This window comes from Hyperolius riggenbachi, chromosome 3, assembly GCF_040937935.1.
Source record: "Hyperolius riggenbachi isolate aHypRig1 chromosome 3, aHypRig1.pri, whole genome shotgun sequence".
Taxonomy (NCBI): domain Eukaryota; kingdom Metazoa; phylum Chordata; class Amphibia; order Anura; family Hyperoliidae; genus Hyperolius; species Hyperolius riggenbachi.
Genome location: NC_090648.1, coordinates 320,528,288 through 320,600,376, shown reverse-complemented (window position 1 = coordinate 320,600,376; position 72,089 = coordinate 320,528,288). Strand labels below are relative to the sequence as shown.

At 43.3% G+C, this 72,089-nt stretch overlaps 1 protein-coding gene across 1 annotated transcript; it reads right to left on the bottom strand.

Moving 5' to 3' along the window:
* Nucleotides 1-18,140: 18,140 nt before the first annotated feature.
* On the bottom strand, nt 18,141-71,692 carry UBE2N (ubiquitin conjugating enzyme E2 N). Its single transcript, XM_068276804.1, has 4 exons — nt 71,584-71,692; nt 43,358-43,604; nt 22,993-23,133; nt 18,141-19,258 (listed from the first exon to the last, which is right to left on the bottom strand). The coding sequence occupies exons 1-4, from the start codon at nt 71,611-71,613 to the stop codon at nt 19,218-19,220; spliced, it is 459 nt and encodes a 152-aa protein (XP_068132905.1). The 5' UTR covers nt 71,614-71,692; the 3' UTR covers nt 18,141-19,217.
* Nucleotides 71,693-72,089: the final 397 nt, after the last annotated feature.

Sequence of the window (72,089 nt, the reverse complement as noted above, 5' to 3'; positions counted from 1 at the left end):
AAGCTCCTATTTAGATAGCAATAATGAATTTGATTATGGAATTGCAATAATTCCTTACTTGCATAAAATAATAAAATGATAAACAAAAAAATGTATGAAACATTTTGTTGTCTACTTATATACATTTTTAATGAAATAATTTCTTAGCGCAGTCTATTTGTGTCACTTGTTTGAAAAATTGGGGTTCCCAACCCCAAAAAGCTTAGACGTGGTTGCTGAGTATTGAGAGTGGGCGCCACACCACAAACTACGTAAAGAGGAGAGCGCTCCATGGCATAAAATGGATGGTTAGAAAAGAGGAGAGCGCTCCATGGCATAAAATGGATGGTTAGAAAAGAGGAGAGCGTTCCATGGCATAAAATATTTTTACGCTGTGGAGCACACTTTTAACCACTTGAGGACTGCAGGGCTAAACCCCCCTAGTGACCAGGCAATTTTTAGCTAAAATGGCCACTGCAGCTTTAAAGGGGAACTGAAGAGAGAGGTATATGGAGGCTTTCATGTTTATTTCCTTTTAGACAACACCAGTTGCCTGGCAGCCCTGCTGATCCTCTGCCTCTAATACTATTAGCCATAGCCCCTGAACAAGCATGCAGCAGATCAGGTGTTTCAGTGGTTCAGACTTATAAGTCTGATCTGACAAGACTAGCTGCATGCTTGTTTCTGGTTTTCATCAGATACTACTGCAGAGAAATAGACCAGCAGGGCTGCCAGGCAACTGGTATTGATTAAAAGGAAATAAACATGACAGCCTCCATATACCTCTCTCTTCAGTTCCCCTTTAAGGCCAAGCTGCAGGGCCGCATAACTCAGCACACAAGTGATCCCCCCCCCCCTTCCTTTTCTCCCCACCAACAGAGCTCTCTGTTGGTGGGGTCTGATCACTCCCCCCATGTTTATTTTTTTTTAAATGTTGTTTTGTTGTTTTTTTTAAAAAAAAAAACACCCTGTTTTTGTAAGTTTATTCCCACCCACCCCACAGCCAGCCAATTATGGCGATCGGCTGTCATAGGCTTCTGCCTATGAGAGCCGATCGCTCTCTTGTCCCCCATGGGGACAGCCGTGTCACACGGCTGTCCCCAGTGCAGCGCTGCACCTAGTAAATAGACGGCGCGATCGCCGTCTAACAGTCTCCCGAGCGGCAATAGCCGCTCGGAGACTGAAGGCGGGGCGGAGCTCCGCCCTCCGAGCATGAGATGCGCGCGCACCATGCGCGCGATCTTATGCAAAACAGAGCCCCAGGACTTTACGCCAATTGGCGTTAGGCGGTCCTGGAGCTGCCGCCGCGGCCACGCCTGCTGGCGTGACGCGGGCGGCAGAAGGTTAAGTAGACTTTGCAGTTGCCAGGCAGCATTTTGTGCCTGTGTAGTTAAGGTTTGTAACCGCACATGCACAAAATGCTCCTGGGCATGGGAGTGCGATCAAGTAGGTGTAGAGCTGCACATGTGCAACAATGTACAACTGAGCTGAGTTATGGACATCTAGCATGGTTGGACATAACCTGGTCGGGTTGGGTAGTGCTGTGTTTGTGCTGCAAACATTTTTTTTTTTTTTTTTTAGATATTCAAGTTTTTATAAAGGTCAAAAGTTTACTCAGCCTTTGCAATTGTGTGTGAGAAGTGAACTTTTGACCTTTTTTATAAAAACTAGAATATTGCATAAATAAGCACATGCACAGCACTACCCACCCATATCAGTTTCATGTCCATAGATTGTTGTATGGAACTGGGTGATATTGTCTGGAAAAAAAAGTGCCATCTTTAAAATTGAAGCAGCACAAATGTAGCACTAACAAATCTTGATGGAATTTTTATTTGTAATGATTGTAGGGGGGGGCAGCTTCATGGAGCTGAAAAAAGTGTCATTGCTGTTATTGTGTAATATGCCCATATTGCTTTATTTTATAGTCCAACACTTTTCTTGTGATAGTAGATGGTCTGTGTGGCAACACAAAGCAGTTAATTTGGGCCTGATTGTTAACTTAGGTGCTGCTATAGGCTATGAGGTAATGGCTGCATCAGGGTTTGGCTATTTTATAGCTGAACTCCAGCTACTAGCGCAGCAGGTGTTCTTTACTGGCTCCAGGGTTTGGCACACTTCAGATATCAGAAGTCACTTCCAGGGCTGAGGAGCCAGAGTAATTTCGGGTACCTGGAGTCTGTTTCATAAACTGAGTTGTCTGATGATTTTTGTACCAAATCCACAGCCCTGGTCATCAATGGATTCTGGAGCTTGGCTATGCAAATGTATAGCAGACTACTGTAATTGGCTATAGCAGAATGTTTGTGGCCAGGGTGTAGGTGTGTGTACTGGTTGGTGAAGTTACTGTTACATAAAGGTTGCAGAAACTGATTGTAGAATATTGATATCTCATTACCGATATTCAAACTATTGGCAACAGCAGGTGCCCAAATTAACAAGTGCTATTATTAAATGTACGCATGGCAGCACAGTAACTGAATCTTGCTACAGACAGAGAGAAATCTAATATTATCCACAACCAGTTTTTCCACTGGATATTTGGATGAACATAACAGATGAGATTATCCAGTATAGCCAATTGATTGTTATGTAGATACACAATAACATGCAACAGTCATCAAGAGAAGATTGTTAGTTGTGCATTTCCTTGACAACTTTTCCAATCAGTCAGCAGGGGAAGAAGTGAAACCAGCCCGATCATTTTTATGAGACTGTAAATTTAAGTGGCAGTTGGACAACGCTATCTCTATGGTTTCTGTGGACAATTCTCTAACATCTGGAATAAGCTTAGTGATGATTTGAATGCTGGCTGTGTAAAGCCTAAGGACCCATTCACACTTACTGTTTGCAAACCGCTAGCACTTTTGCTATGGCAATTTTGTGCGGAAAGAAAAAAAAAATTTCACACTCAGCAATTTTTTGGCGATTGCGTTTAGCGCTTCTTTAGCACTAAACTCGAACCCCGGGAAATCACCTGAAAATGGTGCAGGCTATGCGTTTGCGGCGATTATCGCAAATCGCCCAAGTAAAGTCAGACCCTACCAACAGAGAGCTCTCACTTGTGTGCTGTGGTGTATGGCCCTGCAGCTTGGCCTTAAAGCTGCAATGGTCTATTTAACTAAAAATGGCCTGGTCCCGGGGGGGGTGGTGTGTGTGTGTGTGTGTGTGTGTGTGTGTGTGTGTGTGTGTGTGTGTGTGTGTGTGTGTGTGTGTGTGTGTGTGTGTGTGACACTGTGGTCCTCAAGTGGTTAAATCACCAACAAGCACGAAAACTTAAAATAGTTTTGACAGTATATTTTCACCTATTTATTGTAAACAAAACTGCTTTCTGGATGAATAACACCGTCCAGCAGGAGCTGCTTAGCAGCAATCTGGGTGGCAGCAGGTGTGCGCACATGCGGCCCATTCCTGATGGCTATTACAGGGGATTGATTGTTGAAGGGGAACATGTCTTCCCTAAACCAATTGAATTGCTCAAACCTATGGTGGCCACTAATGACCTTTTTCATCTAATCTTACCATTTCTATGTAATATAAGAAGCGGTCAATGATTAATTCAATATATTAACTCAATTTACCCTTATACTACATTGATTTGGTAAGATTGGATGAAAAAGATTGTATCAGTGGCCACCTTTTTGCTCTGCATACATGGTTCGTTTTTGAGGTGATTAGATGGTTTGATAATTTCCGACATGTCCAATCTCCCTTTCAATCCTTTTGCCGCTCGATTTCTGATAGAAGTGAATGGAAAAAGATAAGGAAAATGAGCAGAAGAGAATCGATTGCAGAATTGAGCGGCAAATACGATTGAGAGGAAAATAGAGCGCCAGAAACAAACCATGTATTCCCAGAATTAGGGTGTGTACACATACAATTTTAACACAGCCCTGTAGTCAGTGCCAGGAGATTTTGCATAGATACTACATGGAGGTGCTAACACTGGCAAATTATCAGCAATGATCAATTAAAGTTGATGTATGCACACACACCCTTAACCACTTAAGGACCAGGGGATTTTCTTCTGATAGGTGCTGCGTGGACTCTCCAGCCCGCAGCACCGATCAGGAAATAGCCAGGGCAATCAGACCCCCCCCCCTTTTTTTCCCCCCACTAGGGGGATGTCCTGCTGGAGGGGGGGTCTGATCACCGCCGGCTACCCGCACTTTCCGGGGGGGGGGGGGGCGCTCTTCAAAGCCCCCCTCCGGAGCGCTTTCCACCCTCCCCAGCTTTTCCTCCCTCTCCTCCTGAGCGGCGTAGGACGGATATCCGTCCTGCACCTGATAGGATAGGCTTCTGCCTATCAGATGGCGGCGATCCCCGGCCAATCAGAGGCCGGGGATCGCCGATCTACGTCACGGCGCTCCCCGCACGTTTACATTTTGCCGGCGAGCCGCAATCGGCGGCTCTCCGGCTGTTCACGGAGACACCCTCCGTGAACTGGCATGGAAAGACCGCTCGTTCGAGCGGCCGTTTCCATGCTATACCATTAACGACCCGCCGACGCCCATGGGCGTTAGGCGGTTGTTAAGTGGTTAAGGTCTGTACATATGCTTAATCACTGTCGGTAAAAAAAGAAAAAAAAAAACAAGCGATTCAACTTAATAACGAGCAAATTTAGAGGGCATTTTATTTCAGCAACGGCACAATGGTCATCAGATCGTTAGCAGAAGTGCAAAAATGAGGACCTTGAAGAGTGAAATTTGCCACATGTGATTACTTTAATGGATTGATTGTTTGGTATGAATGAATTGTCATCTACACCGATCCGCCAGGATGGACGGGTTTACATGGGCAATAATTGCTCTTTTACCATTGTGGTGTTTTTTTTCCAAATATAAAAATGGTATTTTTCTCCACTAAAAAAGGACATTTTAAAAAAAGTAAATACCTAAATGACCCCCCCCCCCCCCCCAAAAAAAAAAAAACCACAGAGAGAAACACACATCAGAACACTGAGGGCCTGTTTCCATTAGCGCAGAAATCGGCTGAATCTGCAGTTTCCCTGCAGGCAAATCGCGCTGGGAAACTCTAGGGAATAATGATGCTGCTGGCCAAATCACTTTCCATACCGATTTGGCCGACATTGCTGTCAGTTTTGGTGCGAGTGGCAGCGAATCCCATAACACTGGGATTTGGCTGCATTCTCGCAGAATAGGTAGTGCAGGTGAACATCTTTGTAGGATGCGTGGCAGCTAGTGGAAACCCAGCCTCATGATTTCCTGCACAGACAAGTGTGTTCCCAGCCTCAAACAATGCCAGAAAACAGTGTTATAGTAGATGTGAAATGTGTGATACCATTCTACAGTATTTTGTATCGCTGCCAGTCATGGACTGTGGAGGGTTATTTTTGAATACAGTGATCTCAGTCCAGGCAAGCACTGTTCACATGCATCTGCTGCATATTGTAGAACTCCATATAATCGTTTCCATGGAACAAAAGGAGGACTTAAGCCACGTTCTTCCTTTTATTTGTAAAGTTATCTTACATTGAGACATGCCATCGTAGGAGAAGACCTATTAAACATTCATAATGAGCCATCACACAGTGTTACATTAAGTTAAAGAACTTTAAACATACATAAGTCTGCATGAGCGGCTGCACAGTTAGAACTTCAAAACCATTTCACAGAACTTGTGTATGAAAATGCCTTCTTAAAAAGTTAGTTCCTTTTTTTTTTAACTTGACAAGAAATAAAAAATATATTGAGTTTTAGCTCTCAAATGACAGACTGATTTGCATGCAGAAGAAAGAAAAACATCCAGAACAGCGGTCAACTATGTAGGTTACAAATCTGTAATAACTATTTACAATCTATTAGGAGTAGGTGGCTTCTTTATAAACTGTATACCTGGAGGTAGGGAGATCTTGGGAGTAATCCTGCACAAGTGACATTAAGCAGGGAGGACATAATAAATTTAGTTATGGCCTGTAGTTCTAGACAGTACTATACATAGCATATGGTGTATACGGGTCATTTTCAAAGTGCAGCAATAGCTTATGTACAAGGAGTGGATGATATTTACCTGCCAGCCTACACTGACAAACTGATCAGCAGATTTGCTCTAATTTTTAGCTAAAGATTCTTCAACGATGATGAAGGTGTGCGTCTCTGGCCAAGTTTTTTAGTTAGAGCTTTAAAGCAGAACTAGTCATCTCTAAAGATGGTCAGTGAAATGCTAATAATTCTGGCCTACATGCAGCTTGGAATTAGGTCAATCAAACTGGTTCCAAGTTGCATGGAATTTGTATGCAAGCCAGAATTGTCTGCATGTACCTGACCATCTCCAATCACCACATACACCGTGTCTAAAATAAATACCGTAAATTTGCTTTAACATTCAGGAAGCTGTAAACGCTGGGTGCATGCTGGGAAAGAAAACCAATATTGCAGACAGAGAAGTTGTCTCCCAGCATGCAACCTGAACCAGCTTCTTCCTAAAGGCATAGTCATGTGACCACAGCAGAGGAAAGATTATAGTAAGGCTTTTTAGATATAAAAGTAAGCCTTTGTGATGCTATATATTTCCTGCTCTAGAGACAAAATGCTGAATATTTTCCAGAGTTGGTATAGCCTTTTATTGGTCAGCCTGGTCACGATTCTGCCCAGCATCATATGGACCCATTGGAGGCCAGCAACAAGAAGAACAGTGTTTTTGTTTTTAAAGTGGATCTGAGATAAACTTTTACTCATTGCATAATTGTGTTCCTTTCATATAGTTTATAGGGCATTCCTCAAGCCAAATACTTTTTTTGTTTTGTTTTAACCAGCTGGGCGGTATGGACGAGCTCAGCTCGTCCAGTACCGCCGGAGCCTGCCGCTCAGGCCCTGCTGGGCCGATTTGCGCCAAATAAAGTGCAGCACACGCAGCCGGCACTTTGCCAGCCGCGTGTGCTGCCCGATCGCCGCCGCTCTGCGGCGATTCGCCGCGAGTAGCGGCGAAAGAGGGTCCCCCCAGCCGCCTGAGCCCTGCGCAGCCGGAACAAAAAGTTCCGGCCAGCGCTAAGGGCTGGATCGGAGGCGTCTGACGTCAGGACGTCGGCTGACGTCCATGACGTCACTCCGCTCGTCGCTATGGCGACTGTGTAAGCAAAACAAGGAAGGCCGCTCATTGCGGCCTTCCTTGTTTATTCTGGGCGCCGGAGGCGATCGGAAGAACGCCTCCGGAGCGCCCTCTAGTGGGCTTTCATGCAGCCAACTTTCAGTTGGCTGCATGAAATAGTTTTTTTTTAATTTAAAAAAAACCCTCCCGCAGCCTCCCTGGCGATCTTATCAGAACGCCAGGGTGGTTAATACTCTAATTTTCTATAAACTAAACACGTCTCACCCACAGCTTTTTAGAGCTGTAGCAAGGGCTTATGGGAGTTCAGTCTGGGCAGGAGGAAGTCTGAAGGGACTGAATTTACACACAGGCAAGCTGATAGCATCTCCAGCCCTCAACCTGTGACAAACAGAACATGGCTGCCCTCATTGTATCACAGGGATAAATAATCATAAACTATGGAAGCTGTTTGCAGCTAGATTTGCTGTGTAAACGGTCTAAGCTTTAGATAAGATATATAGACAATTTACTTGTTATATAGTTAGTTTTTCATCTCAGATCCGCTTTAAATGGCTATTAAACAGGCCAGTTACAGAAATGATGCAGGATTAGAGATAATGCAGAAACCTGTTTCCACTTCATACAAAGTCCTATACACATCTCTAATGTGAGGTTTCCTCTAACCGTGAGTCATGTCTCTGGTACAAGTGATGGAAAATCTCTCCATACTAATCAAAAGTAAGCTTTGGAGTTGTACTTCGAAGTAAAACTATTTGTTTTCCTTAACCACTTGAGGACCCACCCTTTACCCCCCCCCTTAAGGACCAGCATTGAATTATGTGATCTGTGCTGGGTGGGCTCTACAGCCCCCAGCACAGATCAAACACCAGGCAGAGAGATCAGATCACCCCCCTTTTTTGATGTGCTGGGGGGGTCCGATCTCTCCTGCCTGCGTGTGGCTGGCGGGGGGGGCACCTCAAAGCCCCCCTCCGCGGCGAAATTCCGCTTTCCCCCTCTCCTACCTGGCCACCTGGTGATCGGGGCTGCACAGGACGCTATCCGTCCTGTGCAGCCTGTGACAGGACGTCCCCTGTCACATGGCGGCGATCCCCGGCCGCTGATTGGCCGGGGATCGCCGATCTGCCTTACGGCGCTGCTGCGCAGCAGCGCCGTACAATGTAAACAAAGCGGATTATTTCCGCTTGTGTTTACATTTAGCCTGCGAGCCGCCATCGGCGGCCCGCAGGCTATTCACGGAGCCCCCCGCCGTGATTTGACAGGAAGCAGCCGCTCGCGCGAGCGGCTGCTTCCTGATTAATCAGCCTGCAGCTGGCGACGCAGTACTGCGTCGCTGGTCCTGCAGCTGCCACTTTGCCGACGCACGGTATAAGCGTGCGGTCGGCAAGTGGTTAAAATGAATAATAAATGTAAAGCAAGCTTGTAAGGCTGCTCATGGTGGGAGGAACTCCCATCATACCTCAAGCTGTTCTCAGCAGGCCAAACTATGAGGGTATTATAAAACTGTACAGCTGTCACCAGAACAGGAGTTGAGGATAAATCAGCACCCAAATCCTTAGAAGAACTTTTCATATTCCACAATATGAAGACAGCAATAGGGAAAAAAATGAAAAATGGGTCAAATCCTTCTCTATGCTAAGAAGAAGTGGGAAAAGCCAAGACAGAATACTGGTCAGGCTGCGTACTGCTGTAGCTGCTCATAGAACTGAGCAAGTTTCCATGGCAATACCTCTCCTTACAACTCAGGTGACACAGCTGTCTTCCAATCACAGTCTATCAAAGTTAGTAGCTTTCAGATGAAACTTGCTTATTCCCTCTGCTCTCACTAAAGTCCTAAAAATATATTTTCTGTAACTCCCCATACGCCGGGAAATCGATAACAATGAGGGCAGTCTGACTGAAAGAGCAGTCTTTATAAATGGGTTATTTCATGTTAACTTACATATTAAGTTGTCACCATGCGTTTTCTTGGAATGCGCACATCAAGGAGCTTGCAAAAAGGAACAAATAGTATTCAGAAACGAAAGATCTGGGTTATGGTGTCCATACACGGTACAATAAAAACATTAAATTTTCCCGTTTATTTGACCAAAAGATCGAATGAAAATTGAAAAGAATTTCTTTTGATCAAGAAAAAAAGAATAGATTACCCCTTTTTTTCTATATAAATCTGATTGAACATGTTGGAAAAAAATCTTCTTTATATTTACTCTAATAGAATAATCGAAACAAAATTATCGAATTGAAAAAAGAAAAATGGTACCATGTATGGGCACCATTGAGGTGGTCACTAATGATCCAATCTTTTTCATCTAATTTTACCAAATCTATGTAGTAGAAGGGCAAATTGAATGAGTATGTTGAATGGATCATTTAGGCAGTTCCCTTGTGTAACATAGAAATGGTAAGATCGGATCATTAGTGGCCACCAGTATAAGGGCCCATTCGCACTTGTGTTTCAAATGTGGTCCACTGTCTGCCTGCACCACATACAAGCCCAGGGGAAGTGTAAAGTACTGTTGTCACTTGCAGTGGGGTTACACTGCTTGCAGCAGTGCAGGAGCATTTCCACTACAGCACACTCCTGTATGGCCTGTACACGTCACTCACCAGCCCAAAGTACACTTTTTTATGCATTCACATAGCAAAGAATGCACCTTGGATGTTAATGCAGTATCTATTAAAGTCATTTTATCACACTTCCAGCAAAGTGGTCTCTGGAAAGAGGTGCAAGCGCCAAATAAAGTGCAGCACACGCAGCCGGCACTTTGCCAGCCGCGTGTGCTGCCCGATCGCCGCCGCTCTGCGGCGATTCGCCGCGAGTAGCGGCGAAAGAGGGTCCCCCCAGCCGCCTGAGCCCTGCGCAGCCGGAACAAAAAGTTCCGGCCAGCGCTAAGGGCTGGATCGGAGGCGTCTGACGTCAGGACGTCGGCTGACGTCCATGACGTCACTCCGCTCGTCGCTATGGCGACTGTGTAAGCAAAACAAGGAAGGCCGCTCATTGCGGCCTTCCTTGTTTATTCTGGGCGCCGGAGGCGATCGGAAGAACGCCTCCGGAGCGCCCTCTAGTGGGCTTTCATGCAGCCAACTTTCAGTTGGCTGCATGAAATAGTTTTTTTTTAATTTAAAAAAAACCCTCCCGCAGCCTCCCTGGCGATCTTATCAGAACGCCAGGGTGGTTAATACTCTAATTTTCTATAAACTAAACACGTCTCACCCACAGCTTTTTAGAGCTGTAGCAAGGGCTTATGGGAGTTCAGTCTGGGCAGGAGGAAGTCTGAAGGGACTGAATTTACACACAGGCAAGCTGATAGCATCTCCAGCCCTCAACCTGTGACAAACAGAACATGGCTGCCCTCATTGTATCACAGGGATAAATAATCATAAACTATGGAAGCTGTTTGCAGCTAGATTTGCTGTGTAAACGGTCTAAGCTTTAGATAAGATATATAGACAATTTACTTGTTATATAGTTAGTTTTTCATCTCAGATCCGCTTTAAATGGCTATTAAACAGGCCAGTTACAGAAATGATGCAGGATTAGAGATAATGCAGAAACCTGTTTCCACTTCATACAAAGTCCTATACACATCTCTAATGTGAGGTTTCCTCTAACCGTGAGTCATGTCTCTGGTACAAGTGATGGAAAATCTCTCCATACTAATCAAAAGTAAGCTTTGGAGTTGTACTTCGAAGTAAAACTATTTGTTTTCCTTAACCACTTGAGGACCCACCCTTTACCCCCCCCCTTAAGGACCAGCATTGAATTATGTGATCTGTGCTGGGTGGGCTCTACAGCCCCCAGCACAGATCAAACACCAGGCAGAGAGATCAGATCACCCCCCTTTTTTGATGTGCTGGGGGGGTCCGATCTCTCCTGCCTGCGTGTGGCTGGCGGGGGGGGCACCTCAAAGCCCCCCTCCGCGGCGAAATTCCGCTTTCCCCCTCTCCTACCTGGCCACCTGGTGATCGGGGCTGCACAGGACGCTATCCGTCCTGTGCAGCCTGTGACAGGACGTCCCCTGTCACATGGCGGCGATCCCCGGCCGCTGATTGGCCGGGGATCGCCGATCTGCCTTACGGCGCTGCTGCGCAGCAGCGCCGTACAATGTAAACAAAGCGGATTATTTCCGCTTGTGTTTACATTTAGCCTGCGAGCCGCCATCGGCGGCCCGCAGGCTATTCACGGAGCCCCCCGCCGTGATTTGACAGGAAGCAGCCGCTCGCGCGAGCGGCTGCTTCCTGATTAATCAGCCTGCAGCTGGCGACGCAGTACTGCGTCGCTGGTCCTGCAGCTGCCACTTTGCCGACGCACGGTATAAGCGTGCGGTCGGCAAGTGGTTAAAATGAATAATAAATGTAAAGCAAGCTTGTAAGGCTGCTCATGGTGGGAGGAACTCCCATCATACCTCAAGCTGTTCTCAGCAGGCCAAACTATGAGGGTATTATAAAACTGTACAGCTGTCACCAGAACAGGAGTTGAGGATAAATCAGCACCCAAATCCTTAGAAGAACTTTTCATATTCCACAATATGAAGACAGCAATAGGGAAAAAAATGAAAAATGGGTCAAATCCTTCTCTATGCTAAGAAGAAGTGGGAAAAGCCAAGACAGAATACTGGTCAGGCTGCGTACTGCTGTAGCTGCTCATAGAACTGAGCAAGTTTCCATGGCAATACCTCTCCTTACAACTCAGGTGACACAGCTGTCTTCCAATCACAGTCTATCAAAGTTAGTAGCTTTCAGATGAAACTTGCTTATTCCCTCTGCTCTCACTAAAGTCCTAAAAATATATTTTCTGTAACTCCCCATACGCCGGGAAATCGATAACAATGAGGGCAGTCTGACTGAAAGAGCAGTCTTTATAAATGGGTTATTTCATGTTAACTTACATATTAAGTTGTCACCATGCGTTTTCTTGGAATGCGCACATCAAGGAGCTTGCAAAAAGGAACAAATAGTATTCAGAAACGAAAGATCTGGGTTATGGTGTCCATACACGGTACAATAAAAACATTAAATTTTCCCGTTTATTTGACCAAAAGATCGAATGAAAATTGAAAAGAATTTCTTTTGATCAAGAAAAAAAGAATAGATTACCCCTTTTTTTCTATATAAATCTGATTGAACATGTTGGAAAAAAATCTTCTTTATATTTAATCTAATAGAATAATCGAAACAAAATTATCGAATTGAAAAAAGAAAAATGGTACCATGTATGGGCACCATTGAGGTGGTCACTAATGATCCAATCTTTTTCATCTAATTTTACCAAATCTATGTAGTAGAAGGGCAAATTGAATGAGTATGTTGAATGGATCATTTAGGCAGTTCCCTTGTGTAACATAGAAATGGTAAGATCGGATCATTAGTGGCCACCAGTATAAGGGCCCATTCGCACTTGTGTTTCAAATGTGGTCCACTGTCTGCCTGCACCACATACAAGCCCAGGGGAAGTGTAAAGTACTGTTGTCACTTGCAGTGGGGTTACACTGCTTGCAGCAGTGCAGGAGCATTTCCACTACAGCACACTCCTGTATGGCCTGTACACGTCACTCACCAGCCCAAAGTACACTTTTTTATGCATTCACATAGCAAAGAATGCACCTTGGATGTTAATGCAGTATCTATTAAAGTCATTTTATCACACTTCCAGCAAAGTGGTCTCTGGAAAGAGGTGCAAACGCTTCTTTACAATTCACCCACTAAAGCTACTTACAAGACACATCAAATAACATTTCTGATTAGCTGTTTTGGCTCGCTGGTAAGATAACAAGCAATGTTTCTGCCAGCTACACCATGGTAATAAGGCAAGTCAATTCTTGCAGCGGTCAAACAAGCTAGCCATAAAATAGGCTGGCAGGTGAGCAGGGAGTGATGGAGAAGAAAACATAAAAGCACCTATAACATGTCGGTCAACTTAATGTGCATCTTACATTGGCCTGACTACTTATTTTAGTGGGTGAAAGCGTTGGCCTATCAGTTTTTCCTCTGTAATCAGCTTTAACAATTAGCTAATATCTTGCGACTGGGAACTGCTAGTCACAGAAAAATGAATACCTAATTATTTATGGCACTGAATTTAAAACCAAGTTATATTAAACAAACTAAAATTAGATAGCTTCTCGTGTGCTGCGAAAATGGATATAGCTTTTTATTCAGTTTTTATCTGGTCTACTTGTAAGCTTATATAGGTAAATACATAAGATGGTCTTTTAGTGCAAAAAAGACAGCACGCAAAAACTATCCATAACTTAAAGGGACTCCGAGCAGTGCAGAAACTATGGAAAGATGCATATCATTTTAAAGCTCTCTTTCTGGCGACACCTAAATCGTCGCCCTACGCCTTTTAGTTTTCTCTATTTTGGGGATGAAAATCGCGGCCGCGGCAATTTCAATCGCAAAAATAGCGAAAACTAAAAAAGACGTAGGGCGGCGGTTTATATATCATTGTAAAGAGGAGAAAGAGAGCTTTAAAATGATATGCATCTTTCCATAGTTTCTGCACTGTTTGGAGTCCCTTTAAACATCAGTTTCAACAGATAACCATAGCTAGCAACACTTCTCCACCCTGGGAGGTTCAGTCCTGATTTCCCTGCTGTAGGTATAGAAATCTCAACTCTGCTCCACACAAAGCAGAGGTTGCACTGGAATATGGCTTCTTTCAGAGATAACAGTAGTGAAATATCCTCACGATGGGGTTTGAATAAAACTGACTTTTAGGGCCCGTTTCCACTTGTGCGGTGGGAATCGCCATGGGAAAAATGTGCATGCGAATTAGCATACGATTTCGCATGGATGACTGTGTATGCGAAGTTAACCATTGCAGTGCCTGTGTGCTTTTCCATTGTTAATATGCGAAATCGTATGCGAATCCGCATGAAAATTCGCATACCAAAACCGCATGCGAATTTCCTAATAAATACATTATATGCGATTCGCATAGCGGTATGCGAATTCTGATGGCTCTGCCATGCAGATTTTTTCTGCACAGAAAAACGCCCAGAAAACCTGACAAGTGGAAACAGTCCCATCCACTTGTATTGCCCATGCGAATTCGCGATAGTGGAAACGGGCCCTCAATCCTAAGCACTGATCAGAATAGCTGCACATGAAATAGCATTATATAAACGTAAAAGTCACAAAACTCCAAATGTTTAATTTTGAACATGTATGGTTCCTGTTTGCCAATATTACTCTTACTAGATACCTTGGAACCCTGTTTACAAAAGCTAAATAGCAAGCCAATTGTTCCCCAAAGGGATGTTCTGTCTGCCCCGAGATATGCTGCATTAGAGTACGGCTATAGTGTGGTGTGGTCACTGCAAGCCTCCAGTGGTCACCCAAAACCAAGAACTCACATTTCCAGACAGACTAAGGGCCCTTTTCCACTGCACAGCTGAATCGCAAATCGCTAGGGTTACATTTGCTTGTGGAATGTGAATCTGCTGCTCCCAATGACACCATATAGAGTATGGACGTTCCATTTTTTTCATCCATCACTTGTAACCAACAACAGGCTCAGGGCACAAGCACGCTGGGGATTGTGATTTCATCCATCTGAAAGAAGTATCCATTTGCTGGAATCTCCCTATTTCAGAAGGCAATGCCCAGCTAATGAGGCGAAAATCACCCATATGCTTCCAAGTACACCATTTCATGTACTGTATATAGGAGAGTGGGGAATTTAAAGTACCCCTGTACCGATGTTTTAAAGCCTAAAAAAAAAAAAAAAAAAGCACCACCACACAACTCACCTACTCCTGGATCACTATGCTGCCTTTTCCGCCTCGTTAGCTCTTCCATTTTTCCTCCGTGTCCCTAGTATCTGTTGGCATCTTCACTGCTATGGCAGGGACCCGGAAGTACTTCTGGGTGAGCGCCATAGCAGTGGAGATACCGACTGATAGAAGAGGACATGGCGGTGGAACGGGACAGCTGTCCGGGTGGAAAAGGCAGCGAAGGGTTCCAGGAGTAGGTGAGTGTGCGGCAGGGTTTTTTTTTTTTTTTTCAGCTCGTACAAGGGGGCGTGATCATGGAGGATAACTGCCATTTCCTCCCCGCCCATAATCTACATTCTAGTCAGAGGAAGATTTTGGCTGACTAGAATGGGGACCCCTGGGGATACTGAACTGAAAGAATGGTGCTGTGATGTGTCACAGCACCATTCACTCAAAGGCGCCTATGTCAATTAAACTCCTCCTAGGTTCAGGGGTACTTTAAGATGTAAACTGGTCCTATGTGCCTTCATATTGTTTACCATTAACATGTTATATGAGGCAGAAGAGGTTTAACTATTATTCAGCATCTCGGACAGCAAACTCCCATAACTTCTAACAAACTAATATATGAAGATGGAAGCTTACAGCTACTAAGGCAAGTTCTGAGCCAGGAGATTATAAAGAATACTCTAATGCTGGGTACACACTATGAGATTTACTGTCAGATTGTTTTCCAACATGTCCGATTTGCTTTCCGATCGATTTTCTATTAAAGTGAACAGAAATCGATCGGAAAATGCTCGGAAATCGATCAGAAAGCAGATCGAACATGTTGGAAATAATCGATCTGACAGAAAATCTCAGTGTGTACCCAGCATAACAGGAAGCTGCTCATGGCTAAAAGAAGAGCAGGATCCATTGCAGCACAGTTTTCTCCAGAGCATGTTTATTTTGTCTGTTTGTAGGGCAGGCTTTCACAAGACACTCTAGTAGAAAGAGGGAGAATTCTGGGTCATTCTGGAAGCTCCAGCCCACTAGCACAGGTTACCTGAAATTGTGATGGATTCCATTTATTTTGCATGCAAGAAAATAAGTTCAGGTGGATTCATGAAGATGATAGCACTACATAACGTGAAAGGGTTACAAAGACAAAATTACTCAAACTGGGTAAATCAAATTCAAGTGAGCTTCTTGAGTAATCTAAGATATTTAATCACTAATTCAAGTCATTTCCTGTGTTCAAAAGAGAAAAGGGAATATGCCTTGGTTTTAAGCCCATAAGGAATGAATTCATTCTTTTCCAGGGATCATTGTGTTAAAATCGAAATTAAGGGAAAGGAGATTGCCCAACTACAGATCCAGAGGTGTAAAAAGTGGTCTTCATTATTACACAGATCTCATCATTACCATATTGCTAACTTACTGGGGTTATCCAGACTTGTTTTCTTTTTGTTAAGATACAAGATATCACTAGATGAAGGAACACAAAGGACAGGATGAAGCAACAGAGAAATGCAGTCATCCATAGTTGGGACGTTGGAAAAACTCTAAACTATTTTTTTCCTTGATCTTATAGTAAGATTGCATCTCTGTTTTCTTCAAAGCCAAGGAACACACTGACAGAAATGTGTTCATCTAAAACACCCAAATACAACTTGATAAGTGCAGTTAGTGGAAAGGGAAAGAACTACAAAGTGGGGATACCAAGCATCTCAGTTAGCACATGATCCAGCACACAACCTCCACGGTCCTCTTGCTCGGCAGATAGATCATATGCGCCATACCATCGTCTTTCCACACCCCTACATAGCAACAGAACACTTTTCTAACCAGCAAGCTAGCAACATGTCTGTACAGCCTTAGTCCCATCTCTTCTGGGCAACAGTCAAAAATTCCATCATCCCAGGGGACACCAGTGAGGGAAGACCAGAGTGAATACATCTATTTTCAGCATCCCCTCCTTTGGATCACTTTTTGAGCTTCCGGTCATGCTGTGGCTGTTTGAGGGCATATGTGGAAGCACATCAGGAGAAGGGAAAGAGACACTCAATCCTGTAACAGACTATTGGCTGGCCAGAATAGGAGCGAAAGTGGCAGTCTCTCGCTCCTCACACTATCTCGCTGCAGCAGTCACATGCTGTACAATGCAGTCGGGTGAGGGAGGCTGCAAATAGGTTTTTCCACTCTGGTCTGCCCTCACTGGCATCCCCTATGATAATGGACTCTTCCTCAGGGCGAGGCAGTCATTGTCTTCTCGGGGCTCCGTTCTGCACGTACATGTTACAAATCACACACAGCACGGTAATATTTGCTGAGTCCTGTACTACACTTGTTACAGGATTCATTATGAGGTTTGCCAAAATACAATTAGTTTTATAGTTGCCCTTTAATGTTCAGTAGACTTCCAATATCTGAAGGAGGGAAGACATCTGCTGACTGTGAAAAGCAAACTTTGGTCAGCAGCCAACTGATTCACAAGAAGCATGAGAGATGCAATCTATATCATATATCTATGTCAGACTGGAACAACCCGATCTAAACATTTACATACCTACATTGAAGAGCATCCACAGCTATATTTACCAGGGCTGTGGAGTCTAGAAGGAGTAATATTTGGGTACCTGGAGTCAGAGGTTTCCTAAACTGAGTTGTTGGATGATTTTTGTACCAACTCCACAACCCTGTTAAGTAACTATTAGACTAAGAAGTCAGAGCTGAGGAGTCTGGTACCATGTACCTGGAGTGGTTTCATGGAGGAGTCGGAGGATTTCTGTACAGCCCTGGTATTTACTAAATAAAGGATTGTGATACTTTAATCCAGAGGAAGGTGAAGTCAAAAGGGTAAAAGCTCTCCCTGACTACATCAATAGTACAGATAGACTCAAGTTCAACTGGATGTACACATGGCTTTTTCAGCCTAGATAACTATGTACCTTACCAGTGGTTAAAAACTGACATGTTCATTTATGTAACTTGAAAAGTAAACACTTGTTCATTATAAATGCACCATGATGCCCAGTTTAGGGCATGCATCAAGATCACTTTACACACCTTCAGTCATCTACTTGGACAACCTTGTTTGCTTTAGTTTAGGTTTGGATGGAGTGCTGCTTGGTGTAAGGTTGCACTGAATTAAATGCTGGAGCTGACCCATCGAAGCTACCTGAATCAGCAGTGAAAGGACTTCTTCGGTTACTCAAAAAGTTCAGTGGAATTTAGTCTACTTCCACAAGACATACCAATACCTAGATAAACAAGGACCTTCATAGACAGCCCCAAGTATTATTACATGTCATCTGATCAACAGTAATTTGCAGAAATCTGAATTAAGAAAATTCTAGAAACACAAATACATTTGAAAACACCATACAAGGATACATTTTAAATTCTGTTTAATTTTCATGTTTAATACCCATAAAAGCAAATGTGTTTTTACAGTCATCCCACATTGAACCTTGTTCATCAGACTGCTTGGGTTTAAGGTTTCTTCCTACTGTACACTCAATTCTTGAAAAAGTGGGTTGCAAATGAAGAAGTGACGTACTTCCGTAACAAGGAACAGTTCTTCAGTGCCCTAAACAGTTGAAACTGCTGTAAAATTCACATTTCAACACAGCTCCCAATCTGAGACCGTTTAGCAAATGACTGTTGGACTGTTAGGCCAGGGTAATTAGAGCATCAAACAACTAACAACATTTTCAGCCCAACAACAGAATATGGATCCATTTTGCCACACATCCTATTCACACATTTAATTTTTTTTTCTCAAGTCCGTATGTATTACAGGAAAAACACAAGGAAAACTGTACAAAGGCAAAAGAAGAATAACAAAAAAATATTTTACTAAAACATAAGATTTACAGATTTTCAAGACAAGCCATAACAAAATGGTCACAAGCTTTGAATGGTTTAACACTCGAAAAAGAGGAAAAGTTAGTGATGTATTTAATAAGGGGCTCATCAGAGTTATAATTTATTCCACTGTGTCGTTTGTGAAGCTTGCTTGTATACAGTAGCAAACTATGGGGCCAGTATATTAATGACAGTTTAGCTGCTTTCAAACATTATATTAGAGTAGTAAAAAAAGGAGGTACCCATTTGTTAAAATGGGAAAGAAATACGACACTGCAACAAACCTAGACTACTTCCATTCACAGTGCTCACGCTGAAACCATGATGCTAAGAGATACAGAGGTCTGGCCACCTCCTGAATGGTATGGAACATGCGGATGATAATCTATAGCCTCTGCTCATGCGGTACAACAGTGAATTAGGACAAGACATGAGATCTGCTATTGTGCACTTAATCACCAAAGACTGACCATGTCTGGGCTTTTTATTCTGTATTTTTTTTTTTTTTTTAAGACTGTGTCCATTGAACGCAAAGAAAAATAAGGAAGAAATCTTGACAGAACAGAAGAAGTGATGCACACTTGGGAGATCATGAGGAGTTTAAAGATTATTGTTGGCGTATAGCCTAGTCCACGCTCTGGCTGCAAAGGAGAAGGGGAAACCAAGAAGGAGAATTAATGTGTTGTAACATATTTTATCTAAGTGCAGCTGGCTTAAAGCCCTGCTCCAGGCACAAATGCTTTCCTAGGTCAGTGTAGCCACTCCATTGCAAAGCTTGTGTACCTGCAATAAGCCAACTTAAATAAATTGCATTTGAAGCATCTAGTCATGAGCCCAGATGCTGGCCACTTCTTGCATGATATACTGTGATTGCTAAACACTGCAATCTTCTCAGTGATTGAGGCTGTGCCGTCACTATCGTAGACTGAACAGTGGGATGAAATCACACAGCAGCAGTCGCACACACAGAAACTGATCATGGGTACTTGGTGCTTTTGGTAATTCCATCAAACTTTTAACACAGTTATTAGCTGAGGAAACCTAGTTTTACAGAAGGAGATCACATTTGCACATTACCTAGCTGTAAGATGGTGTTTTTAGATCTGTGCCTGGAGAAGGGATTTATATGCCTGTACAGTGCATGCATGAAACCAAACAAAAAAACCTTGAGGTGTATGAGTCCACTTTCCATCACTCTGGTTAATACCTTCTTTTGAATGAACACCCTCTATCATTTTGTTTTTATTTAAAATACTGCATACCTCACCCGAGGATAAACTACCCAAGGTAGGCACAGTGGTATGTTCATGCTAGATCCACGTACCTCTGTGTGTTCTCATTCCTCTCACTATCCATAAATACGCCTTGAAAATTTTGATGTCAAACTTTCAGACCGGAAGGGGCAGGCTTGCTGCAATGGCAAAACACTACAATGTCTCCTGCGTGTGGAAAAGTAATACAATGATCACCAATAATCTATGAATGGTCCCATCGGGCTATGCATGGTGAATAGACCTCCTTTCATTCTCCACCGGGGCCATTCATAGATTATTGGTGATCGTTGTATTACTTTTCAACACGCAGGAGACATTGTAATGTTTTGCCTTGCCTTTGTCGTGCGGAGTTGGATCAGTCCACATTTGTCTCCAACAGCTTTTCCAGCACCGCTGTGACTTTACTATTGTTTTGTTAGGCTTGCTGCAATGATCCCTCCTGTCACACTTCCATTCCCACCTCTTAAGGGGGGTGGATGGTGTGTGGCAATGGAGGAAAAGGAAGGGTGATGGGGGAAAGCGCAGCAAGCCTGACTTACTCTCTGAAAAAACTTTAGCCAAAAGTGGAATTTTTCAAGAAGGCTTTATGGAGACCAGAAGGAATGAGGAGAGGAACAGACAACACACAGACGTATGTGGATCCAGCAAAAACAAACCTCTGTGCTTACCTTGGGTAGCTTTGCTTTCATCTGATCTCCAGAGAAAATGTACTTTACCCCACCTCCAACCACTAAGCTGCCGGTCTTGAATTTGTTTAAAACTTAAATCAGCATGTCCCATTCTAAATCTAGCATAGCCACAAGTACACCCTCATAATGGATCCACAACTTGTGGGTGTTCTATGCAGGGGTCCCCAGCCCACTGCTGGTCTGTGGGCTATTTCATGCAGGTCCACGGGTCTGGCCTCTTCTCTCTATTTTCAGCAGAGTGTCAGACGGTGGTGGCTCTCATTACAGCTGTGCTACCCCATCCACTGTACAGCCCAATGCTGACAGACGGTGGGAGCGGTACAAGTACGGTGCAGCACTGGTAATGCTGTAATGAGAGAACAGCACCACCTTATGACACTCTTCAATTTTCTTTCAGTAGCGAATCATGCCAGACCAGCGGTGGTAAGGCTAAACAGGGGGCACATCTAGCTACCTAGCCTGGGATGGGGCAACACAACACTGGGGCACATCTAGCTACCTAATCTTGGGGGGGGGCACATCTAGCTGATGGCACATCTAGCTATCTAGCCTGGGAGGGGGCTACATAACACTGGGAAAAATCTAGCTACATACAGTGCTGCCCATAATTATTCATACTCCTGGCAAATTTTGACTTAGTTACTTTTACTTAAAGGGGTTCTTTCGCGAAAAAAGTAGGCAGTTAAAAAATGTGACAGATGACAGGTTTTGGGCCAGTCCATCTTTTTAAGGGGGATTCTCAGGGCTTTCTTTGTTTTCAACAGCATTTCCTGAACAGCAGTTTAACTGCCAAAATAGCAAGATACCAGCCGGCCTCCCTAATCACTTGCACACTATTATGTCAGTTAGATTTTGCAACTGTTGTTCAGGAAATGCTGTTGAAAACAAAGAAAGCCCTGAGAATCCCCCTTAAAAAGATGGACTTGCCCAAAACCTGTCATCTGTCACATTTTTTAACTGCCTACTTTTTTCGTGAAATAACCCCTTTAACCAGCAAATAATTTTTGGACGGGAAATTACATAGTGGTCTCTCAAAAGATAATAAGACTATGTACTAGAGGCATTCTAGTGTGGAAAAAAAAAAAAAAAACATTTCTCAGCTTCTATCTACATTTTAGCAAAAAGTGTCCAGTCCAAAATTATTCATACCCTTCACAAACTGTCACAGCCTGTGGGAAAATCCTAAGTTCTATACCATTCCAAATAGTCCAAGCTGCTCTAAAGCATCCTAATTACCCTGATTAATTGGGAACAGCTGTTTTAATCAACTCAACAGGTGAAAAACGTTTCGCCCGCTATGCGTACGTTTTTACGCATTCCTGCTATTATTATTATTATTTAGTATTTATATAGCGCCGACATATTACGCAGCGCTGTACAGTATATACATATCTTGTCACTAACTGTCCCTCAAAGGAGCTCACAATCTAATCCCTACCATTGCCATATGTCTATATTATGTAGTGTAAGTACTGTAGTCTAGGGCCAATTTTTAGAGGGAGCCAATTAACTTATCTGTATGTTTTTGGAATGTGGGAGGAAACCGGAGTGCCCGGAGGAAACCCACGCAGACACGGAGAGACCATACAAACTCTTTGCAGATAGTGCCCTGGCTGGGATTCGAACCAGGGACCCAGCGCTGCAAGGCGAGAGAGCTAACCACTACGCCACCGTGCAGCTATTGCAGACATCAACAAGTACATTTTTGCGCGTTACGGTTGTAATGCGTAAAATTTTACGCATTACACCCCTAACTCTTAAAAATGTACTTGTTTATGTCTGCAATAGCTTCCTGCACCAGCAGGGATGCGTAAAAACGTACGCATGGCGGCCGGCCGACTCCCAGTCGGCAAAAAAAAAAACTAGCTGGCAGCGGGGGACCAGAGGAGCCATGAGTGACTGCGAGGGCACAGGATGGCTGCAGGGGGCTGGTAGATGCCCCAGGTAAGTAAAACTCATTTTTTGTTTACAGTTAAGGTTCCCTTTAACCTGGGTCAAGGGGGGGGGGGGGAGCGGTTTCCCTACATAACACTGGGGGCACATCTAGCTATCTATACTTAAGGGTGCTACCTAATACTGGGGGATCCTCTGTGCCCATGTGAGGTTGTTTTGAGGCCTAATAGTTTTCCATGTGCCCGCACCATAGCCCGTTCCCTGTCCAATTTGCTGTATCCAATTGTGAATGCAATTGTTCAGGACCGATTGTTTTTATACAATAAAAGCTGAATATTTTGATTGAAAATATAATCATTCACTTAAATTTGTACTGTTCATGGCCACTAAGTTTAAATCCAAACATACAATTAAACAGTTAAAGAACACTAAGAATCTAACGGATAAACTAGCATGAAAGGTCTACTAGAAAGTCTAGCATGTAAATCTTGAAACAGACATTTCCTTGTCTTAATATACCTGTCTCTATAGCTTGGGCTTCATTTGTCTTCCACTGCTCAGCTACATCATTTGCTAATGGATCATCTGGATTGGGTGCGCTTAACAAAGCCTGAATTGATAGAAGCACTGTACGGATCTGCAGAGCTGGAGACCATTTATCTGGAGACAGAGGAGAAGAGAGCATTTAATATACCACGCAGGGAAAGATATGGCTGTCATACACCAAATACTCACACTGTTGTGTGGTCAGTACAAATATATGAATGCACACTACTGTATCCTGTACAGGAATATGCTTCCAAAACAAGCTTACAGATATAATCTATTACAGTTTAATATCTCACCAAATACTCATTTAAAAACTTAGACTTGCAAAGCCATGCAAAAAGAACAACATTACATAACACTAAAGGTGGCCACAAACCATTATATATATATATATATATATATATATATATTTATATTGTTAGTTATTTTCATGTCAAGAATTAATCATTTTTTTCTGATTGTAACATTTCAAAACATCTGGCCAATGAACCACACACCTGTGTTAACATGTTCCCCAATTATGAAAAAAAAACTGAATTGCTTGGTTCTATTCATCAAGAAATTGGAAAAGACAATCTTCCCTACACCATTCAAAATTTCATAAAAATTGATCCGAAATATCTACCACTCCCGATCATCTCTTATCAGGGGAACTAAAAAAAAAAAAAAAAAAAAAGAAAGGCTTCCAATATTTCCAGCTTCTTGTGTCACTTAGCTGTTAGACAATAAGTTAAGGTGAACCACTCATGGTTCCAATAAAAAAACAACAATCTCACCAGAAAAAAACAAAGCAAAAACATTTTGACCAAATTCACCAAAATCTGTACAGATTCTTAAAACGTATTCCCAAGACTAGAGGGTTCTGGGCTGAGACATACCCCTCTGCCCAGAATGTAGCCCTCTGTACAGCAGACAGATCCAGAGTGCTGAATCATATTGAACAGGCGCAGCCTGAACCTGTTGTCCTCTTTACCACTCAGCTTTGACTTCACTCCACCTGGCTTAAAGTGGACCTGAACTCTTGCGCAGTACTGCAGAAATACCTAGAGAAATGCACCCTGTATGTATTTAGAGAGTTTAGCCTGGTTAATTCCCCCTCATCTGTGTCTAATCACAAGTTGTAATCTGATCTCCCCCACCTGTGTCACATGACTGCCTATGGCAGAGATAGTAGATAAGGCCATTTGAAAGCACAGGACGTGAATAATATGTCTGCTGCCATGAATCAGGAAGTAGAAACAGTACTGATGTATTTTAGGATGTGTCAGCTGTAACAAAGAAATGTTTTTTTGTTTAAAGGTTATTATGCTGTTGTGTATCTGTTAGAGCAGAGAGGACATTCTGAGTTCAGGTCTACTTTAAAACAAAACTGTGAGATCCACAAGTCAAAAAGTGATATACTTACCTTGGTAGACTGCTCAGAGGCTTCCCATTATTATTTTTATTTTTCACTTATTTTAAATTATTTATTGGATTTATATAGTGACAGCATATTATGCACGAACGCGGTTAATCCAGCGCAGGAGACTTCAGCACAGCCGGCGCCACCATAGGCCGTAATAGGAATTACGGCTAAAGCAGCGCACAGGGAGTAACTGCGGCACCGTCAGAAGATGGAGCTGAAGTTACTTTTAAAACACAATAATTCGGCTTCCAGCAATTCCTGAAAGCCAAACTATTTCATTCCCCACCATCCATGGCAGCCTGGCCGGGACTTGTGCAGCAGCAGGATCAGCCATATACCGGCTGTATCCTGCGCCCAAGTCTCCCGCACCGATTCCTCTCGTACGCCATTATGCATATGTACGCATATGTCCTCCTCCCCAGGGCTGTGGAGTCGGTCCAAAAATCCACCGACTCCGACTCCTCAGTTTAGGATTCCACCGACTCCTCGACTCAGACTCCTCTAATTTGCATATTACAATTTTGTTGATTAACAGTATGTAACATGAAATTTGTCTCTTAACTGCCAACGCTTAGGAAAGACAACTGGAGTGAGAAGGATATGTAGACTACTATATTTATTCCCTTTAGACTAAAACTAGTCCTTGGTTAGAGTACTTGTGACTGTGGGTACATGTAAGAATGATGTGCAGGTATGCAGGGGAATGAGGAGATTCTTCCTCTATTACACATTCTTCATGCACAATCTGAACCAGGTTTATGGGTGATAGACAGCACCTCTGTGTTCAATGTGTACAACATTCTCAGTGGATTCCCTGCAGCTCTGTGGAGAGTGCATATGTAGAGTATTGTACTACTGTGTAACAAAGGAAACCTGAGACAGATGAAATTAAAGTTTTATACATACCTGGGGCTTCCTCCAGCCCCCTTCAGGCTAATCAGTCCCTCGCTGTGCTCCTTCGCCACCTGGATCTTCTGCTATGAGTCCAGGTACTTGAGCCAGTCTGGTGTAGTGCGCTTGCACACACTCCGCCGCCGGGAGCGTACTACACCTGCGCAGCACTATTGTGCAGGTGCAGAACGCTCCTGGCTGTGGAAGCGGCACATAGCCAGACTGCTCTGACTGGCTGAATTACCAGGACTCATAGCAGAAGATCCAGGTGGCGGAGGAGGACAGCGAGGGACTGAATGGCCTGAAGGGGGCTGGAGGAAGCCCCAGGTATGTATAAAGCTTTTCTTTTAATTCGCCTCAGGTACCCTTTAATTCATAGTCACCAAACCAAATTTTAACATATAAAATTATTTGATTTCATGAGCAAAGAGAGTGCATACATTTACATAAACCAGCATCAATGCAGAATGATTTCCATCTCATTGACCATCTCTATTAGTGACATGGCTACACATCAGGCTTTATACTTACAGCATAGATGTTATTTCATATATATAGGAGATTCCTGTGTACACATCATATATACTGTACAGTCACAATCAGATATGTATATCTGACTTTAAAAATACGGGGACTGCTTTATTAAAGCAGCACAAGTAACTAATTTTGATTAATACTAGGCAGGAAGCATGGTTAGTGACTGGGAGCCAGGCTCATTGGAACCACACAGTGAGGCCTTAGTCCTAGTTCCAAATTAGCCAGTACTAACCCTGCTGCGTTTCTTGTATTTGGGTTTAGTGGGGCGTTAATAAGCAGTGAGATCTCCACTTTTAAACTTGTAGAGGAACAGATAAACAGCTGAAAAATAAGATGCGTCAGACTGGTATGTACGGTCTACACACAAGCGTGCACCAGGGATAGAATTCCCAGAATGCCTAGATGCATTTTCTTTTAATGAAAGCATGTATTTCAGTACAGCTTATACTTTTATAAAGGCAGCAGGCTAGCTTGGTATGTGAGGAGACACAGAAGTGCGATTCACAGATTTCCTTTGAAGATGGCCTTTGGCCATGAAATGCGTCGGTATTACTCTGTGGAATATTTATGCTCATGTTTTCAGTAAACATTGCATGAATTTGAAGTGTGAGCTGCTTTGTGTGCCTGTCTCACCTACTAAAATGTAATGTGATGTAATACTGGATTAGCTATGCATTATTTTAGTTTGTTGATGTATGAATCTTTGAACACTGTGCACATTTTGTTTTTGAATTGTGATACACTGACATGAGCCTGATACAGACTATTTTTTTTCCTCTCCTCTCCCCCCCTGAGGACCAATCAGAGCGATCCTCTATCATAGGCATCCGCCAATGAGAGGGGATCGCGTGGCGAGCCTCTCCAGGGTACAGCAAAGTGACAAGGCTGTCCTCAGTACAACGCTGCCGTAGATCGCAGCTCTGTACAATGTAAATAAAGGCAGTTTTGCAGTCAAGAGAAGTTTACGGAGCTCCGCATCATCACTGAAGCGAGGATGTGCGATCCCTACTAATCTCCACTCTTGACGCCTTTCTGCGTTAGGTGGTCTGGGGCTACCACCTTCCCGACGCCTATCTGCGTTGGTGGTTGGGAAGGGGTTAATCAAGAACATTGTACACATTTTTTTTGAGTATCGCTACAAAATCAGTTATTCCCACAATCCTCAAAATTAGCATTAGCATTAAGGCCCATACACACGCCGGATTTCCGTGGACAGGTCGTTTAGACGTCCAAATGACCGGTCGTTCTGACGTCAAATCAGGCGTGTGTACAATATGTCGTTCGGCTGATAAGAGCGGACTTGAGCGATCCGCTTGGCGGATCGCTCAAGTCCGCTCTTATCAGCTGAACAACAGACTGCACACACGCCTGATATGACGTCAGAACGACCGTCATTTGGACGTCTAAACGACCAGCCGTTCGCGGAAATCCGACGTGTGTATGGGCCTTTAGGGTATGTTAGGGTTTATTTTATTTTTTGGGCTAGAAAAAAATAATTCAACTCCAGTAATGGGAAACCTTTCTTGCGCCAGGCAAATTATGAAAATGTACAATACCGTCTGTTTTCAGATTTAAGCATGTCTGAGTATATCCTGTAAACCAGGCCTTTTTATTCAGCCGACTAAAGTGCAAACAGTACTGCAATACTCAGATTCACCTGGCAAATACTGCAGCTCTTCTCCCCTATTCAACCCAGGAGACAGGCGTGGAAAAAATGAGGCTGAATTTCCACCACTACATCGAAATGTAGGAGGTTTCCACACATACAAATTCATATGACAATGGAAGTCTATGGGCGCATTTTTATAACATGCACGTTTTTGTACACAGAATTTTTTTTTTAAACAGCATGTCACTTTTTCCCATACAACACATGCAATCTGCACAAAATAATTTTCTATAGTGCCGCATGCAATGCGCATTAAAGTGCCTCTTCACATGTGCTAATTTCAGCAATGGCAATAATTTGGAAAATGGTAATATCGGGGGAGACTAATGCTGGGAATACACGTTTCGTTTTTGCCTTCGTTTTAGCCTTCGATTCGTTCGGTAAACGAATCGAGTGTTGAAAACGTATGTGAAAATAGTCATAATCTCATTATAGTTTCGATTAATAGACCCCAAAAACGAACGACTAGTGATCGAACATGTTTGATATTATCTCTCTTTATCCATCTAATCGAGCCATTGGTAGGCTTGATGGCTGTTCAGATCGATTATATATTCGTTTATGCCGTCCGTCCCTGTACTACGTTTCGTTTCTTTGCAGCCTTCGATCATTGGAAAAACTAAACCATCAGAATCGGAAAAAAAAAACGAAACCGTGGGTGGTGATATTAACCGTACGGTCGATTATTTCGGGATCGAAAAGGACAAAAGGCACAATCGAAACGAAGGTTTAAACGAAGGCAAAAACGAAACGTGTATTCCCAGCATAAAGGTGGGTACACACAACAGATAAAAGTGTTTGGAAAATGAAAGATCAGAGACCAATTTTACCCCCTTCCATGACATGAGAGCATACTCTACAAAGTCTATTCTATTGAGCTGAACTCCCCATCAGATAATCATTTTTGCAAGATACTGAAAACAAGGATGCTGTACACATGCAAAAGACAGGTTCCTGCAAAATGCATTCATAGTCTGTGATATCTGCAGATCTCATACATACCTTGTTTAACGGACATCCACCAGGATGGATCTTTGGATCTGCAGATGAATGTCTGTTAGGGCCAGTGCACACCAAAAACCTCTAGCAGATCTGCAAAACGCGATTCTATGCCTAGCGATTTTTGGAGCGTTTTTATGTAGCACATTTCAAATATTGTTACAGTAAAGCTGTTACTGAACAGCTTCTGTAACAAAAACGCCTGGAAAACCGCTCTAATCTAGCGTTTTTCAGAGCGGTTTTTCACTTTCCTATACTTTAACATTGAGGCAGAAACACCTCAGAAATCTAAAAAATGCTGCAGCCCCCAAGTTTGTGTTTGTGGAAAAAAACGACCCACTCTGGTGTTAACCATCCCATTCACTTTCATTAGCCAAGCGGTTTTCCCCCTGCAAGCATTTTAAAAAATGCCCCAGAACCGCTCTGGTGTGCACCAGCCCTTAAACAAGAGGTGTATGAGATCTGCAGATATCATAGACTAGGAATGAATTTTGTAGGAACGGATCTTTTGCAGGAACAGATCTTTTGCAGGAAAATATCTGTTGAATGTGTACAGCATCTTTGTGTGCAGCATGTTGCAAAGATTTTTATCTGATGGGGAGTTCAGCTCAATAGAATAGACTGTGTAGAGTATGGCTCTCATACTACATGAAAAGGGGTAAAATTGGTCTGTGATATTTAATTTTCCAAAGACTTTTATCTGATGTGTGTACCCACCTTTAGATAGAAAAAAAAAAGTGCACAAACGCACATAAATGTACACATAATTCACATACAGAGCATGCATGTTTACATTTGTATGGGAATGGCTAAACACTAAAGTAACTTCCCACTAAATGTATCAACTATGTTTCAAATAGATCCTAGGTTCTCAACGTGTGGTACGTGTACGCCAGGGGGTACATCTGATGGGTCCAAGGGGTACTCGGGCTTGATATACTTAACCAAGAATAACAAATTTAAGAGTTTTACAAAATCATAAATCTTATTTAAACAACACCAAATTAGTGTTTTAGCTAATTAAAAGCAATAGTAAATGCTTGTAAATTGTTTAGACCCAATTATCATGTACTACAATTAAATATATATTTGCCAAGGGGTACTTGTGATAATGTTTACTATGCTAGGGGGTACTTGGTGAGTACAGGGTGTTAAAAGGGGTACATACCAATAAAATGTTGAGAAACACTGAAATAGATCACAGTGTCATTGACCAAGCATAAGGCAAGCAAGGCCAAGAAAGCAAAATGTTTGTGAGAAAGATCAGCATTTGCTTTTATTGTGTTTTAAATTTGCAAGGATGCATGCATTCATAGTGACAGCTTAACATGAACACAAATTATACCAGTGCTGGACAAGTCATTTTGTAATTGAATCTTCACGACATATGGGGGGCATTTAAAGGCTGGTGCACAGCTATTTTACTGGTCTTTATAGAACTGACATAGCTTGCATTACACACACAACTTGCATAACCTAGGTAAGCTTGTGTGTAAAAATCAACTGCACCAGTGTTTGGCAAATATACCTCAATGCACATCCACCAGCAATGTTGCCTGCTGCCATACTGACTTCATTCACTACATCAAACTGGGCAGCACAAATATGTGCAGCAACGCTTTGTCACATTGTACTCCAGAGCAATACACAAATTGGAATATGTGACACTTCTATGTAACACCCCCCCACCCCTAAAAAAAATCCACAAAAACCCACAGGATGGCAGTCCCCATGAAACACATGCAATGATTCTAGGGTTCTAGACAGCAAGGAGTGAGGACGCTGTGTCATGAAATGTTGGGAGTACAAACTCCATCGCAGAGTGGTAAAATGAATCCTGTAACTTTTACTATTGCGATTTAAAGATTTTAATAAAATGTTCCTAGAGTGGTCCTTGCCACGACGCTGGCAGTATGGTGCTCTATCTATCCTACAAGCACACAAAAAGTACACAAACAATGCAACAATGAAGAAGGCCAACAGTTTCCTACCAATTCCTGCCCTTCCTGATACAGTATCATCACATTATAATAAACATCTGGGTATAGTAAACTACCTCTCTAGGTCCTGGCCAATCTCCATTATAAGTGTATGGGAGCAACGCCTGGTATAGTAAGCTCTGATATAATAAAACTTCTGATATAGTAAACATGTTTTTTTGGCCCACTATGTGATGGTGACTCTGGATATAGCAAACAGTGGGCAGTGCATGTGTCATATGTCAGGGTGAAACCCATGATCGGCTGCTTTCTTCAGGCTAACTGCAGGTCAGTTGATGCCTGATAACATTAGTAAGACAAGAAGAATGTCACCGGTGCTGGATATACAGTACTGTACAAATAAGCAGACTAGGGGAAAAATAGGAATAATGTGAATCTAAACAAAAGGATGCAGTGTTACCACTTCCACTTTGCAATCACCTATAAAAGTATTGTCAAAGTCCTCCCACAGGATTGTATGCACTACCAGGCATCTCTTCCCTTATTAGCGAAGACGCTCCAGGTAGCGTATGGGGCACAGTACAGGCTACGTTCACTTGTAGTGCAGATCAGACGGCCCTACTTGCTGCAAAACTAAGGAGAGTGCCAAGTCCCGCCCACAAAGGTATCAGAGCCACTCGCCCATGCTGCAAGTCCCACCCATGGAGGTATCGGAGCCACTGACAGAAAGCGAATGGCTGCCTATTCAGTGATGGCTGCAATTTTAAAGGAGTCCAGGATACTGTACTAGTTGTTTTTCCAGCCTGGCTATGCAGCCATCAGGTATACTTAACCTTGTAGTCCACCAAATGTGCAAATGCTTGTACTGTACCTCCAACGGGAGGACAGAGTTTCTCCTTTGCAGCAGAGAATGTACCAGGGCATGCTGGGCCATTTGTAGGACAATTTCTGACATAGTAAACCACTTTTCCTGGTCCCTTGGATTTTACTATAATGAGATTATACTATATAGGAGGGCTATAGCCACAAAAAAGTTCTGAAATGTGAAAAAGGCCTCAATCCTTCTTTGGAACTACTGTACATAGGTTGATTTTGTCTAACTGAAAATCTATTTCAAGGCGGTTTAAAGAGAGACCGTGACCAAGGATTGAACTTCTTCCTAATCAGTATCCGATATCCCCTTCCCAATGAGAAATCTTTTCTCAAACGGGTCATCAGGGGGATCTGTATGGTTGATATTGTGTTGAAACCCCTCCCACAGTGTGATGTCAGGACCATGATGCTGACATCCCACTGTGGGAGCCTTGTTGCATTGTGGGAAACAACAGCTGTTTCCAACTGCCAAAAAAGCAAGTAGCACCCACTTCCACTGACATCACCTGCTAGCAGTAAAAATGTCACCATGTGATAAAATGTCAGAATGCAAATCAGGGAGACGAAAGATTTTACAATGGGCAAACACTGACTAAATCATTTATACATAATTGTAAAAATTAAGGACTTTTGTTCATTACGTTATTTTCACTGGAGTTCCTCTTTAACCACTTGAGGACCGTGGGCTTTACCCCCCTTAAGGACCAGGCACTTTTTTTCCATTCAGACCACTGCAGCTTTCACGGTTTATTGCTCGCTCATACAACCTACCACCTAAATGAATTTTGGCTCCTTTTCTTGTCACTAATAAAGCTTTCTTTTGGTGCTATTTGATTGCTGTTGCGATTTTTACTTTTTATTATATTCATCAAAAAAGACATGAATTTTGGCAAAAAAATGATTTTTTTTTACTTTCTGCGCTGACATTTTTCAAATAAAGTAAAATTTCTGTATACATGCAGCACAAAAAATGTGGACAAACATGTTTTTGATAAAAAAAAAAAACCCATTCAGCCTATATTTATTGGTTTGGGTAAAAGTTATAGCGTTTACAAACTATGGTGCAAAAAGTGAATTTTCCCATTTTCAAGCATCTATGACTTTTCTGACCCCCTGTCATGTTTCATGAGGGGCTAAAATTCTAGGATAGTATAAATACCCCCTAAATGACCCCATTTTGGAAAGAAGACATCCCAAAGTATTCACTGAGAGGCATAGTGAGTTCATAGAAGATATTTTTTGTCACAAGTAAGCGGAAAATGACACTTTGTGACAAAAAAAAAAAGAAAAAAAAAGTTTCCATTTCTTCTAACTTGCGACAAAAAAAAAAAATGAAATCTGCCACGGACTCACCATGCCCATCTCTGAATACCTTGAAGTGTCTACTTTCCAAAATAGGGTCATTTGTGGGGTGTGTTTACTGTCCTGACATTTTGGGGGGTGCTAAATTGTAAGCACCCCTGTAAAGCCTAAAGGTGCTCATTGGACTTTGCACCCCTTAGCGCAGTTAGGGTGCAAAAAAGTGCCACACGTGGTATTGCCGTACTCAGTAGAAGTAGTATAATGTGTTTTGGGGTGTTTTTTTACACATACCCATGCTGGGTGGGAGAAATATCTCTGTAAATGACAATTTTTTCATTTTTTTTTTACACACAATTGTCCATTTACAGAGAGATTTCTCCCACCCAGCATGGGTATGTGTAAAAATACACCCCAAAACACATTATACTACTTCTCCTGAGTACGGCGATACCACATGTGTGGCACTTTTTTGCACCCTAACTGCGCTAAGGGGCCCAAAGTCCAATGAGTACCTTTAGGATTTCACAGGTCATTTTGCGACATTTAGTTTCAAGACTACTCCTCACGGTTTAGGGCCCCTAAAATGCCAGGACAGTATAGGAACCCCACAAATGACCCCATTTTAGAAAGAAGACACCCCAAGGTATTCCGTACGGAGTATGGTGAGTTCATAGAAGATTTTATTTTTTGTCACAAGTTAGCGGAAAATGACACTTTGTGAAAAAAACCAATAAAAATCAATTTCCGCTAACTTGTGACAAAAAATAAAATCTTCTATAAACTCACCATAGTCCTAACAGAATACCTTAGGGTGACTTCTTTCTAAAATGGGGTCATTTGTGGGGTTCCTATACTGCCCTGGCATTTTAGGGGCCCTAAACCGTGAGGAGTAGTCTGGAAATCAAATGCCGCAAAATGACCTGTGAAATCCTAAAGGTACTCATTGGACTTTGGGTCCCTTAGCGCAGTTAGGGTGCAAAAAAGTGCCACACATGTGGTATCGCCGTATTTGGGAGAAGTAGTATAATGTGTTTTGGGATGTATTTTTACACATACCCATGCTGGGTGGGAGAAATACCTCTGTAAATGGACAATTGTGTGTAAAAAAAAAATCAAAAGATTGTCATTTACAGAGGTATTTCTCCCACCCAGCATGGGTATATGTAAAAATGCAAATCAAAATACATTATACCACTTCTCCTGAGTACAGCGATACCACATGTGTGGCACTTTTTTGCACCCTAACTGCGCTAAGGGGCCCAGAGTCCCATGAGTACCTTTAGGCTTTACAGGGGTGCTCAAAATTTAGCACCCCGCCCACTTGCCAGGACAGTTAAACCCCACAAATGACCCCATTTTGGAAAGAATACACAACAAGGTATTCCATGAGGGGAATGGTGAGGTCATTGAAAATTTTATTTTTCGTCACAAGTTAACGGAAAATGAAACTTTGTAACAAAAAAACAAAAAAAAAATTCTGCTAACTTGTGACAAAAACTAAAATCTTCTATGAACTCACCATGCACCTCACAGAATACTTTAGGGTGTCCTCTTTCCAAAATGGGTTCATTTGTGGAGTCTGTCCTGGCATTTTAGGGTCTCTGCAATCAATACATGTATGGCCAGTATTAGGAGTTTCTGCTATACTCCTTATATTGGGTATACGGGTAATGCACTCTGGGCTGAAAGGAAAAATGAACGGCAAACATACCTTGCTCCACATCAATGGCAGATCTTCCTCCACATCAATGGCAGTGATAACCTCAGGAGAGAGACACCCCGTGCCACCCTGCACTCAGGGTGAGCCACCAACTTATGTGACTGGGCCTCAGAACTTTAGTATACAGCATTATGCCTGTAGTATACAGCAATATGCCTGCCAATAGAGATGACTCTGTGTGGCATTAAAGCATCATCATAGGCCCAAAGTAAATCACATATAAACCGGGGGTGTCCACACTCAAAGGAAATTCAAACATTCCGTCTTATATCGCCAACCCAGGACAGATCAGCAATATCAAGCATGGAAACCGATCCTTCTTCCGACTTTTATGCTTACCCGTTTGGTTTTCAAGCTTACCTCTCCTCTCCCTGCGACAATGTGCAAAAGACCACTGAGTGTGTGCCTACTCCTGTGTCTGGAGTTCCCTAGGTTCTAATAGTGTACCTGCTCGTGGTACCTCTCAAAACACTCCCCTACGCATAGGCCAGGCTGGTCAGGACATTAGGGACAATAAAAAACGGTGTCAGTCCTTCTTCTAGCACTGCTGCAGACACGACAAAGTTTTCTTCTGATGCGTTGACCTGGGGTACTCGGAATCTGATAGGCGTAATGCCTTCCATGCAGTCGGCTAGTTGCATCTGGGGGGGGGGGGGGCGCTGGCACCTCCTGGATACAGGATGTCCAGAACGATCTGTTCCTGAAATTGAAGGAAAGATCCAGTTCTTATACCAGCGTCTTGTTTTCCGGGAAACTAAATAGGGCGCTAACCTCTGGTCATTGAAGTCCACCCCTCCCATGTTGACATTATATTCGTGGACGACAAGGGGCTTTTCAATGACCTCAGTTGCCTGTTGAATTTGGACTGTCGTGTCTGTGTGAATGGTGGACAGAAAGTAAACGTCCCTGTTGTCCCTCCATTTCACCGCGAGCAGGTCTTCAGTACGCAAGGCGGCCCTCTGCCCCCGTTCAAGTCTGGTGGTAATGAGCCGTTGGGGGAAGCCCTGGCGACTAGGCCCGCGCAGTGCCACAGCATCGGATTCCTTCTAACTTTAAGTGCTGATAGAGGGCCACACTTGTGTAACAGTTGTCCACATAAAGATGGTACCCCTTCTGGAACAAGGGTGACACCAAGTCCCACACAACCTTTCCACTGCTCCCCAGGTAGTCAGGGCATCCGACCGGCTCCAATTTTGAGTCTTTTCCCTCATAGACCCTAAAACGACATGTATAGCCTGTGGCCCTTTCACAGAGCTTATACAGTTTCACCCCATACCGGGTGCGCTTGCTTGGGATGTACTGTTTGATGCCAAGGCGCCCGGTAAAGCGTAAGAGGGACTCGTTTACGCAGATGTTCTGTTCAGGGGTATAAGCATCTGCAAATGTTGATGACAGGTGGTCTATGAGGGGCCGAATTTTGTGGAGCCGGTCATAAGCAGGGTGGCCCTTTTCATTACAGGTTTTGTCGTCGTTGAAGTGCAGGAAGCGCAGGATGGACTCAAATCGTGTCCTGGACATGGCAGCAGGGTACAAGGGAACATGATGTACTGGGTTCGTAGACCAATACGACCGCAATACATTCTGTTTCATTAGTCCCAAGTGAAGGATAAGGGCCAAAAAGATTTTAATGTCGGAAACTTGGAATGGTTTCCACCGGAAAGGCTGGGCATAGCTGCTCTCCGGGTGCTCGGTGATGAATTGTGTGGCTTTACGGTTGGTCTCAACCACAATTAAGTGCAAGAGAACCTGGGTGATGAACAGCTGCAATAAGTCTCGGGCCATTCCTAGATGAGCTGTCGCCACCTGGACTCCAGACTGGGCGGTGAAAGAGGGCACTACGGGTGCGGCGGAATCAGGGGATTGCAAATCTGGATGTGCCAGCACCTCTAGGAGACTATGGGTACTACGGGCCCGTCTTCTTCTTGGTGGCTGCGACGGGGGTACTACTGCACTTGCCACCGTACCAGTTTCTACTTCCATGCTCACGCTGACCACTTCACCAGGGTCTACAGAAGTACTGGTACTAAGTCCAGGAGATGCTGCGCTGCTGGTGCCTGCCTCACCAAGAAAACTATAAGAAAACTATCATCAGCGCTATCACCACCCTGCTGCCCTTGAGGCGGATCCTGCGCCACCTGCGGTCTAACGACATGGGGTCTGGTACGCCTGGCTCTAGCCGGGACCAAAGCCTCATCATCACTTTCGGTCAGAGAACCACTGCTTTCCACAGGTTCAAATTCGGACCCGGATGATTCGTCAGATGAGTCTTCTCAAAAGCTCTCATCCGACTGGTCCATGTACCTGTATACCTCCTCATCGGAAATCCCCCTTCTTGCCATTGTGGATTGCTAAATTTATGGGGTTTTCCTCCGAGACTACCCAGAAAAAAAGAGCACCTACCTAGCCAAAGGGAGTATTTGAGAGGTATTGGGGTTGGTGGGAAGTGGGGTCTCAGAGGCAATCAAACAATCATGGGACAATCAAATACAATTGCAGCACAATCGACTCCAATCACAGCACAAGCAAATCTGATGCACTCGGAAGGTGGTGGTTGGAGGTGGTGAGGGGGAGGGTGGGGTAGGGTGTGTGTGTGTGGGGGGGGGGGGGGTTGGGTGTGGTGGGGTGTGGCGGGAAGTGGAGTCTCAGAGGCAATCAAACAATCACGGGACAATTGTAGCCGATCACGGGACAATCAAATACAATTACAGCACAATCGAATCCAATTACCACACAATCAAATCTGATGCACTCGGAAGGTGATGGGGGGTGGGGGTGGTTGGGAAGTGGGGTCTCAGAGGCAATCAAACAATCACGGGACAATCGAAGCAGATCACGGGACAATCAAATACAATCGCAGCACAATCGAATACAATCACAGCACAATCGAATACAATCACAGCACAGTCAAATACAATGCACTCGAACGGTGATTAGGGGCGGGGGGGGGGGTCTGAGAGCGATTTGAGGGGGTGGGGGGTTGATCAGGAGCCCGCACGGGGCAGACTGAGTCCTGATCTGATGAGAGGCAGACACAGGGGGTTACTGATCACAGACCAGTTAGTGATTGCTGGGAAGGACAGATGTAAACAATGCGCAGGGGATGTAATCAGGAGGGGGGGTATGAGGGCAATCGAGGGTCTGGGCAGGTGATCAGTTGCCCCCACGGGGCAGTTAGGGTCTGCTCTGATGGGTGGGGGTGCTGAGGGGTGATGGACAGGTGATCAGAGGGGGATCAGGGGGCAAGGTAGCTGTATACAGATATATACAGTATACAGGGGGGTAGTCTGGGATGGGGTCTGGGGGTGACTAGGAGGCAGTTAGGGACCTAAACTAAGGGATAGCATCAATAGTTAGTGGCAGGTGGGGGGGTGGGGGTTTTATAGGGGTGCAAGGGTGCTGGCAGGGGTCTGCTGGGGTGATCAGGGGGGGGGGGGGGGGAGGAAGCCTGGGGGGGGGGGGGGGAGATCAGGGGGCTAGGCACAAAAAAAAGCAATGTGGTGTGAAGACTTACAAGTGCTTCCTCCTCGCTGGTGGTCTCTGGAACAATGAGACCACGAGGCATTACTTAAATGTGCTGTCTGTCTGTTTCAGTTTTAGATGAAGGATAGGTCAAAGTGGAGAGACCAGGTGACGTCCAAAGTGGAAAGAACAACAGATGTAAGACTACATTTCCCAGCATTACAGCAGAAAACATGGTTGAATGCGTGGCAAAGTGAGGTGACAGAGGCACTGACAATAGTGGAGCAAGGAAATAGAAATGGCCAATAAAATACAATTTTTCAGATTTTGAAGCAAATTGGAAATAAAGTTGCTAAATTAGCATCCCATTAGCCATATGTATACACTGTACACTGTTCAACTCATCCATATGAGATAGATGGGATCTTGTTTCAATCGTAGTTCACAAGAAGTGGAGTTTCAAAACCTCATTTTCTGAACACAAAGGCACCTAGTGCAGGGGTTCTCAATGTGTATGGACAGGTATATGGCTGCAGATAAGCATATATGTGAAATAGATTTCTTTAAAATTTGAAAATGCAGTTCCAGAAGCAATATACTTATAATTTACACTAAACGTGTGCTTCCAGAATTTAAAACCTTCAATTTTGGACTTAGTTGGGGGTAACAATTTAGCAGCTGTTTGGGAGATCAGGGGGCTAGGCACAAAAAAAAGCAATGTGGTGTGAAGACTTACAAGTGCTTCCTCCTCGCTGGTGGTCTCTGGAACAATGAGACCACGAGGCGAGGAGGAAGCATGTATAAGGCACTTTGTTTACCTCTGTGCGTTAGGCGGTCGGGAAGTGGTTAAAGAGGAACTAAATTTAGATTATGATTTTTTTTTTTTTTTAAACTGAAGAAAGTTTTAAACCACTGTCAAATTTTACTGTTTCCCTGGAGAAGTGATCACCTTCACCTCTCATTACAGCAACAGAGAAAGCAGAAATCTATCCAGTGGAGACAAAAAGCCAGTAAAACAAAGGTGCACAAATGTGTCAGTACTCCTTTGCCCCGTTGAAAGTGAAGTCATAAATTGACTTGCCACTCTGAAGAGACATTTTGTAAGTGCCAGGTTAGGCCCATGAATGCCTTAAAGAGGAGCTGTTATGGCCCGTACTCACGGGCTGCAGAAGTGGCCTGTCGCCAGCACACGTGAGCGTGTGGGCGACAGGCCGGCGACAGCTCCTCGCCAGGTCCCTCCGCGTACACACGCGGAAGAGGGACCAGCGGCGAGACGGAAGCTGTCGCCGACGGTCCTCCTCCCCCCGCCGGAAGCTCCATTTACCACAATGGAGGTTGCTGTCGCTAGTCCGCGTACTCACACGGACTAGCGACAGTTGCGGGCGAGGTGCGGCGGCGACTGTCGCCATGCGATTGAAACTTTCAATCGCATGGCGACATGAGCGACGGGCGACAGTTCGGGGTGCGCGCGCGACGGCCCATACTCACAGGCGACCTGTCGCCGCAACACGCGCGCACCGCGTGTTGAGGCGACAAAAGTCCCTCGTGAGTATGGGCCATTAGGTATAGGGTCTCAAAGAAAATAAACACATATCAGTAGCTAAACATTGGCTGTACTTACATTACATATGCATTTCACTGTCCACGTTTGGATTTCACAGAAGTTTTATATAGTATTTGCAGAGAATGATGCTCCTGACAGCTTATGGCAGGTTCCATGTTTGTCTGTCTCCTATGAAGCCAAATGTGTGTCATGTCCTGCCTGCTTCCTGATGATTCACTCACACAAAAGATCGGTAATGTAAAACACTACTGTGCAGTGAATATTAATTAGCCATGTGGCTAGGAACAATAGCGGACTCCTGCAGTGTACTCTGCCAGGAGTTTTTTCAATGTTGTGAGCTGCTGCTTTTGTAACACGAGCCCTGTAACTTATCAATAGCAGCCGAGGGGAGGGCCCCAGAATGCTTTGCTGTATGGTATGCGGCTCTCGGCTTAAGAGCTTGGGTCTAACAGCTTTGCTGATAAGCACACATCAAAACTAAGAGAGATTTTTAACTTCAGGATTGCCTTTTTGGCTTCCTTCTAAACTGTTTAACACAGGAGAATAGAGGTTTAAATTAGCTTTTGCAGCCTGACAGTTACTCTTTAACAAGGTCATGGCTGACTCCCACATTCTGAGAGATGCCTAGCAGAATCCACAATGGTGTTTGTCAAACTGTGGCCAAGGGACAATTGGTAAGGAAAAAAAATGTATCATGTGGGCTCCAGCTGTAACATACGTCCCATCATAGTAAATGTTATCTTCCACATGAAAATAAGCATAAAGCCTGTCTAAAGCCTAGGATAAACCAATATCCATCTCTTCATTGGATAAAAGCTCTCACCACTAGCTCACAGTTTACCATTAGCCCATAGCTTTCACTGTCCGTCGGGTGCATTTTCCGTAAGCTGTGGAAGTTGAAAAACAGGATATATTTCTTTAGTTTGTATACTGTTCACATGTCAAAATGACACTCTCATTGTTTATATAGAGGTATGTTATGGGCCTTATCAGACAGAGGGTTTTCTGGTGGTTTTGCAGTTTCCTAGTGGCTGACTGATACTGTGGCCGCCCCATGCACTCAAGAGGACTAAAGTTGCATTGAACAGGTGTTTGTCAACCTTAACAGGTAATCCCAGTTCTCTTGCACCATCCATCACATATTTCAGATGCTGAACCACTATGAGAAGCTTGCACTGGAAGGTACAGGCCGCTTTCTCATGTAAAACTTTTTTTATGCAGAAAAAAAAAGAAGCTACAGACTCCAGCCAGTGTGGTTTGTAGCACATGGGGCGGTGGGAAGAAATTGAATGTTGTACTATTCTAAAAATTAACTAGTGAGGGATAAAATATAGCAGTAACTAATACTGACTTTATTCAAAAGGTGCAAGTACCAATTCTAAGGGCCTGTTACTGCTGGAGTTGATGGCGAGTGTTAGGCCTGGTTCACACTGCAAAAGCTTTTTATAAGTGCTTGTGATTTTAAAAGCTTTTGCTAATATAATGCTATGTATGTGTTCTCACTGGAGAAATGTGATTTTATAAAAATTCCCCAAATCATTGCATTAGCAAGAGCTTTTCAAATAACTAGCACTTAAAAAGCTCTAGCAGTGTGAACCAGGCCTTACACAGCGATCAGCATTGCTGGTAGCAAGACTGTCCATTTATAACCAACTAAACCCAAAACTGAACTAGGCAAAGTTTAATAGCTACCAGGTTGGAAACCATAGTGTACAGAAAAGTGTTGGAAAAATACCTTTTCAATTACTTAAATGTGCTGTCTGTCTGTTTCAGTTTTAGATGAAGGATAGGTCAAAGTGGAGAGACCAGGTGACATCCAAAGTGGAAAGAACAACAGATGTAAAACTACATTTCCCAGCATTACAGCAGTCGTATGGTAATAGTGTAGCACCCTTCTATGCTTCCTCTGGGATGTGCCTATCTGCCAGCACTGCAGAAGTATCCAAACGTAGTATAAAGATGACCGGCACCATCCAGCATTACAGCAGAGAACATGGTTGAATGCGTGGCAAAGTGAGGTGACAGAGGCACTGACAATAGTGGAGCAAGGAAATAGAAATGGCCAATAAAATACAATTTTTCAGATTTTGTAGCAAATTGGAAATAAAGTTGCTAAATTAGCATCCCATTAGCCATATGTATACACTGTTCACCTCATCCATATGAGATAGATGGGATCGGATCTTGTTTCAATCGTAGTTCACAAGAAGTGGAGTTTCAAAACCTCATTTTCTGAACACAAAGGCACCTAGTGCAGGGGTTCTCAATGTGTATGGACAGGTATATGGCTGCAGATAAGCATATATGTGAAATAGATTTCTTTAAAATTTGAAAATGCAGTTCCAGAAGCAATATACTTATAATTTACACTAAACGTGTGCTTCCAGAATTTAAAACCTTCAATTTTGGACTTAGTTGGGGGTAACAATTTAGCAGCTGTTTGCTCTAATGTGGTGAGAAAAGACAAAGAAAAAAGTCAGTTGTCAGAATTTTGAGGTGCTGGACATGCAATTCCATTCAGTCAAATTAAAAGGGTTAAACCGCAGCACATAATGGAAATGCTATACAGTGTGCAGTGGATCACTGGACATGCAGATTTTCCACAGGCAACTGCAACCCTACTGTACAAACCAGACAGGTAATGCAGAATTCCTCTGGACATGGACAGAACTAACATCGCATGGTTACCTGCACAACAGCTAACTTACCAGTTTATGCTAAAAACAAATTCAGACAGGGGAGACAGAGGGAAGACTTTGCAGCTAATTCAGGTTCCCTCCTGGTACCCTACCTACACCTGTTTGAGAATCTACTTCCAGCAAATACGTTTGTGGGCTAGACTGGAGGATGAAGTGCTTGTCACATGGAACACACAAAAACACTTCTGTATTCTCACCCTATCCCTCTGAATGAAAAACAGTGAGTCAGAGTAGGTGCAGCTATTTAGCTCTCCATTATTTGTCTTTCAGATGAGAATATCCTTGCTCACTGTTGTGCATAGGGAAGATTCTAAATCTTAAGCCTCATCTACACACATAGATGAGGCTCCGATGTGCCTTATCAATCGAGCCACTGATGCGGCTCGATTGATAAGATCAGACAGGTCGGATCTCGCCACCGCCGATTCCCTGCTCGTTCCCCACGAGGGGACAATGGTAGGGAATCGAGCGGAAGATAAGCGGCGCCGGGCAGGGACGAGGGCGGATCGAATGCGACGCACGCGCGGGCGAGCTGTGATGCGGCGGGTACACGCCGGGATGCGGAAGAGGCAATCCGGCGGGATCGCTCCGATGTAGTGCCGTGTAGATGGGGCTTATGGGGTCAGCTGTACCTTTAACATGCATAAAGCTACCAATACACACATCAATATCCCCCAATGCAGCAAAACGATCAATTAATTCCTTCCACGCACAGCACATCCATTCTCAACAGATTTCAGTTGGAAATGTATTGAAAATCGATTGAACCACAAAGTGGCTGTTGGATAGAATGCAACACTGTGGCCCATCAATTGGCTACCACTCCTGCCCCACCCCCGATCATTGGAAATCTTCAGTCCTGTCTGACCAATACTTGCAATTGATTTTAGCCCAAAATTGAATATTGGTTGATCAGAAATGTTGTGCAATAGATTCCCGGTAGACATGAGTGGTAGAATTTGCTGAAAACCAAATGGAAAAATCAATGTGTGTGCTGCCTGCTTTAGCTGGCAGAATGCCATACTTTTTACTTTTACAACAAACAAACAAACATCCAATTACTTATGCAGTCCCTAGACAGCACAAAGATTCCCTCAGGTACGACTTGCCTAGTAATTCTACTAGAACACTGTAATCGGATAATTGAAATGAGATGATCTGGACTACGATTATTTGCTGTGAGTAGAGATTTAGATGACCATAATAAAATCCCCCCTGCTATCTAAAACAGGTACAAAAAGGCATCAAGAGCTTTGCTCTGCTGGGAAAATCCTTACCTTTCAAAATATCTAGACATATTCTTCCCAACTTGTCTACATTCGGATGATAGATTTTGGTCATGAAGCGTACTTTAGGAGCTGCCATTGGGTACTCTTCTGGAAGGAATAGTTCAAGCTTAAATGTCCCCCCTTCAAAAGGTGAATCTTGTGGACCTGCAATAACAACGTGGAAATAGCGTGCGTTGCTGTCATCTGGTTCAGCTTTTATTCCAGGAACAGGTTCTGCCATTAAACGCTGGGTTTCCTGCAACACATGAAAGAGAATGCTCAATATAAAATGCACTGGAAAGGATCACTAACTATGTTCTCTATGTGCTCATAGAGGCAAATAACACATTTAGATATCTTAAAATGCACATGAAATAAAATAAAGCCAAGAATTTATACTTACCTGGTGCTTCCTCCAGCCCCCTGTAGGCCATGGGCTTACTTGTACCACAGTCATCTCCGGTGAATTCCCCAGTTGTGCTCTCCTGTGCAAGCCAAGAGCGTTCTGCGCCTACGCAGTTACAGTCTTTGCTAACTGCGCAGAATGCTCCCGGCAAAAGGAGAGCAGTTGGAGGAGTGTGAGAAGGTTCGGAAAGCGGCCGGTACCACACATGTATACTGGAGTGCGTCAGTGCAACTGGAGAATTCACTGGAGCTGACCGCCGGAGGATGACGAGTGAATCCTCGGCCTACAGGGAGTTGGAGGAAGCCCCAGGTAAGTATAAATGCTTGTCTTTATTTTATATCAAGTTTCCTTTAAATAAATATTTACCAAATAACAGAACAAATGTGTACAGTTTAAATCAAAGTGCTCACAAGAATAGCATGAAACAAGAGACGTGTCTGGGTAGCTTATGCAGTACATGAAACACCACAGGGAATGTTCTGATGGCAAAACCTCAATGGTCATGGGGATTTGTGCACTGTTTGTTATTACTGGTCTGCTTGATCAAATCAGGAAAAAATGTCCAATAAAATCAAATGCCAACTATGTTCCTATACAATTAACACCAAGTTATTCATCTTATGTAGGAATGTATACCAAAGTCTTAATATTAGCAGTGTTTTGAGGAATTATGGTAAAGTGATCATGAGAGGATTGCATGTAGGGCATACAATTTAAGAAGCAGAATGGTGCTGTAAAGCCCCATCTACACGATACGATTCTTTGTGCGATTCAATTACGATTCTATTAACGATCCGATTAAATCCGACATGTCCGATTGAGATTCGATTCAACTCGATTTGCCATTGTTTTGCAATGGCAAATCGAATCGAATCCCGATCAGACATGTCGGATATAATCGGATCGTAAATAGAATCGTAATCGAATAGCACAAAGAATCGTATCGTGTAGATTGGGCTTAACACCAAAGACCTAAATATCTGTCTTTAGATACTTGAAAAATACTCAGTTCCCCAACTATTTAACTTATGCCAGTGTAGACATGCAGAACATTTTTCGATTATCTCTGTTTATTCAAAGAATGACTTGCCTTTTATACTTCCATTGAACTAACACTGAAATACACATATAATAAAGTGGATACCAAATTACAATAACTTGAGCATTTTTTATTTTTTTTTTGTAGAGTAAATACTCTCGAAGGGTCTGCTCACACCAGACACATTTTAGAATGCATCATTATATGTGGAATCTCTGGCAGGTTGTACATACAGTATATCTGATCAACCATATGTAAGAGGAACACTGGACACCACCCAGGGAAGCAAAGTTATCCAAACTAGTGTGACTAACCCTTCCCGACCATCTTCCCAAATAGTGACAGCCATTGGCTGCATACACATGCCATAGACATGAAAGGGTCTTTTCTCTGACAGAACTATCAAGGGTTCATTAACATAATATTTCACTGCATGCAAGCTTTGAATAAACATCTATGTCCAGTCTCCTTTGCATTTCACACACATAATAACCAGGGCTATGGAGTCAGTACAAAAATCTTCCGACTCCAACTCCGACTCCTCAGCTTATGAAATCAACGACTCCGACTCCAACTCCAGGTACCCAAAATAGCTCCGACTCCTCGACTCCGACTCCTTAGTCTAATACTTAACAGGGCTGTGGATTTTGTACAAAAATCATCCGACTCCTCAGTTTATGAAATCAACGACTCCGACTCCAACTCCAGGTACCCAAAATAGCTCCGACTCCTCGACTCCGACTCCTTAGTCTAATACTTAACAGGGCTGTGGATTTTGTACAAAAATCATCCGACTCCTCAGTTTATGAAATCAACGACTCCGACTCCAACTCCGGGTGCCCAAAATTGCCCCGACTCCACAGCCCTGATTATAACGCATGCGTTATTCAAGCTTAAAGTTGGCCTCACACCATACAATTAAAAGAATCCAATTCGATAATTTCGATCGGTTTCCCCCTTTCCAAAAAAAATAAAAAATAAAATAAAATAATTGAGAGCTTTTCTTTGTTTTTGATCGATAAATTTGAACAAATTTCCAATTTTTTTTGAAGTTTTGGAGATCGGACGTTTTGGAAATTTCAGACCAACTTTATCAATTATATGGTGTGTGATGGATTGTCAGTTACTTGATGTACAGTTCCAATCAATTTTTTCTGAGCTTTCAATTATTTTATTTATGATTGGGGAAAAATTTCACATAGATTTGTGGCACATTGGTCAGATTTATTAATTGTTACAATCAGTCAGAAAAATGGATTGCTATTCATGAATTGAATAGATATTTTAAAAATGATATGGTGTGTGGCCACCTTTAGGGTCCTTTTATTGTGCGCATTTACAGTGGCAGTGATGCATACTTTCATTGCAATGTGGTGGCTGGATAGTGTAATGGTTAAGGGCTCCGCCTCTGACACAGGAGACCTGGGTTCAAATCTCATCTCTGCCTGTTCAGTAAGGAGTTCTATGGGCAAGACTCCCTAACACTGCTACTGCCTACTGAGTGCGCTCTAGTGGCTGCCTCGCAAGCACTGAGTCCAACAGGAGAAAAGCGCTATACAAAAAAAAGGTATTATTATTCACTGTATGCACTATAAATGTGCGGTGCAACTTTGTAGATACGCTGCAATGCGACTGACAAATACTCTGCTCACAACGTAATCTGAAAGAAGCCTACATGTGAATGTTCATACAATGCAGCAGTTAGCCTGCATGTTGATTCCTGTAGAGGCAGGGAAGACTGACAGGATGTATCCCTTACATTTACTTATCGCAGTGAAACTAGAAAAATGCTTTAGGTTACAAACATCAATATTTTTTGGTGCAGAGCAGAATTCATAGTTCACATATCAGCATTTTTCTAGGTCCTGACGCAGCAACACATGCCCACACCATCACCACTAAGTGTGGCCGGTATTACTGATCCTTACTACAAAGTACTGAATTTGCTTTACAGCACATGAAGTGCAACCTGTGCTGTCCAAATCAAACCACATTTCACTCCTCCATCTGTAAGATGTTCCAAACTGATCTGAATCATCCTGGTTTACAAATGTGCGAGGAACATTGGTGCTACTCTATGGCTTTATTCACAGTGGAAATTGCTGTGAGGCGTAGCGGACGTATTGCAACGTGGCTATCTGCACTTCAATGAATAACAAATGCAACTTGTCAGCCTTCTCGGCATACCAACGCACTGCATGCAGTGCATTACCGCAAGCGTTAAAGTGACAGTGAAGCCTACTTTTCATTGACATTATCCTGCACTGTATGCAACAATGCACAGATAACATCTGCTGTAGTTTTTCCATTCCTGTTTTTACAGGGTACACTACACCCACTGTTATCCTAGCCTTAGAGAAAAGTGCTTAGCACCCTGCTTCTTTTCCATGAGCCTAATTTTTGTTCAGTCTTTCCTACTGGCATGAACACTGAAGCGTAAAGCTCTTCGTATAGTCTTCTGGGACCTTCAGTGGAAAAGTTGTCACTGTGCCCTTGTAGAAATTGACAGGTTGGACACTCCAGGGAATATTTGTCACAGTTCCATTAGGAGATAATGGTTCTCACTTTAGTCAGATGGTGTCCCTAGATAGAACTTTATATATTCAATTAGACCAATATAAAATGCAGTAACTTCTCTCATCTTTCCTGGAATTGATATTGATCATGCCACAATGCTGCTGTACATATATCATTATGGCACACTGGGGTAAACAAAGAATTCCTATCCATTTCCTACATTAGAACCTACACAGCTAGTGGAAATCCCTGAGTAACACTACATACACATTTTAGGTTACGGTTTACATGCGATCAGTGTACAGATATGCTTCTCATCAGGGAGCCAAGCGGTCCATTCTAGAATAGCAGTTGGAAGCAGAAGCCACATACAATAGGGAATATCTCTACACATGCAAGATTGTGATCTGAAATAAACAAGATTAATCGTTGTAGGCATTGAAAATATAGCTTGTACAAAGCAGCTGGAGATGATAAGCACATAACGAATATTAACACTTTATACACAGAGTAGTAGAGTTCCTGAACTTCACGTGGCAAAAAGCTCCCTAAAGCTCCGAGCAGCAAAAAAAAAAAAAAACAAAACACCTACTTACCCGGGGATTCTCCCAGCCCCTATGTCCCTTGCCGTAGCTCCGACAGCGGCACTCGTACAGATGCAATAGGACGACCTGGCGAGATCGGCCTCTGAACCGTTGGGGACCGGGAGCCAGCGGCTGAGAGCAGAGCTGCAGCAAGGGAGGTAGCGGGTGCTAGAGCTGGAGAAAGCCCCGGGTAAGTGGGTGTCTTTATTTTTGCAACTCAGACATTCCCTTTAAGGCCCCATTTACACTGGGAATTGCAAAATTGCTAGTGTTTTTGCAAAGCGATTTTCCTGTGATTTTTCCAGGGCTGTGGAGTCGGAATCGAGGAGTCTGAGTAATTTTGGGCACCGGAAATTGGAGTCGTTGATTTCATAAACTGAGGAGTCGGAGTCAGGAGTCGCATGATTTTTGTACAAAATCCACAGCCCTGTTAAGTATTAGGTTAAGGAGTCGGAGTCATGGTTTCATAAACTGAGGAGTCGGAGTTGGAAGATTTTTGTACCGACTCCACAGCCCTGGATTTTTCACTGTATGGGAAAGAGATTTTGGAGTGATTTTTTTTTTGCGATTCTTTAACGTAATCACTCCAAAATAAAAAAAATGCTGCATGCACGGCAGTTTCAGCTGGCGATCAATAGAGTGAAAACACTGCCATACACTTTACAATGCAGTAGCACTTTTCAAACCTCTAGCAATCCCCAGCACTACTGAAATCGCTAGCAAGATGATCCAGTGTGAATTGGGCCAAACAGGGTTTCCTAAATGGAGATCTGCAATAAAAATGCAGCTGGTGAGGACTGACGTAATATTTGTAAAACTCTAGTTCGCACTAACCTACCTACTTGTCAAAACTTGACGGTCTCGTATCTCAAAAAAAATGTAGTAAAAAATAACTGTGAGAAGAATATGGAGGCTGCCATATTTATTTCCTATTGAATATACCAATACCAGTTGCCTGGCAGCCCTGCTGATCTATTTGGCTGTAGGAGTGTTTGAATAACACCAGAAACAAGCATGCAGCCAATCTTGTCAGATCTGACAATAATGTCAGAAATACCTGGTCTGCTTCATGCTTTTTCAGGGTCTATGGCTAAACGTATTAGAGGCAGAGGTTCAGCAGCATAGCCAGGTAATTGGTATTGCTTAAAAGGAAATAAATATGGCAGCCTTCATATCCCTCTCGCTTCAGTTGTCCTCTAAAGAGTCAGTCCATGTGAACTAATATATTTTAATACATAGCGTATACAGAAAAGTTAATTTATCCAACAAAGGATTGTATCTCTCTATAGTGAAAGCTCTGCATCTTATCTATTAAGTTCTGCATTTCTGCTGTGCAATGAAAAAGGGTCATCACTCTACAAGCAGGGCTATGAAGACTGTACAAAAATCTTCCGACTCCAACTCTGACTTCTCAGAGTACCCAAAATGGCTCAGACTCCTCTACTCCGACGTCTTAGTCTAATGCTGTGTACACACAGATTTTCTGGTCGATTTACTGTCAGATAGATTCTTTCCAACATGTTCGATTTGCTTTCCGATCGATTTCCGAGCATTTTCTGATCGATTTCCCATTAAAGTGAACGGAAAATGCTCGGAAATGGATCGGAAATCAACATGTTGGAAATAATCGATCTGACAGTAAATCGACCAGAAAATCTCAGTGTGTACCCAGTTTAATACTTAACTGGGCTGTGGATTTTGTACAAAATCATCCGACTCCCGGCTTCGACTCCTCAGTTTGTGAAACCTCCGACTCCAACTCAAGAATACCCAAAATTGCTCCAACTCCTCCACTCTGACTTCATGAACAAAAGTGGAAAAATAGGCTAAAATAGAGATTATAGCAGCAAGCCTACCACTGAACAGACAACATGCCAGCAAAATGACTGAAGCCTTGTACACATGCTAGACAGTTCTCATCCGAAGCAGCCGGTGGAAAAGACTTTTCACGATTCCTATGTCAAAGTAGCAGCCCTAGCGATTTAAAAATAGTTAGCTTTTTGCGATTTTAAGCAAAGCGCTCTAGGTGGAAAAGGGCCCTTACTGCACAGACCGAAAGCCAATTCTCCTGTGTTGCAATACACAATTCTAGGAAAAAATGTATCCCTGGAGTGGAGCTTTAATCAAAACACAACCCCATCAAATAACCAATACATACAAAACAGGTGGAAAACAATATCTTTTTACAAGTCAATTCAACTGGGAAAACTTAAAAATTAGCATCCAGCAATAACGTTACAGGTCGCATTCACAGGGGTATGTTGCGGAGCTGCGTTATAAACTCTTATAACGCAGCTTACTGCACTGCAATGCTAAGCCTATGTGACGTTAGCGTTGCATTGTAACCAGGGCTGTGGAGTCTGTACAAAAATCTTCCGACTCCAACTCAGACTCCTCAGTTTCTGAAACCACGACTCCGACTACCCAAAATTGCTCAGACTCCGACTCCTTAGTCTAATACTTAACAGGGCTGTGGATTTTGTACAAAAATCATCCGACTCCGACTCCTCAGTTTCTGAAACCACGACTCCGACTCCAACTCCGACTCCAGGTGCCCAAAATTGCCCCGACTCCAAAGCCCTGATTGTAACGCTTAGCGTTATGTTAACTCACTGCTTACAGTGCGTTACCTCTAAACGGCACACGTTACCAGGTACAGGAAAGCACACTTTTCATTGCCTGTATGCTTTACTGTACCTACTGTATGCAACGGTAACGCAGCATTAATGTGAGTTAACTTTTTTTGTGTTGCGTTGCAAGGCTGCGTTGTGACTTTAATGACGCATTACAACGCAACATCCCATTGTGAACAGCCTAAGGCATATTGGTTGGAATTGCAGGTATGGTATTCTGAAAAGTGTAAGCTCAGCCAGATAACATTCTCCATTCAAGATGAAGCATCCTCAGTGACGCACATCACTGGTAAACCACTTGTAATTATCAAACACAGCATGTCAGATATTCCAAGTACTGTTAATGGTGACAGATACTTTGCTGCAGATGAAAAAACTGGCTTCTTTCCTGGATTTCATAGGTGACCTCCAAGCACGAGATAACAAAATAAGCCCCTATTAGACTGGGGTTACCAAATGTGGTGGCCTAAAACATATAAGGGAGCTTCCTGATTCATAATATCATTGCCATGTGTGACACTATTCTTAGAAAAAAATATATAGCTTAGTTATGGATAGGATGGTAAAGGGTTTGAAAAGCTTTTTTAAAATTGTTATTGCTCTTCACTGACTCCATCTGTGAGAATCTCTATATGTCTTATCAAGATAGGCATTGAGAAATACTGACTGAGACAGCCACAAAGAAAACACTGTTTGTCACACTGGGACGAGAAAGGGCAGCACGGTGGCATAGTGGTTAGCTCTCTCGCCTTGCAGCGCTTGGCCCCTGGTTAGAATCCCAGCCAGGGCACTATCTGCAAAGAGTTTGCATGTTCTCTCAGTGTCTGTGTGGGTTTTCTCCGGGCACTCCAGTTTCCTCCCACATTCCAAAAACATACGGATAAGTTAATTGGCTCCCCCTAAAAAAAAAAAAAAAAAAAAATAGGCCCTAGACCACAGTACTGACACTACATAATATAGACATATGGCAATGGTAGGGATTAGATTGTGAGCTCCTTTGAGGGGACAGTTAGTGACAAGATAGATATATATATATATATATATATATATATATATATATATATATATATATATACACACACTGTACAGCGCTGTGTAATATGTCGGCGCTATATGAATACTAAATAATAATAATAATAATAATAATAATAATGGTAGTGTTTCTTGCTGTCCTGCAACTTCACAAAGACACAAAGACCCATGGAGGTAACAGGGACACAAAGCAGAGGTAATTGGCATCAGCTCCCACTAAAGGATAAACTGTGCAGCAAGTTATAGAGGATTATCTGGTGGTGTTAAAACTATTATAGAGATAGAGATAACAATAGAGTTTTCTTCGGGGGTGGGGCTATGAGCCAGAAGTCGGCCGATTCGGGGCTTTGGTGGGAGGACTTCAGGGGGGCAAGAAAGCGCAGGTAATTACATCTTTTTCCGGTAATCCATCCTGGAATCAGCCTGTTGCTTCCACAACGGGAAAAATAGGGATTGAAAACAAGTGCTCCACTGTGCTGCTTTGCAGCTCCAAAAGATTGTGGACTGTGCATGAGCGTCCTGCACCTCCTCGATCATGTTCCTATGGCTTGTAGCATTCTGCACATTCGCAGTTTAAGCCTTTATGAACTGCACATGCAAAGAAAGCTACCCAGCCTTGAGAAGGTGTGTGGTGCGCACATTAGCCTGCGACTAGTCCAGTCAGCAAGCTTTCGGAGGGGCACAGCAGCAAAATAGAGCAGATAAGGGGGAAACCAAGTGACCTGTAAAGCTCCCCCCCAATATCTCAGGTTTACTTAAAGTGGTCTGAAACTCCGACATAACATTCAATAAAAATGTGTTTTCCTACTTTTTATTACTCATACAGTTATATTTGCTTTTGTGCATAAGTAATATTGGCCTCAATTCACTAAGCTTATCTCCTGTCTTTAATAACGTTTCTAGAGTTGTTACAATGGTGACGAGGCATGTAGTATTCAGGAAACATTTTACCTCAGGCAAACCTAAAGTTAACTCTTCTGTCTTTAAGTTAACTCTCCAATCCTTAAAATAACTCCAGAGTTAAAGACAGGCTGTTAATTAACTGCGTGTGAAAATAACTACAGAGGAGGTAATTTAACTACAGAGGAGGTAACTTAAGGAATGAAGAGATAAAATAACTCTCTCACTGTGTGGAGGTAAGTTTTCTCTTGCCTTATCTCCAGCGTGATCTTAGTGAATTGAGGCCATAGGCCTCAATTCACTAAGATCATGCTGGAGATAATAAGGCAAGAGTAACGTGTAGTTTATTGTGCCCAAAAAGCGATCACTGCATTTTATTCAAACTGCTTTTTATTATATATTAACAACTTCTAATGAGTGAGTGAGCGAGCGAGCGAGCGAGCGTGTGTCACAGAGAGCTACTTTTCACCCATTACACTGTGTTTACACACATTGTAATAACATTGGAATGTAAACAAAGATGTTGTTATCTCCAGTTTGGATGCGGATTTGAAGCTCAATAGCAGGACAAAGTGCTTTGTTTAACCATTTCAGTGATGTTCTGCTAAAACAAATTCTAGGATAGTAAGCTGTGAGGAATCTTTTAGAGCAAATTAGAAATGATGACTTTTAGACCACTTTAAAGTACCAGTAATCTTTGAAAGCAAAATATAAGATAATGAATAGGTATCTGAAAATGAATTGCAATATGTGATATAGTGAATGCGATATGCTTATTTACGGTTTCATGGAACTATTCTTTAAAAAGGTAGAGTAGTGGGGTGTCTTGACACCCTAAAGAAAAATTGCAGGAAATAAACCGGGAGCCCGGTAGTGCAATATGTTTGGGTACAGTATTCGTAATGAAAAAGGAAATGGATGCTCTACTCACAAAGGCGGGTTGCAACCGGGCAACCACCCACAGTAATCAGGTGGAGACAATGAACCGGATATCCACTCTGGGTGGTCCGGATGGACCTGGATGCGGTTGCTCTCCTAGATAAAAGTGACAGGTTTCCACCAGGGCTGTGGAGTCGGAGAAAAAATGCACTGACTCCCGCCTCCTAATGAATTTGTAACTGTGATTAAAATAGAAAATATGATAAAATGTTCTATTTCTCAAATAATAGTTATTAAAAATAATGTATATATACAGTACATACACAGTAATAGCTGTGCTTAGTCCACAAAAATGAAATAAACCAATCAAAATTAGTTACTAGTGCTGCTTCAATAAAGCACTCCCCGTATTTTTAAGGTCAGATATACATATCTGATTATGACTGTATATATGATGTGTACACAGCAATCTCTTATATATACTAAATAACATCTATGCTGTAAGAATAAAGCCTGATGTGTAGCCGTGTCACTAATAGAGATGGTCAATGAAATGGAAATAAGATGGAAATAATTCTGCGTTGATTCGGATTTATGCAAATGTACGCACTGCACTCTCTTTGCTCATGAAATTAAATAATTTGATATGTTAAAATTAAATTTGGTTTGGTGACTACAAATTAAATGGTACCTGAGAAGGATGAAAAGAAAAGTTTTATACATACCTGGGGCTTCTTCCAGCCCCCTTCAGGCTAATCAGTCACTCGCTGTCCACCTCCACCACCTGGATCTTCTGCTTTGAGTCCTGGTAATTCAGTCAGTCAGCGCAGTCCGGCCAGAAGCGTTCTGCACCTGCGCAGGCGTGTTCACACGCGAAACAGCTGTAGACAGGGGGCATATGTATACTTGGAACGTCGTGATTAAATAAAGAGGAACTTCAAGGAGTGTGCCGGAGTCCGCCTTTCTTTTGTATACATGTAAAGCCTGATGTGTAGCTGTGTCACTAATAGAGATGGTCAATGAGATGAAAATAATTCTGCATTGATGCTGGTTTATGCAAATGTACTTTGCTCATGAAATCAAATATTTTGATATGTTGTTAAAATTTGGTTTGGTGATTACAAATTAAAGGGTACCTGAGACGGATGAAAAGTAAAGTTTTATACATACCTGGGGCTTCCTCCAGCCCCCTTCAGGCCAATCAGTCCCTCGCTGTCCTCCACCACCTGGATCTTCTGCTATGAGTCCTGGTAATTCAGCCAGTCAGCGCAGTCCAGCCACATGCCGCTCCCACAGCCAGGAACATTCTGCACCTGCGCAATATTGCAGCACAGGTGTAGTATGTTCCTGGCGGCGGAGTGTGTGCATGCGCACTACGCCCGACTGGCTCAAGTACCTGGACTCATAGCAGAAGATCCAGGTGGTGGAGGAGGAAAACGAGGGACTAATTATCCTGAAGGCGGCTGGAGGAAGCCCCAGGTATGTATAAAACTTTAATTTCATCTGTCTTAGGTTTACTTTGTTACACAGTACTATACTCTACACATGCACTCCCCACAGAGCTGCAGGGAATCCACTGAGAATGTTGTGCACATTGAACACAGAGGTGTTGTCTGTCACCCATAAACCTTGTTCAGATTGCGCATGAAGAATGTGTAATAGAGGAAGAATCTCCTCATTCCCCTGCAGAGTACCTGCACATCATTCTTACATGCACCCACACTTACATTGCCTAGGGCCTGATACATGTTCTTTGTTCCGGTTTGTACCTTTTACAAGTACTCTTACCAAGGACTAGTTTTAGTCTAAGGGGAATAAATATGGTAGTCTACATAGCATTCTCACTTTTGTTGTCATGTAAAATTCCTAAGCGTTGGCAGTTAGAGACGAATTTTCCCGTTACATACTTTTAATCAACAAAATTGTAATATGCAAATTAGAGGCGTCGGAGTTGAGGAGTCTGAGTCGGAGGAATCCTAAACTGAGGAGTCGGATTCGAAGTCGGTAGATTTTTGGACCGACTCCACAGCCCTGGTTTCCACTGTGGTGGGGACCACTTGTGGTCTGTCTTAACCCCACCAAGCCTGTGCAAAATGAAAACTTTTTGTTTACACAAAAGTTTTCGTCACTGAGTTAAGTCACCCCAATCTTTTCCATTTTATGCTGTTTTTAAATGTTTTTATACACACACACACACACACATCAGGGCGCCTCTTTTCCCCATATTGTATTCATTAAAAAGTTAAAGGAGGCGGCAGAGCCGAATGCCTATCAAGTGATTTATCCACAAGGAGATTACCATGGAATAGTTATAAAAACAGCTGTTATTTAGAATAAATTTTACTTGTAAACACAGTAATTCATGTATCTTCTAATATGGAAATCCAGTGTTTAACCACCCTGGCGTTCTGATTAAATCGCCAGGGTGGCTGCGGGAGGGTTTTTTTTAAATAAAAAAAAAACTATTTCATGCAGCCAACTGAAAGTTGGCTGCATGAAAGCCCACTAGAGGGCGCTCCGGAGGCGATCTTCCGATCGCCTCCGGCGCCCAGAATAAACAAGGAAGGCCGCAATGAGCGGCCTTCCTTGTTTTGCTTATATCGTCGCCATAGCGACGAGCGGAGTGACGTCATCGACGTCAGCCGACGTCGTGACGTCAGCCGCCTCCGATCCAGCCCTTAGCGCTGGCCGGAACTTTTTGTTCCGGCTGCGCAGGGCTCAGGCGGCTAGGGGGGCCCTCTTTCGCCGCTGCTCGCGGCGAATCGCCGCAGAGCGGCGGCGATCAGGCAGCACACGCGGCTGGCAAAGTGCCGGCTGCGTGTGCTGCTTTTTATTTCATCAAAATCGGCCCAGCAGGGCCTGAGCGGCAGCCGCTGGCGGTGTTGGACGAGCTGAGCTCGTCCAGACCGCTCAGCTGGTTAACTTTTTATTATTCGCTATACTTGTAGTGCAGCGCTGTGCAGGGGTGCGTACTTCACCTAAATTCAAGAATTACAAAAGCTATTTTAAACTGAAATACAATTTTTGCTGCCAAATATAAAACAGCAAGCAGAAGCGAAGCTCTAGATGAACACAGTGAATCCAGCGCAGGAGACTTGGGCGCACAGGGAGTAACTTCGGGGCTGTCAAAAGACGGAGCTGAAGTTACTTTTAAAACACAATAATTCGGCTTCCAGCAATTGCTGGAAGCCAAATTATTTCATTTCCCACCTTCCATGGTGGCCTTGAGGGGGAATAGTATTTAAAGGGAACCTAAACTGAGAAGGATATGGATTTTTACTTTTAAAATAATACCAGTTGACTGACTCTCCTGCTGATCCTGTGTCTCTAATACTTTTAGCCAGAGCCCCTGAACAAGCATGCGGATCAGGTGCTCTGACTGAAGTCAAACTGGATTAGCTGCATGCTTGTTTCAGGTGTGTGATCCAGATACTACTGCTGCAAATTGATCAGCAGGAGTGTCAGGCAACTGGTATTGTTTAAAAGGAAAAATCCATATCCCTCTCAATTTAGGTTCCCTTTAACACGGCCGGGACCTGTGCAGCAGCAGCATCAGCCATATGGCGGCTGTATCCTGCGCCCAAGTCTCCCGTGCCGATTCCTCTCATACACGCTCTGGAAGTAAGTGCCCAGTACTCCAAGATGCACTGCAGACTTAGGGCTGTATGCCACCAAGAATTGCCAATTGCCTACTAGTCTTGCTGATTGCTTTGGCTGTAATGCCTGAATCGCAGTCTGGTTCACACTAGGCAAGAAACTGGTCCAGTTCATGGAACGGACTGTAACGGAGACGTCTCTGATGCTATGTTAAACATAGGATCCATCCCAGGATCCCAGCATGCACGACATTACCAGATACTGACAGTGGACCTGAACCTGAACTCTTGCCCAGGACAGAAGGAAAACAGAGACATGCACCCTGTATGTGTTTAGAGAGTTTAGCCTGTCTAATTCCCTCTCATCTATGACTAAGCACAAGTTGTAATTTCATCCCACAGCTGTGCCAGCTGACTGTCACGGTAGAGAGGTAACTGGCAGGAGTGGAAGTAGACACATTGCAATTTTATTGTAAGATTTGTATCAGCTGTAATAGAGAAATGTTTTTGTTTAAAGGTTATTATGCTATTGCTTTTGTTTTAGAGCAGAAAGTAAGTTCTGAGTTCAGGTCCACTTGAACAGAAAAGGGGGGGGGGGTTGTTTCTAGAGAGCACCCCCGCATAAGATCTTAAAAGCATTAGCTACTACTTATCTTGCCCTCAGCGAGTATAAATAATACATTTTCATACTAGTGGCGCAAGTGACACCAGGGATGTCCTTCGTCCCCACTCATCTTTGCCCCAACTTTGGAAGCCTTCCTTTGTAAGATCACAGCCAACCCCAATATTAAGTGACTCAAATTTCCCTGCTCCAATCCCAAAGTTGCTACTTTTCTAGGGAACCTAAACTGAGGAGGACAGGGATTTTTCCTTTTAAAATAATACCAGTTGCCCGACTCTCCTGCTGATCCTGTGTCTCTAATACTTTTAGCCACAGCCCCTCAACAAGCATGCAGATCAGGTGCTCTGATGGAAGTCAGACTGGATTAGCTGCATGCTTGTTTCAGGTGTGTGATTCAGTCACTACTGCAGCCAAAGAGATCAGCAGGACTGACAAGCAACTGGTATTGTTTAAAAGGAAACATCCATATCCCTCTCAGTTAAGGTTCCCTTTAAATTATTATTCTATCTTACAAATTTGCACACACCCCCTCCTAACCTGATGAATAATTTGAAAGTTATGGTAAGTTCTCTAATTTAAAAATAAACCACAATACATATGAAGCACTGGGCATGGCTCTGTCCCCAGAGAACAGGAACCTTATGACACAGAATTTTTTTATGTAGATAGTGCTAGACAGGTCTGTCATTTCTAGAGTAAGGCTAGGTCCACACTTGTCCGTTCAGGATCGGATCCTTTTTATACGGATCAGTTTTGGTTTTTTTCCCTAAAAAAAATGAGGCTAAGGTGTAGCCACAGGGGAAACGTCCCCGGCCTCCGTTGTTCATTGGGCGGCATTACAGGAAGTGACGCAAGGAAGTTCCCCGTTCACCGCTTGCTACATTAGATTCATTTTAAATTTAAATTATTGAAACTAGCTTGAGAGAGAGCAGGGACAGGGGGACCAAGGTGAGGGGGGGGGGGGGGGGAAGGACTCCCCCTCCCCACTACCACCCCCATCCTGGCTGCTTCCCCCCTCTAGCATGGTGGCCCCCTCTCACCCACAGGCTGTGACACAGAAATTTTTTCTGTGTCCAAAACTGCCTGTGTAGAGGGGGATCAGTTTTCCTATTCATTTTCACTACCCCTCCGTGTATGCGGGAGCGATCAGGGTACGTAAATGTTGCAAATCCGGACCATCCATTCAGGTTTTGAAAACTGGTCCCCCTGAACACAGACGGATCTGTTTTTTTTTATGGGTGGCTCCAGTTTTGATCCATCCTGAAAAAAGGAGCCATGGATATGTTAACAGACCAAGTGTGAACCTAGCCTTTCCCCATGGAGAGATAAGGAATGGCAGTTCTGAACATAAGGCATTTAGGGGCCCATACAATGGTTGATTTCAGCCATCAATCGACGGCCGATTTGACCACTCTGATCGAATCAGCTAAAAAACGATGCAACAGGGAGCATGATTGATTGCACTGTCTGATAACGTATAATGCTATGAGCTGTTAATTTACAACTGCGTCTGATCGTCTTGAATTTTCCATCCTATCCAATCAAAATTACTATCAATGCGGTTCCTTGCATTATAAATTGAGTGATTGAATCTGCCGGCAAAAATGTATGCATGTACTGCCCATTTGGTGGCCAAGAGTGAGCAGGACTGCTATGCAAAAAAGATAGTGATTGAAGGGCGCCTGCAACTGTTTAAGGATATGTACTATTACTTTCTCCTGCTGCTTTTTCCTCAAGGTCCGGTGTCTCCCCTTATCCCCTTCCAAAGTACAAAAACAAAAAAAAATTCTATAGAGGATAGCGCTGGATGTAGAGTACTGTTTTATTTATATGGTCATAAATTTTAATGCACAAAATTAGTTTCCAGAGTAGATTGTGAATATATATCCACTCGTAATAAAATGTTCCCTTATCAATGTACAGAATCGTTTTTTCCTTCCTTTAGTATAAATAAATGAATATTAAAGGAACAAGATAAAATGAAACTTGGTTGAAAGAATAGTTAAAATAAATAAAAAAATAAAAATCATAAAACAAACACTTAAATTCCCATAGGAGCAAGACTCAGGCTTCTTAATCATAATTAGTAAATCCTGAATACGTATTTGGTATGCTCCAATAGAACCGTTACAATCCCCATGCCTCTCACTCACACTGGAGCCACCAGATACCCCTCGATACACCTATCTGCTGTCTAAAAAGATTCCTGTGGGGTCTATATCTATGCTATAGAACTGTACATTGCACCAGATAGTCCCATGCAGAAATTGTTTGTATAAATAGATTAAATGTACTGCGCGCAGTTAAAAAAAACAAAAACAACTTCCATGTATCCAGATTTCTATTAACGGTTAAGATCACTCACAACTCTGGCAGCTCTAATAAAGATGCTCCGCTTCGGGCCCCGGCCGGAGGCCTTGCACTTCACTTTCTGCTCCATCTGTACAGATGTGCCGCTCTCCGTAGGGTAGCTGTCAGCTTGGTCCCCACATTGCTGTATCGGCTTGGTTTGCCGAGGAGACACGACTTCCGGGCAGGTTGCTTTCTGGGAGGGACGTCACTTCCACACAGGCGTCCCTGCGTTCCACACACAGCCACCAGTCTCCAGGCCTGTACAGGTGAGCTGTGGGTTGCGCAAAGGGTTTCAGTTGGTGGAATCAACTAAACCAGATGCTGGGGCGCCCCTAGATCAACATGTTTCTATAGCTATACGGCTATCTTCATCAGGATCAAATCACCAGATCGCTTCCTCTTCCTGCCTTAAATATTTGATGGAGCTGCGGAGTATACTCCTCTTAAAAGGGAGACTCACATTTGTATTCCTCCCATGTAAAAATGAGTGTACACTGTTAACAAGACTTCCTTGTCTCCATCATATCAAGTTTTTGTTCATCAGTCAGTTGTCACCAGGAAAAAAAGTCAAACCATAACTTATTTAATAAAAGTCTAAATATTATTTTCGCCTTTTCAGTGCAATATGCATGCCATCTATTCTTACATATCATAGGACCTACTTCTCCATCTCACTCCCAGAGTTTATTCTCATAAATTCATTCTCCATTCATAATATCTTTCCAACACCAGGGGAAAAGGTGGCTCTTTATTCAGATGGCTCCCATCCATACTACCTCAAAAAGCCAAAAAACTCCCATTCTTAATTTCGGCCCTTTGGCACCATAGTGTCCAGATTAAAAATCCATTGGCTTTCCTTTCTGGACATCTTTGCTATGTAGTCACCCCCTCTTGGATCTCTCTGAATAATTTCAAGACCAAAATATATTACATTCTCTATTTTGCATCCATGATTCCGTTTGAAATACTTGAAGAGGGGGTGTTCTTCCCACCCTTTGAGGATATTGTTCAGATGTTCACCCACCCCTTCTATTCAGTTCCCTTTTAGTACGTCCCACATATTTCTTGCCCTATGGGCATATGAGACAATAAATGACACCCTTGGTGTCACAGGTAATCAGGTAATTAATCCTGTACACTTCCCTTTCTCTCCTCACCTCCGTAATATTACTAAATCCTCTGGTTCTCTTACAGTTGTGGCACCTCCCACATCTAACAGCCCCCACCCGCTGTTCTTTTTTTGGGCACTCTGCTTCCATTGGCCGCTGTTGCCATCTGTAACCCAATGTTGTTTGGCTTCCTATAGATAAAGGAAGGATGTTCTGGGAGTATTTCCATGAGTATCTTATCTCCTTTCAGAATTTCCCAGTGTTTCTTAATAAAATGACAGAATGCATAGGGCTGCGCTGCCTAGAATATCAAATCTTACCTCGATGGTTTTTAAATGCGTAGTCCACAATTATCATATTGAATATTGTTGCAAAAAGTCCACCAAATTCCTTAGCTTAGAGCAAAGCAAATGTCACTAAGAAGTCACTAAAATCCCATATAGTCTCAATCAGACCTTACTGCAGACAGTCTCGCTCAAAGATAGGTTGTGGGATCGCTGTTTCAAAATTCCAGATGTAAACATATAGCAAACTGTTGAACTGCGCTCTCCACTTTCCTAAAAATCAATAAACAATATTGCACATAGCGTAACTCCGTAAAGCATACAGTGTAACAAGGTACACAATCACCCGTGTGAACAATGTGCTCGTGCTGCACTCATTGAATCCACTCCCAGTTTAGATTGCGCTCACCAGATTGCAGCCACCTCAGAATACCAGGTGGATCTAGCGTTTGTTGCACAATCAGGCCCCAGGCACTTTGAATCTTCAATCTCAGTTTAATACCACATTAATCCATTCCAGAATAAAAAAAACTTGTAAAAGATAAAACAGTGTACACTGCTTCAATTTAAAACTTTGCCCGCGCAATGAATCCACACTCACTTATATCCACTTGACATTAGGCGCATCATGAATGGTGGCAGCGGGGTCTGTCCTGGCCTCCAGGCATAGGGTGAACGGCGTCCCGTGTCCCTCCTGCTATCCGTCCGCCTGGTCCTCACCACACGCCCTCCACGCTCGACTGTTGCTCAGTAGTTCCTAATGCAGTGACGTCAGACACGCCGGCCGTAGCTCCGCCCTACGCGTTTCGTCTAGTCAGACTCATCAGGGACGTTAAAGTCGCACGTTAGAAAATGTTCCAACGCAGACTAATGCACAGCAATGCAAAGTCTGTTCGACATTCACAGTGCACACGTTGCGTTGTGTGTAACGTGTAGCAATATTTAGAAAGTGCTGCGTGCTGTGCATTTAGCAATACATTTGCTGCGTTATGTGTGTTGCACATGCTCAGTAATTTTTTTTTTTTTAGTGTAACGCATGCGCCGTTTTCGTTCCATCAGTATGCGACTAAAACGGTGCACCAAGAGACACATAACTTAGTACAAAATAACGTCCAATTTTATAACCTACATTTGCTGCGTTAGGGGCACGTTGTGCGACCTTAGCGTCGCATCAAACGCAACATCTTAGTGTGAAAGAGCCCTAAAGGTTATTATGCTATTTTGGCTGGATAGTGTACTACAGTGTTCTTCCCAGGCACTTCTAGCCGGGTGCTACACCTGGCTAATTCTGGTGAGCACCCGGCTGTCATTAGCTTGTCTCCTCATGCTCCTCCTTTGCTGTAAGCTAAGTTCTGAGTTCAGGTCCGCTTTAATTTCCATTTCATGGTGAACAGGTGAGTTTTTACCTGTTTAATCACCGATCCTGTGTTAGTGTACTATGGGCTACTATGAGGATTACCTTAACCATAATGTATAGTTCACTGTAGGTACTCTTCAAATATACTGCAGTTGCAGAATGAACTTATAATATTTAATAGCATTAAGTTACAAAATAGCGATGGAACATATTACATGGATTTTACAGTTGTGTTCAAAATTCTTCAACCCCCAATGCTGTAAAGGGTTTTAGGGAATTTAGTGTACATTTGTAATTGTGTTCAGAATGAAATCTTACAAGGACTTTTTAAAGAACCAAATGCAACTAAAATGACAATTGTTTTTCTAATACAGTATTAAATGTTTTGTTTTTTTTGTGATTTCTTCATTGACACAATTATTCAACTCCTTAGGCTGCTTTCACGGTGGGACGTTACAGGCGCACGTTAGAGCAGCCTGTAACGCACCCCCACTGCACAGCAATGAAAAATCAATGGGCTGTTCACAGTGCCCACGTTGCGTTACACAGTAACGCTTCACATCAAGAAAACGTACTGCAAGCAGTACTTTAAACGCGGCCAAGCCGCGTTAGACTGTTTCCCCATGCTCAGTACGGGTGTTTTTTTTTATTTTAGGGGCGGAGAGGAGGCGGGGAGAGGCCGCTACGTAGCCAGGCACATGGCTACTTGGCATTCACTGCACTTGCAGTGTTTACTCTTTGGAGCGGCGGGACCACGTGATGCGGAGAGCTCTGCTCACGTGGTCTCCGCAGCGCCTCCGACAGAGCAGGCGCACCAAGAGCTGCTTGTAACGCGGCTCTTGGTAGCGTCCTGCTCCAACACCACCAGGCGTTGCGTTAGGGGCACGTTATGTGCGCTATAACGTACCCTAAACGCAACGTCCTGGTGTGTAAGTAGCCTTAAAGACTACCACTCTTAAGAACAGAGGTTCATTCAAGTGTTTTCGATCAGGTATTGAAAACATCTGCTGTGCATTACCTGAAGCGCAAAGTGGAGATAAGTCCCCGTGTGAAAGCTGAGGAACTAAAAAAAGATTTGCCAGATGCGGGTATTGAAGTTTCAGCTCAGACAATAAGGCGCAGTGTGTAGGCGCAGTGTAATGAAGGTCTCCATGCCAGAACTCCCAGGCGCACCCCCTTGCTGTCTCCAAAGAATAAGAGTCAACTGCAGTATGCCACAAGTCATATGGACAAACCACAAAAGTTTTGGGATAGTGTTCTGTGGACTGATGAAACAAAATTAGAATTGTTTGTGCCCATGGATCAACGCTGTTTGGAGGAGGAAGAACAAGGCATATGAATAAAAGAACAAACACACACAGAACATTTATATAGCGCTTTTCTCCTGGCGGACTCAAAGCGCCAGAGCTGCAGCCACTAGGACGCGCTCTATAGGCAGTAGCAGTGTTAGGCCTCTTTTCCATCTATGTGCTTCAGTCCACTTCTGTCCGCTTTTCAGCAATATGTATCAATCTGTAACATTGATGTGCCGATTAAAAAGCGGACAGAAGCGCATTAAGTGGAAATGAGGCCTAAGGGAGTCATGCCCAAGGTCTCCTACTGAATAGGTGCTGGCTTACTGAAAAGGCAGAGCCGAGATTCAAACCCTGGTCTCCTGTGTCAGAGGCAAAGCACTTAACCATTGCACTATCCAGCCACTTACAGAACACCTTGCTTACTGTGAAGCATGGTGGTGGGGTCAATTATGCTTTGGGGCAGTTTTGCTTCTGCAGGTACAGGGAAGCTTCAGCATGTGCAAGGTACCATGAATTCTCTTCAGTACCAGGAGATATTGGATGAAAATGTGATGCAGTCCGTCACAAACCTGAGGCTTGGGAGACGTTGGATCTTTCAACTGGACAATGATCCCAAGCATAGCTCCAAGTCCACTAGAGCATGGTTGCAGATTAAAGGCTGGAACATTTTGGAGTGGCCATCACAGTCACCAGACTTAAATCCGATTGAGAACCTATGGTGAGACTTGAATAAAGCAGTTGCAGCGCGCAAGCCTAAAGGTGCGTACACACATGCGACTATAGTCGTTTGTAACGATCGTTCCCCGATCTTTACTAACGACGATCGTTACAAAAAACGAACCACCGACTATTAAGGCAAACGACGAACGAGCCAAATCGCTACAAAAGAAAGTTCTGTCTCGGCGGATTTTAACCAACGACGATCGTTTGCAAAAGTAGTACATCGTTGCAAACGGTCGTTCGTACTAGGCTTGACATGCGCATTTCACTATTTCTCCCTAAAACTTCTCATTTTTATGCGCAGGCGCAATAGTTGCTTTACGTGATGTAACGTTCGTTCTAACGATCAGATCGTTACACACATTTAAAAACTAACTTTACTCAGGTCGTTCTTTCATCAATTAAAAGCTCGTTCGTCGTTCTCAACGAACGATCGTTGTCGCATGTGTGTACGTAGCATAATGCTTCATACACGCTTGAGATAAAAGTCTTTGGAAAAGGCAAGATCACAGACCAATTTTACCCCATTCCATGTAGTATGAGAGCCATACTCTACACAGTCTATTCTATGGAGCTGCACTCCCCATTAGATAAAATCTTTGCAAGATGCTGCACACAAAGATGTCCGTACACATTCAAAAGATCATTATCTGCATAAGATCTGTTCCTGCAAAAGATCCATTCCTGCAAAATGCATTCATAGTCTATGAGATCTGCAGATCATCATACACACCTTGTTTAACAGACTTCATCTGCATATCTGGCAATCATCTGCAGATCTGAAAATCCATCCTGGTGGATCTGATCTGCAGATGATTGTCTGTTAAACCAAGTGTATATGAGGATCTGCAGATATCATAGACTATGAATGCATTTTGCAGGAATGGGTCTTTTGCCGGAACAGATCTTTTGCAGATAATGATCTTTTGAGTGTGTATGGGCATCTTTGTGTGCAGCATCTTGCAAATATTTTATTTGATGGGGAGTGCAGCTCCATAGAATAGACTGTGAAGGTATGGCTCTCGCACTACATGGAAGGGGGTAAAATTGGTCTGTGATCTTGCCTTTTCCAAAGACTTTTATCTCAAGTGTGTATGAAGCATAAGAATGTGACTGAACTGGAGGCTTTTGCCCATGAAGAATGGGCTAAGATACACGTAGATCACTGCAAGACACTTGTGTCAAGCTATGCTTCACGTTTAAAAGTTGTTATAACTAGAAAAGGATATTGTACTAAGTACGAAGAATGAATGTCACTTGGGGGTTGAATAAAACTGATAATGATGTGATCACAGAAAAGACATTTGTGGTTATTTCATTATAAATGTTATGTTATATTTGTCTGACTTACAAGTGCCTCTTTGATTTAATTGTAAACAAGATGACTGAAATAATCAAAATCAATGTCAAACTGGCCAAAACACTCAATTTCAATTTTAATAATTTTGAACACAACTGTATACAAAAGTGGAGTACAATTTTTATGCCACTGGGAGGATTCAAAATCTTAGGGCCCTTTCACCTGAATTATTACAAGAGGTGTTCTCTCCCGCCACTCATCAGTTACCTCCAAATCGTAAGTGACCGCATGCCCCTCTTCAGTGCTCTCCCGCCCCCTTGCTGCACATCAGTTTGCAAATGGATTGCGTGCATAATGCAATAGTAATGCATTTATGGTGTTGCAAACAAAGAAGAATACAACATGCAGTGTTCAGAAAACCACAAAGCGAGCACAGCTCTAGTGCAGCTCTTCCACAGTAACATTGCTTCGGTACACAAGTCCGTAGTTATAATTGGGCAGATTTACATTTACTTCCTGTGCCACTGAATAAGGGAAGTGAGGTAAAATCTTGAGGAGACTTCTCCTTCAAAGGATGCACACAGTAATAAGGAGAAAAACTTCACAAATTGTTAACACTTCTGATCTGAGAAGGATATGGAAGCTGCCATATTTATTTCCTTTTAAAGTGGACCTGAACTCTTGCTCAGGACAGAAAGGAAACAGAGAAATGCACCCTGTATGTATTTAGAGAGTTTAAGCCAATTCCCCCTCATCTGTGACTTATCACAAGTAGTAATTTGATGCCTCCCCTGTGACAGCTGACTGCCATGGCAGATAAGCTCATCTGAAAGCACAGGATGTTAGCAATATGTCTGCTTCCATAAAAGCAGGAAGCAGAAACCCTGGAGATTTATTTTAGGATTATGTATCAGCTGTAACAAATAAATGTTTTTCTTTAAAGGTTATTATGCTGTTGCATATATTTTAGAGCAGAGAGGAAGTTCTGAGTTCAGGTCCGCTTTAAAGGGAACTTGAGGTGAGAGGGATATGGAGGCTGCCATATTTATTTCCTAGCAAACAGGGCTGTGGAGTCAGTACAAAAATCCACCAACTCCGACTCCTCAGGTTAGGATTCCACCAACTCCGACTCCTCGACTCCTCTAATTTGCATATTACAATTTTGTTGATTGAAAGTATGTAACATGAAATGCATCTCTTAACTGCCAACGCTTAGGAATTTTAAAGGACAACTGAAGTGAGAGGGATATGGAGGCTGCCATATTTATTCCCTTTTAAATAATACCAGTTATTTGGCTAGCCGGCTGATCTTCTGCTTCTAATACTTTTAGTCATAGACTAAAACTAGTCCTGGGTAAGAGTACTTGTAGAAGGTACAGATGGGAACAAAGAACATCTATCAGGCCCTAGGCAATGTAACTGTGGGTGCATGTAAGAGCAATGTGCAGGTACTCTGCAGGGGAATGAGGGGATTCCTACTCTATTACACATTTTTCATGCACAATCTGAACATGGATCAGGCCCTAGGCAATGTAACTGTGGGTGCATGTAATGCTGGGCATACACGGCTCGTTTTTCATTATCAATCGAGCCGTTGATGGCTCGATTGATAATATCCGACGTGTCCGATCCCCGCGCCGGATCGATACCGCGCTCGATCCCCGCTGGCGGACAATGGAAGAAACGAAGTGGTGATAAGGAAGTGCCCGCGGGGACGATCGGGAATCGATCCACGCGCCCATCGAGCCAGCGGCTCGATTCCGGCGCACAAATGCACCGTGTATGCCCAGCATAAGAGTGATGTGCAGGTACTCTGCAGGAGAATGAGGCTATTCTTCCTCTATTTCACATTCTTCATGTACAATCTGAACCAGGTTTATGGGTGACAGACAACACCTCTGTGTTCAATGTGCACAACATTCTCAGTGGATTCCCTGCAGCTCTGTGGGGAGTGCATATGTAGAGTATAGAACTACTGTGTAACAAAGTAAACCTGAGACACATGAAATTAAAGTTTTATGCATACATGGGGCTTCTTCCAGCCCCCTTCAGGCTAATCAGTCCCGCGCTGTCCTAATCCACTCTTCTGCTATGGGTCCAGGTACTTGAGCCAGTCGGGCGTAGTGCACATGCACACACTCCAGCAGTGGGAGCGTACTACACCTGCGAAGCACTATTGCATAGGTGCAGAATGCTCCTGGCTGTGGGAGTGGCATGCGGCCGGACTGCGCTGACTGGCTGGATTACCGGGACTCATAGCAGAAGATCCAGGTGGCGGAGGAGGACAGCGAGGGACTGATTAGCCTGAAGGGGCTGGAGGAAGCCCCAGGTATGTATAAAACTTTTCTTTTCATCCGTCTCAGGTACCCTTTAATTCATAGGCCTCAATTCACGGAGCATTATCAAACGTTTATCAAACACTTTATCAAACGTTTGATAATTTACCTCATGGGTAAAATCTCATTTTAAATTCACTAAGGTGTTATATATTTATCGAATGTTTTACCGATAAAACGTTCAACAAATATATAACACCTTAGTGAATTCAAAATGAGATTTTACCCATGAGGTAAATTATCAAACGTTTGATAAAGTGTTTGATAAACGTTTGATAATGGTCCGTGAATTGAGGCCATAGTCACCAAACCAAATTTCATGAGAAAAGGGAATGCATAAATTTGCATAAACCAGCAACAACGCAGAATTATTTCCACCTCATTGACCATCTCAATTAGTCACACAGCTGCACATCAGAGTGAGTGAGTGAGTGAGTGAGTGAGTGAGTGAGTGAGTGAGTGAGTGAGTGAGTGAGTGAGTGAGTGAGTGAGTGAGTGAGTGTGTGAGTGTGTGAGTGTGTGAGTGTGTGTGTGTGTGTCAAATCTGACTTTATAAATACGGGGCCTGTTTTATTGAAGCAGCACAAGTAACTTTTTTTTATTGGTTTATTTCATTGTTGTGGACTAAGCACAGCTATTACTGTATGTATAAATTATTTATGATGACTATTATCTGAGAAATAGAACATTTTATCATATTTTCTATTTTAATTACAGTTTAAATTCATTAGGAGTCCGTGTACTTTTTCCCCGACTCCGACTGAGGTACCCAAAAATTGCTCTGACTCCACCTCCACAGCCCTGCTAGTAAACAATGCCAGTTGCCTGGCAGCCCTGTTGATCTTAAGAAAGAAGTAGTGTCTGAGTCAAAACCCTGGAACAAGCATATGGCTAATTCAGTAAAAGCTGAGTCCGCTTACCTGATCTGCTGCATACTTGTTCAGGGGCTCTGGCTAAAAGTATTAGAGACACAGGATCAGGAGGACTGCCAGGCAACTAATATTATTTAAATGAAAAATATGGCAGCCTCCATATGACTCTCACTACAGGTTCCCTTTAAAACACCACTAGTTTCCTGGCAGCTCTGCTGATCTATTAGGCTGCAATAGTGTCCATGTTTCCCAATGTCTCAAGTAGACGGTATTACAAGTTAACAGAGTGCTGACCCGGAAGCTGTTACAGGTCACTGCTATTTTTAAAATGGAAAATTCCATCGATCAAAGTGGACAAACAGGACGCAGGAGAGCAGAAAGAGATTGATGAGTACACTATGTGAGAGGTTAAATATGAGGTCCAGTTCACACTGGCATTATAAGCGGTCCGTTTAGTGGAACTTAATAGACCGGATCCTAACAGAGGTGAACGGATCCTATGTTAATCAATAGGATTCATTCATATAGCTCCATTAGAGTGGATGCATCCATTGATGGATTGTTCCACCGAATGGACCGCAAGTTTGGAGAGGCTGTGATAAATCCGGAGAAGCGGACATGTCGCATTAACCGATAACGGAATGGAAAGTCCCGGATTAAAAACTGATCCATTCCATGGACCAGTTTTTCATCCATGCAGTTTGAACTGGGCCTGGTGTGTGTATTTTTATTTTGACTTTTTGCTTTTGGACATTTCTCTCCAGCTCATAAGCTGTCTCTCCAAGCCCAAACAAACTTCATACCTGTGTCACTGAAAAAGTGTCAGCTCCTAGCTGATTAACATGTTCTACTCTAGGGAGAGGAGACCAGAGAGGACATGTGCGAGAAAACTGCTGTCACCTTCATAAGTAAATAATAGCATATCTGGCATGTGCGATTACCAACAAGTTCTATTAGGACATTGGGGTACGCCTGTACACATAGAAAAGGCTCCCCAAAAAAAATGACAAATCAGTTTGTGTAACCCAAGTTGCACATATATTTGGGGGACACCGGCCGGGCTCTGTCGGTCATCAGGAAATCGAACAGCACTACCGCCATATACCTGATCGAGCCCATGCAACCAAGATTTTACACGTTATTTCACTTTAGGAGACCCAGTAGGAAACCTCATAGGGAACAGTTCTCTAATCACAGTACCCTGTACAGCAGGAAGCATTGTGATTGGCCGAATAGTGAGGGTATAGGTTACTACAACCTATTGGAAACTTGGCAGTTCCAGAGGATGCAATCCAATCACGTTAGCTAATTTTCCTTATGAGGTTTCCTGCTGGGTACCCTAAAGTGAACAAGCGCCAGATTTTGCAGCACTGATCCTTTCAACTGGAAATTAAAACAATGGGTGGCCATGTTGCAGCATTGATATCTGCCAGTTTCTAGCATTATGGCTGGATAGTGCACCGCCTTTGACATGGGAGACCAGAGTTTGAATCCTGGCTAGGGTCAGTACCTATCCAGTAAGGAGTTCAAGGCAAGACTCTCTAACACTGCAGGGTAGCCTCTCGAGCGCTTTGAGTCAGATAGGAGAAAAGCGCTATACAAATTTATTACTATTATATCAATGCCAAAAACTGAGTGATGTTCGGGCACCCTAGGTGAACATCAGCTCTTGAGTAAACACAACCAAATGGTGCCCACTAATGATTGCAGAATCTTCAACGTACAATCTTACCACTTCTATGAAATGAGGGACTATCTGAGCATCCATTCAAAAGTATATTCACTCAGTTTATACTCAAATAGATTTGGTGAGATTGTTCAATCTAGACTGCCCCATTAGCAGGTACCATAAGAATCAATTGAAGTGGCAGACACCAAGAGAAAAGGATTTATTGAAAAAGCATCGTACTTAATGTATAAGCTCTGTATGATTGCACTGTAACCGTACATAAGTCACGTTGTAAGCCTCCTTGCATTTCCCTCTTGCTGCTGGCACCATATAATCACAGTCGGGGCTTTGTCTGCTAGGACGTGCCAGGCCACCTCGCCTTCATGCAAGGAGGCCAGCACTCTGCAGCCCAGGGATGCGGCAGCGCTGCGGGACGGCTGGCAGTGGTCGGCGGCTGTGGGTGTGGCCCTCACACACATTCAATGAACTAGCAAGCCAGGAATAGCGCTGCCCCATGTGGCTCTCTAAACTGACAGCCGCGGCAAGGAGAGGAACTCCGCCGGGCCACGAGACGGCCCGCGCTCGCACAGCCACACGGACAGGGCCGCCTCGCACCCGGCGGCTGCCATATTGGAGGGAAGCGGAGGGCGGGCCAGTCCCGCCATATCTCCAGTCCCCGACATTACGAAGACACCAGAAGGCCGTGCGGAATTTCTACTCATTCGATTTTTACCTTGACAATCCTGCGGGGAAGCCCGGCCATCCTGTCTTATAGCGAGTACAGCCTCGACTCTCTCTGCGTGCCGCCGGATCCTCCTGTCACGCACAAGTGAGAGCGCAGCGTCCGCTTCCGAATACGTCATTACGGCGCCGGAGAGGATGACGGGCAATGTAGGCCCAACACAGGCCGAGACTGTCCTATTGCTTTAGCTGCTGCTGCTATTACTACATTACTGCATGGTCTTGTTTCTTCAGGGCTGTCGAAACAGTTTATAAATGAGTTTCCCTATTTTCCTTTTACCCTTCCCCTACCTACACGCATGTATGTTTATCTATCTATATCAAGTAAGAAAATACACAAAATAATTTTGATAGTACATTTTCTACTGGTTTTGGTACTTTTTTAAAGTGTGAAATGCTGAAAAGTTATTTTAAAGAGAAGATGAAAAATTATCACCTAGCCCTAGGAGAGAAAAATAATTGCATATGGGCCTATGTGTCACACTGCAGGCATTAATA

Excerpts from the sequence above, each read along its gene's own strand:
- UBE2N (XM_068276804.1), bottom strand. The coding sequence starts at position 71,613 with ATGGCCGGGCTTCCCCGCAGGATTGTCAAG. Across the intron at positions 43,605-71,583 it reads TTCCCCGCAGGATTGTCAAG|GAAACCCAGCGTTTAATGGC; the intron begins GTAAAAATCGAA and ends CATGTGTTGCAG. Across the intron at positions 23,134-43,357 it reads ATGTCTAGATATTTTGAAAG|ATAAATGGTCTCCAGCTCTG; the intron begins GTAAGGATTTTC and ends CTCTGTCTCCAG.